Source organism: Trichosurus vulpecula, chromosome 7 (genome assembly GCF_011100635.1).
Source record: "Trichosurus vulpecula isolate mTriVul1 chromosome 7, mTriVul1.pri, whole genome shotgun sequence".
Classification (NCBI taxonomy): Eukaryota; Metazoa; Chordata; class Mammalia; order Diprotodontia; family Phalangeridae; genus Trichosurus; species Trichosurus vulpecula.
Genome location: NC_050579.1, coordinates 232,542,385 through 232,614,473, shown reverse-complemented (window position 1 = coordinate 232,614,473; position 72,089 = coordinate 232,542,385). Strand labels below are relative to the sequence as shown.

At 36.7% G+C, this 72,089-nt stretch overlaps 1 protein-coding gene across 1 annotated transcript; it reads right to left on the bottom strand.

Moving 5' to 3' along the window:
• Positions 1-13,141: 13,141 nt before the first annotated feature.
• Positions 13,142-68,022, bottom strand: LOC118857835 (serotriflin-like). The gene is made up of 7 exons (XM_036768338.1): positions 67,879-68,022; positions 41,471-41,599; positions 35,103-35,193; positions 33,072-33,217; positions 21,824-21,921; positions 13,317-13,405; positions 13,142-13,200 (listed from the first exon to the last, which is right to left on the bottom strand). Exons 1-7 carry the CDS (start codon positions 68,020-68,022, stop codon positions 13,142-13,144), a joined length of 756 nt encoding a protein of 251 aa, XP_036624233.1.
• Between the last annotated feature and the right edge of the window lie 4,067 nt (positions 68,023-72,089).

Sequence of the window (72,089 nt, the reverse complement as noted above, 5' to 3'; positions counted from 1 at the left end):
ACAGGAACTGGAATGAAATACCATAAATAACAGCTACTCTTTTTTATGTAATGCCTTTCTCCTGATGATCTCAAGTTGATTGAAGTAAGGTGGTAAGGATTGCTACTTAACTTTAGGCTATATTGGACTTGGTAAGAAGGAATGACTGATAGCATGGGTCAGGTTTCTAATGACTTCAGAAATTATATTCTATGTTTAAAATGATTAAACCTTGCTGATATTAAATGCAAAGCCTAAGAATGACAATTATATTTTCTCCCCTCACCCCCATCCTCTCTAAGAGTCCTCAGAGTTCAGAGCATGAATGGTAATTTCACAGTGGAGTTGAGACTTCTATTCTTGTCTAATTTACCAGGTATAAGACTTTAGACCAGACATAGCTTCACTAAGATTCAGCTTTCTTATCTCTAAAATGGGCATATGCTTAAATTATCTCAATGCATATTTTATTTCTAATTTTTTTTATCAAGGTAATGATTCTAATACCTTCGAAGTATAGCATAAAAATAATGTATAGTAGGAAACTGAAGCTCAAAATAATTGAGGAGACCATAAGAGAGTATCAGATCTAATAAAATCCGGTCACCTGGCAATGGGAAATACATCCCAGGTAGCTGAACACATTTTTGTATGCAATTCTTGAACTTCTTTTCTTTTAAGAAATTGGTTGTGAATAGGTCAGAAGCCATGGTCTTAAAGCCAGGTAGCTTCCCTGATATGTGGTGAAGGTGGATATTTTACACTCTAAGCAATGAGCATGACATTCATTCCTAGAAAGTGTCTAGAATATGTTAGGGAAAAGGTGATCACCTTGAGACAGCTAGGGTTCATTAAGAATGACTCAAACTAGATTGATTTCATTTCCTTTATTGACTAGGTTATAAGGCTGGTAAAGAAATCAAACTATTACTTAATAAGGCCATATCTGGAGCATAATGTCCGCTTATGGGTACTATAATTTGAAAGACATTGACAAGTAAATATGAGTTCAAGGAAAGATGACAAGAATGTTGAAGCTTGGCCCAAACACAGATCACCAACCTCAAACACGGATACTGAGGCTACTGAAGTGAAAAAAAGAGAGAGGAAAATTGTGAATAGTATGAGATGATAGCTTAGTTTGAAAGATGTTCAGATGGCATATCCAAGAAGAATACTAGCCCTACAAGTCCAGGTAAATCCTTTAAAAAATAGCTTGGCCTCAGAGATAGTAGAATTAGCTAGAAGAAATGAAACAAAAGACAATAACTGAAAAAGCTAGGGAGTAAAAAATGCAAAGAAAATTAACATTTTAGAACTGTAAATCAAGGGGATGCCTACCAATTGGGGAATTGCTGAACAAGTAATAGAATACTATTATGCTATAAGAAATGATGAGCAGGCAGACTTCAGGAAAACCTGGAAAGACTTCTGTGATGCTGTGTGAAGTGAGCAGAACCAGGAGAAAATTGTACACAGTAATAGCCACACTGAGCAAGGACTGATTTTGATACTTAGCCCTTCTCAGCAATGCAAGGACATGAAATTTTTCCGAAGATCTTATGATGGAAAGTGCCATCCACATCCAAAGTCAGAACGCAGAGTGAAGCAAACTCTTTTCTCTTTTGTTCTGTTTTCTTTCTTATAGTTTCTCCCAGTTGTTAAAACTCTTCTGTGCAACATGACTAATGTGAAAATGTGTTTAATAAGAATTTATGTGTAGAGCTGAAATATCAGATTGCATGCCATCTTGGGGATGGAGGGGGGAGGGCAGTGGGGAAAATTTAAAACTTATGGAAGTGAAAGTTGAAAACTGAAAATAAATAAATGAAATATTAAGAAAAGAATGGAAAAGAAAAAAAAACATCTCATTTCCTCTTGCAGAATGTATTTCTCCATCCTCTATAGAACAGTTCTTCAATGAGACTCCTTTTCACTACTATGTCAAGAACTCCTTTCTTTCTCGGTTTAGATTCTTCTGTATGCTATCTCACCAATTCTCCCGTAGCCTTTCTTTTTACTGATAAACATTGGAAGGTCCCTGCTTCATTTTTTTTTTTACCATTGGCACATAGTAAATCCTTAATAAATAATTTTTCACAAGTTATTTATTCATTTATCTATCTATCTATCTATCATTTAATAATATTCAGCCAATAGAAACAATTAGCTCAAAGCAAAAGTATTTACCGAGATAACATGATAAGAAAAATGGTGACCACATATTTTTCCATAAATCAGAGCACAATATCCTGCAATTATAAACTGTATAATAAAAGAGTATCTAGGCACTTAGAGTATATAGGTATAAACATTGAAAATATATGTGGCCAAGGCATACTTGTCATCTACTGATATCTCTCTCCTGACTTTACTGGATATGTTGCTTATATGAGTCCCTTGGTCCTGTAACTTTCTGAAGCACCTCATTTTCTGAGATTACTTTCTTGAAAAGCTGTTATTTACCACCGAGATTTTTCAAAAATGTAGACACTTTAATTTGTTCTTCATTGGTGTCCAATTTGCCTAAGATATTTTGATTTGAAATGGTGATGAAGATTGTATTCCTTCAGAATGGCTATGACTTCTTGGCAAAGGAGGCACAATTTTTTTTATCTCTCATGTAAATAAGCAAGTATCCAATTGTCCACTCCGGATTAAATACTCAATGTTTTTATTCAATATTCTGTTTCTATTTATCACCTATTTTAAAAAGTCTCCCCCAAAACTTTAATAGAATCAAAATATCTGCACAGCAACTGCTCACATACAAAGAAATACTGAACTGAGTGAGTGACAAGGGAGGGGAGGAAGCCCTGGCATTGTTGCCACTCATCACATAGAGGGCTTCAGCTGTGTTGGCATGTGATTTCACTCACTTTGTCCCTGTTCAGCACCACAGTGAGAAGATATTACTTTTGCTCCTCTCATACTAGACAGACTGACAATGGTTGGTTACCACGGGTTACATGACAAACAAGAGAGAGTATGCACTGGCAACCCACTCACCAAGTTACATGACAGGCACAATGGTGACTAGTGGAAGGTGGGTTAAACAGGGCATGGACAAAGCACTCATTACAGCTTTATTTTCTTTCACATCCTCTATATTTTCTTGGGCTGCCTGAAATCCTTTGGCAGGCTGTATGTTGTACAGGCCTGTTCTATTGCTACAAAAACAAATCCTCCAAAAGGTCCATTTGGTTCTGAATTTCTCAGTGGTCAGTGAAGGAAGATGTACTAGTTTAGCTTCAACTTTGTGAGAAATCTCTTACAGGTTGTAGTTCTTACACTGTCCAAATTTCATGTACACATGGCTGAGCTTTGAAGCTTTAAGGGAGAGATTTGTCATCACCTTTCAGACAAGTAGGGACTGAGGGTTTTATCTATGTTGTCCTTGTCAGAACCAAAGAGCATAATGTATAATGTAATAATTGTTGTGGACATTATCATTTGCTGTGGCCAGGAAAACATATGCTGGCTTTATCAAATTAGGCTGTGGCCCATGGCCAGTGAGTCCTCATATCCATGAGGTAGAATGGTAAAGTTGTATGATTGGATTTACGAAGGAAAGGAAAATGAACAAATATACAAACTCATCTGATCCATTACTTTGGGAATAATACATTAAAGGATCAAACACTCTACAATACTTGTCAGATATTTTGCCCCATTGTTGTAATAGTCAGTATATTGGTGGAGTTGGGACACTTTTGTCTAGCACTTGATTCAATATTCCAAAATCCACTGTTATTCTCCAGGAGATCTTTTTCCCCCTGAAGTAATACTGGGAAATTAAATGCTAATGGTAGTGGTGGTGTCAGGGTCAGAGGTGTCTACATCCCATTTTACATACATATAATTTCTCAGCTGCCTCTCGCGATGCAATATTGTTTTCAAGGAAAAATTTTATGGCGATGGAGTATAAAAATTTTACATTCAGACTTTCCCTCAATTATGAAAACACTGACCATTTCTATCATAGAGAAGATATCCATGTCTGTGACAGGAACTAAGAATAAGACACAAGGATAGTTGTGAGGGCTGCTATGGCCAACAGTAATCTTAACCAGAACAAGAACACTCATTAGTATCTTGTTTCCCTATGCTCCAGCTCATAAGTAAAAAGAATTTACACAACCCATTAAGCTCCTGAATCTTGAATTTCATGACCCCTGACCCCTTCTGGTATGTTATGCTATTCTTAAACTCAGTGTCTAACACTGCTCCTCCCCACCCCAAAAATCATTATATCCCAACAAACAGCCAACACTAAAATCCCATTATAATACAATACCTGGAAAGGGACACAAAGGACAAAACTAGTATAACTTTTCTATTATACCCCTATCCTTCTGGCACAATCTCCAATTCACCTTAGTGTTTCTCGATACCTACAACAGTTTTGGGAATGTTTGAATTGCTGTTTAATCATTTCAGTCACCCTGAACACTTTGTGACCCCATCTGGGATTTTCTTGGCAAAAATACTAGAGTGGTTTGCCATTTCCTTCTCCAGCTCATTTTACAGATGAGGAACTGAGGCAAACAGAGTTAGGTGATTTGCCTAAGGTCACATAGCTAATAAGTGTCTGAGGCCACATTTGAACTCAGGGGAATGAGTATTCCTGATTCCACTTATCCACTGTGCTACCTAGCTGCCCAAAACATTCATTAATACTTTATTATGTACAAACCACTATACTCAGCACTAGAAAATGACAGTCTCCATTCTTATGGCATTAGTCAGTTGTTTACTCAGTGGTGTCTGACTCTTTGTGACCCTATCTGGAGTTTTCTTGGCAAAGATAGTGGAGTGGTTTGCCATTTCCTTCTCCAGTTCATTTTACAGATGAGTAACTGAGGCAATCAGGGTCAAATGACTTGCCCAAGTTCAAATATTTAGTAAGTTTCTGAGGCCAGATTTGAAGATGATCCTTCCTGATTTAAGGCCAGCATTCTATCCACTGTGCCCCTAGCTGGTGTTTGAATAGTTACCTAATAAAGGGCCCATGCATCTTTCTGGGGAAATTGAAAGCAAAGGTACAGTGGAAGATGTATTCACTCTCCACCTCTGTGATCCAGCAGAGTCCCTGCCTACTCTATAAATCCAGAGAATTAGATTTAGGGTTGATGGGGCCTAGGGATTATGGGTAGAGTAACTCTTAAAGATCTTATTCTCTAGTTCTTTGAGCTTTCTTTCTCCCCACTCCCCCTCTTGTTTTACAAATGAATATTTATTGAGACGTATCAAGAAAAAGAGAAACAAATTACTGCCCCCCAACACCTCATCTGTGAATATATTGTCTCCCATATTAACTTAGTCCGTGGGGAGAGTAAGCTCAAACCTGAAGCAGTCTCTACATAGAATTACCCCCACAAAAAAATCACTTCTGGATTCAGCTTAATGGATAGATTAGTTTCAAAGGATCAATTGCTCTTTCTTTCCTCTTATATGCTTTAACTCTGTTTCAATGCTAAGTGGTAAATTAAGTGATTAAAGACTGTTTCCCACCAGTACTGGTCATCCCCAAAATTTGTCATTAACTCTGTCTGACCTTTTAAAGCTCACCAGTTCACAGCTTCACCTTATATCCTTTCATTTAAGAACAGGAAAGAACAAAAAGGCAAGAAAAGATTCCCAAACACATGCTGATGGCTTAGTAGAGGAGAGAGTAAAGTGATAGGGAGCTCCTGCCACCATTGGTATTGCATCTCTCAGCGACAGCATGGCCCTGTGCCCTTAGCTTTATTATGCCTTTGAATGAGGGAGGGACAGAAGCCCATCACCCACCAGAAGAAAGTACACAATGGCTTATTCTCCTTGCTCACCACCGAAGAAAAGAAAGGACTCTTTCATTGACATAATATAAAAGAAACTTAATGGGTTATCATGTATTTATCATTTAGGAATACCGTGATTGAATAACTATACTCAAAGGTCTCTTCCATTATAAACGTATCCTTTATGCCAGGGGTGGGATTTTTGCTTTTTTTTTCCCCTTGGAATTGGATTTTTTTCTTCTCTAATGGTCCTGAGAAGGACCATCTTGGTGACACCTACCCCAACTAACATCTCTTGTTGTATGTGAGTGAAGAAAAAGGCTTCCTCCTATTGGCTCAGATCCTGAACTTTGAGGGGTAGTAAAGCATCTTAGAGTTCTCCTTGCCACCTATAGAAAGAAAAGTGGTAAGGCGATACAAGTATAACGCACTCAAGCTGCTTCTCTTTTTTTGAGAACCACTTATTTGCCTCTTCCTTTGTTTGCCAATGGCTCTCAGGTTCTTCCACACAATCTTGTGTGGTTTTCATTAAAATATAACATAACACACACTGTCACAGTTCTCACCTTCATCATCATTGTAGCAATCATAAAGCACTTTCAAGTTTGTAAGGTGCTTTATGTGTGTTATTTGATCCTCACAACAACAGTCTATGACAAAATATTATCCAGACTTTACAGATGAGGAAATTGAGACTAACAGAAATTAAGTGACTTTCCTAGTTCGCACATATAAATATCCAAGATGGGATTTGAACTCAGTAAATCCTGATCAGGTCAAAAAACAAAAACAAAAACAAACAAACAAAAAAAAAACAGGCAGCTAGGTGGTGCAGTGGATAGAGCACCAGCCTTAGAATGAGGAGGATCTGAGTTCAAATCAAATGTGTGACACAAAAGTCCAGTACTCTGTCCACTGTGACAATTAACTCAGCTTCCACAAGACCTCAGGTTCTTCATTAGTAAAATAAAGAAATTGGACTAAATGGTGTTAAATGGCTAGCTCTAACCCTAACCCTAATATTCTGTGAACTTGGAGACTGAACTTCGAACAACAAGTCAACAAGAGTATTTGGCTTCTCTCTGTGGCCCACTTGTATAAATTGAAGGTGGCATCTTTGGCTAATACTCCCAGAGCAATTAGTTCTGTCTGGTCTAGCTTGATGATACCACTGTCCTGATGAAAGGCCCAAAGGTACCAGGCAGAAAATGACTCTGCTGCCCTCTAGTGATATCTTTTGGAAAAATCCTGTAATGCATTTTGAGTACCATACCTTGCACCCTAGGTTCAGGATCTTTCTATGCCTGATAACTCTCCTTGTGGAAATAACATGTTTAGCCTTATAGTTAGGGTAGGGTTCATCATAGTCTTTGACAACTTATATCCATGTAGCAGTTTGAGTTTCGCATCATGCTAGTAGATAGAAGTGATATGGATATGGATATAGATATATAGGTATAGATTGGCATTTCACCATCATCTATATCCTTATCATCTATATCTGTCCATCTGTCTATCTTTCTATCTATCTATCTATCTATCTAGCCATCTTCCTAGAACTCAGTAGTTCTCAAAGTGTAGTTCAGAGACTCATGGTAGTATGGTGATCCCCAAGATCCTTTTAGATTGCATGCAATGCAAAACCCATTTATTTTCACAGTGACACTAAATCATTTAAATTTATAATACAGTAACAGATATAAAACATGTAAGAAAAAGCTTTTTGAGGGATTCTCAATTTTCAAGAGTATGAGGAGGATGCTGCGATCAAAATGTTTCAGAATAACTGCTAAAAGTAATAATTAAATCCTTTGTATGTGGAATAAATAAAAATGCTGTATTTCTTATTGAAGAATAACAATCAGACAGTGTTTTGTGTGCAGCAAAGATCCAAATTTAATTCATTTATCCTACATTTATTTAACAATATACAACCAACAAGTTTTTATTAAACTTCTGTTATATACTAGAAGTTAGAAAGTTAGATAGGAAGTGGAATTAGACAAAAAAAATTAAGCAGGTTATGTCTGTAGAAAGCTTGTACTCTATCACTCCCATCGAGGAAAACAACATGAGCACATGTAAATTCTTACTGTGTGTACAGCACTGTGCCTTGTGAGGCTTTGAGAATAATTTGAGATATTGTAATGTAGAGGCAAGAATAAGCAAAAAAAAAATAAAAAGAGTCAGCAGTAGATCCATCTGTGTGTATACATTAGAGGAAGCCCATTTAAGCCAAAGGAAATATGGTTTTATTTTATTTCAGTTGTACACCTGCAACTAGCTTTACATTTTATAGCAACTAGCTTATGATTGCATTTAAGAACATGTATAGCATCTGGACAGTTAATAACAGCATCAGCGTAGGGACATGGATTGGCTGAAAGACAAACAGATTTGGATAAATAGGACATTGTGCATGAAAGGAAAAAATCCAATTCAATTAAAAAACAATTTTGACATATCTCCTGTGTTCCAGGCGTTGTGCCCAGCATTGGTAATTTCAATTAAAAATTAAATAGCCAACACACATATGTTTGTATATATAATATATACATATATACACACATATACATAAATATAGAGACTTATGTATGTACAAGGATAAGGGATATCCTGTAGAAATAAATAGAGATGAGATAGTGCAGAAACCAAATGAGATAAATTCTTAATCTACTTTTGAAAAGCATGGGATCAACGGAATGTTTGGAGAGGCTGGCCTTAATGAGGAGGGATATCATATCCCCTGAGACTGGACATAACACAGAAAGAATAACTGAAGATATATAGAAGTTTAGGGGTATGGAGAGTGAAGAAATGATCATTTGGAATAGATGGATTCTATCATTTCAGTAAAATATGTGAGAGTATCTTGTGAGAGGGAAGAATAGGTTTAGAATGCTTACCTTGAACCTAGAGTGTATGGAACATGACAGCGAGTCAATTATTGATGAATAGAATGAGTGTTACATGAGTGGGCATAGCCAACATAATAAAAATGACAATTCTACCTAATTTAATCTATTTATTCAATGCCATCCCAATTAAATTACCAAAAATTATTTTATTGAACTAGAAAAAAATAAAATTCATTTAGAAGAACAAAAGGTCAAGAATATCAAAGGAATTAAAGAAAAAAATGAAAAAGGGAAAGGGATTTAGATGTAACAGATCTTAAACTATTATAAGGCCGTAATTATCAAAACAATCTGGTACTAAGACATATAAAGGTGGATCAGTGGAACAGAACGTACATACAGTACACAGTGGTAACTGATTATAGTAGCCTTGTGTTTGACAAATGTAATGATTTAAGCTTTTGGAATAAGAATTAACTATTTGATAAAAATGGTTGAGAAAACTAGAAAGCAGGCTGGCAGAACTGGATATGAAATAATACCTTTTGCCCTTTACCAAGATAATGTAAAAATGGATGCATGACTTAGATATAAAGGGAGCTATGAGAAAATTAGAAAAAAATGGAACATATTACCTATCAGATTTATGGATAGAAAAATTTATGAATAAGCAAGAGGTAAAGAGCATTGTGGGATATAAAATGGATAATATTGATTACATTAAATTAAAAAGTTTTTGTACAAAGGAAACTAATGTAACTAATATTAGAGGGAAAACAAAACATTCAGGAAAAATCTTTATAGACAGTTTCTCAGATAGAGGTCTCATGTATCAAATATATTAAAAACTTTGTCAAATTTATGAGAATATGAGTCATGTATCAAATGATAAATTGTCCAAGATTAAAACAGGCAGTTATTTGATGAATAAATCAAAGCTATATCAAAATCATGTAAAATGCTCTAAATCATTATTAGTTAAATATAAATTATAACAATTTTAAGATATCATACCTTATCTATCAGATTGTCTAAAATGATATAGGGGAAAATTACAAATGTTGGAAGGGGTATGAGAAAATTGGGACATTAATATAGTGTTGGTGGAACTGTGAACTGATTTAATCATTTTGGAGAATAATATGGAATTATGCCCAAAGAGCTGTAAAACTATGCATGCCCTTTGACCCATTAGGTCTCTTCTCAGAGGTGATCGAGGAAAAAAGAAAATAACCTATAACTTCTAAAATATTTATGGCAGTTTTCTTTGTGGTGGCAAAGAACTGGAAATTGAGGGGATGTTAATCAATTCAAGAATGTCTAAAAAAGTTTTGTTATATAATTTTAATGGAATGCTACTGTGCTGTTAAAATTGATCAGCTGGTTAATTTTAGAAAAAACATGAAAGACTTGCATGAAATGATGAAGGGTGAAAAGAGCGTATCTAAGAAAATGTTATGTACAGTAACAACAATGGTATTCAAAGAAGAATGACTAAGTAATTTTGAGTATTATAAATACTCAAATCAACTACAAAAGACCTACGACTAATAGAAGTATGTATAATATGGTTTCACACACACACACACACGCACACACAAGCATACACAGACACGCACGTGTGTGTGTGTATGTGTGTGTATGTGTGCATGTGTGTGTGTGTGTGCGTGTGTGTGTGTGTGTGTGTATGAAACAGAGGCCTTCTCTAATGCAGGGTGGGGGATGGAGGGATGGAGAGAGTTCAAAACTTAAAATGTAATAAAATATATTAAATTAAAAAAATAATGATTGCTACACAATGATTAGGGTCCATTAAAACATCATCAGTCAAACAAAAAAGGTTTCTTAAGTGTCCCCTGTATTTTAGAAGTTGAACAAGATGGGATGCAACATATTCATTGATAAGTAAATAGAGTCATAATAAGTAAATATACACAAAATGAATGCAAAATTATTTAAAGAGTACATAAACTTTGTGGCCATCATAAAATACCACTTGAAGGAGGTGACACGTAGTCCTTTAAGCCCTTAGCTTCTTCAAGGGATTGGAAGAGGTGCTTATGAAGAAGAAGACCATTTCAAGAATGGATCAAAAGACCATAGATTTAATGCTGGAAGAAAATTAGAGGACACTGAGTCCAATCTTCTCATTTTACAGACAAGGAAAATGAGGCCCAGAAATGTTAAGTGTTTTAACAGGTGAAAAAGTTCTGATTCAGAGAGTCAAAATATTGTGCCCATTTTCACAGAGGAAGTGAATATTGGGGGTAGAATTTGAACAAAGAATTTTTTGACTGCAAACCCAATACTCTACCACACACAATGCCACATTTTAACAGATTATTATAGGGATATATTACTGAAAGGCAAGTGCCTTTGTTAAGAACACTGACCAGACAAAAATAACTTCATTTCCTTTTAGGAAAATATAACTAGACTGACAGTTTAGGACAATGCTGTACATATAGTTGATATAGATTTCAGCAAAGTATTTTTAAATCTCTCATGGTACTTAGAAACAAAATGGAGATATTTAGAACTTTTTAAAATATTAGGCTCAAGGAGTAGTCTCCAATAGGTTTAACAAATGAAATAGCTTCCCTCTATAAAACAAAGGAGGTAATTATCCCCTAATAGCAATATGGGAGAGTAGATAAAGTCCTGGACCGTAGTCATTAATACCCTATGTTTAGACGCTTCTACAGATACGCTGAGACCCTGAGCAAGTCTCAGTTTTTCTCACTCTCAGAATATATAAAATGGGAATAGTAAGAGCACCTATATCACAGAGATATCCAGATTATTAAATTAGGTCAGATACATAAAGTACTTTTCAATCACTAAAGCACTAGATAAATAATAACTATTTTTTGTTTTTGATCATGATGATTTCACTTGGACAGAAGTCTCTAGTGAAGTATTCTGATGCTTTCCATTTGGCCTTCTGCTATTAAACATGTTCATCTTTGACTTGAGGATAATGCTTATCATATTATCAGATGTTACAAAATTGGGACCCATAGCTAACATGCAGGCTGACAGAATTGGAATGGAATGATTGACCAAATATAAGATGAAATTAAATAAGGATAAATGTAAGCTTCGTTTCAAAGAATCATTTGCATAAAAATCAAACTCATCAAGGGGTAAGGGTGACAGAGTGGAGATTAACTTGTTAAAAATTTTTATTGAAAATGTATAAATGGTAATGAAGAAGGATGTGAATCAATAAGGTGATATGGAAGCCAAAAATGCATCTTGGGTTGCATTGAGAATGGACAATTTACCAAAGTAATGTGAAGGATACTATCCCTGTACAGATCAAAAGGGGTGATAAACTTATGGCCAGTTACTTCTTGAATATTTTGTTTATGGCTGCCATATTTTAAAAACGACATCATAAAGCTGAAGTGCATCCATTAGAGGGTAATCAGGATAGTTAAGGGACTGTTTAACATACTATATGACACTCATTTGAAGAACCTTGGGAACCTTTAACCAGAATTTTAGAAGTTTTAAGAAGGATATGATAACTATTCAAATGTTTTAGGTTTCTTATGTGGAAACAGAACTATACTTGTTCTCCTCAGCCTGGGAAGGACAACAAGAAGCAACTGGCAAATGTTTTAAAGAAAAAGGTTGTGTTTCTATGTAAGATGGAAAAACAAAACAAAACATAAAATATACTAACAAGTAGAATGGTCACTAAGTGGGATGGTGGTAGTGGCTTCTTAGGTTTTCAGGTTGAGCATTGATTACCTTTGTCAAGGATTTTGCCCAAGGAATTATTGATTATGTGGCATTTGGACTAGGTGATCTCTAAAATCCTTTCCAATTATGTAATTTTGTAAGATTATGTGGTCCTGAGACATCAGAGTCTGTGAAATTTCCAGTTGTTGTTTTGATTCAAGGTATTATAGTTCCAGAGAGTCAGTCCAAGCGTCCACAAGGAAGAATGGCACATTAAATCATTTCTACTCATTAAGTCTTTAGCATTGATTATTTTATCATATTAACTAGCTGAGAATTCATAAATAAGAGTCAAGTACTATGTGAGATAGATAGAAGCCAGGAAAAAAGGCTCTGATAGAAAAGTTAGAAATATGGGCTGCTACTGGGGGAATAAGAGACAAATGTCTAAGATCAGAGTACATACAATGTGCAGAAAGAGGGTGCTTGGAAGTTAGGGAATAGTGTCTGAAATGACATGAGAAGGAAATATATGAGTGGAAAAGCAGGACCAAAACCAACACGTATTTCCTTAATGATTTTGTTAGCCTTGCTCACAGGACCAAAAGTCTAACAGCAAAGTGAGACGTGGGAATCCAGTTCAATTTTCCACTTCTTTATATAATCATAAATTTAGAACGAAAAGAGGTCATGTAGTCCAACTGAATCATTTTACAAATTAAAAGAACAAGGCCCATGGAATTTAATGATTGATCAAGGGAACACAGAGAGTAGACATCAGAGGTGGATTTGATTCTAGAACTAGTGCTTTTTTTCTACCCAAGAATTGGCTTAGTCTCTTGGTAAACATGTAGGTGGGAAAGATGGTGTTAGTGCTTCCCGCAGGCAACCTGATTAAACAACCCCAAAATGTGGAAACTAGCACTGCTCAGTAGATTTCTTTTGGGATGTCATTGGCTTTGTGATCAATCACTCTCTTTAAATTTTCTTAATTTGGAAAACTTACTGCAAAGTCCATCTTCACATTGGCCAGGGCAGTCTCCACATGGGATCCCCTTCTTATAAGGTGTAGCAAGAGTTGCAACATTATTTCCTCTAGAATATAAAATAAGTAGAATGATTGAATCACAATCATTTCTAAGGGTTACACACTGTCGACAGAAAATGCCATCTATCCTTTTGAGAAAAATCTACATAATCATGTGAGCAAACTTTCACATATAATGTGGTTGCAAAAATTCAGCAAAACTTGTAGAGTGAGATTTCTCCATTTTTCACCATGATCCACAAACACTGTTATGTACCACTGATATGCCAAGCCTGTTTTTTTTGTTTATGTTTTAATTTGATCCTCAGATTTCTATGCTCTCCTTCAAAACACATTTGCAAATTATGGAATCCTAGGTACAAGATGATATTTACTGTTGATTCCACAAGAAGCCAAACAAACCCACAAAATATTATAATCTCTCCAACACTTCATTCATTCAGCTACTCACAATGGAAAGTAAGAAGACCATTTTGAAATTGGCACACTTTTGTAAGGTGATTTAGTATATGGAAGAAGATGGGTAACTCTACTTCTTCCTATAGAAAGCTTGTACTTACAAGAAGAAAAGTTGCCTCTGTGAAATGAATTAATGGACACTATACTGCTTCCCCTAAAATAGTCAACTGAAGGAGAAATTTATTTCAAATCTCACTCTCTTTTTTTTTTTGGAAGGCAACCTGGGTTAAGTGACTTGCCCAGGGTCATATATCTAATAAGTGTCAAGTGTTGGAGGCCATATTTGAACTCAGGTCCTCCTGACTCCAGAGGTGTTGCCCAATATCTGCTTTACCTAACTGCCCCTCAAATATTTCTGGGGATTTTTAATCCAAGACATAGAGATAATTAACATATATGTATACGACTAAAAACCATTCCCAAATGAATAAGTGATGAAAGGATATGAGGACTTAAATGAAGTATTGAACTACTAACTACCATAGGAAAGTTGCTTCAAATTACAAGTAATAAAAGGTCACATCAAAACAGGCATAATAGGCAAAAAGGCATATCAAAATAATCTTGAGATTTTACCTCAGACCTAGTAAATTAGTAAAGATTTTTTAAAAAAGTGGAAACATGGGCATACAAATGCATTGTTGTTAGAGCTGTGAACTTGTGCAACCATTCTAGAAAGGAATTAGGAATTATGAAAATGAAGTTATTAAAATCATCCAGGTCTGGGGAACCTGCAGCCTTGAGGCTACATGTGGCCCTCTAGGTCCTTAAGTGTAGCCCTTTTAATGAATCCAAACTTCACAGAGCAAATCCCCTAAATAAAAGGATTTTTTTGTAAAACTTGGACTCAATCAAAAGGCCACATACAAGGACCTAGAAAGTCACATGTGTCTTCCAAGGCTACAGGGTTCCCTCTCCTGGCTAGCTGAGAGATTCAGATGGCAGGCATATATTCCAAGGAAGTAATTTACAATTTGAGAAGTTCAACATATAACAAAATACATATAGCAGAACTTTTTGTGCCATCAAAGAAATGGAAACAAAGAATACACCAGTTATCAAAGAATGGTAAAACAAATTATAGTATACGAACATGACAACATATTACTTTGGTTATAAGAAACAAATGTTGGGCGGAGCCAAGATGGCGGCTAGAAAGCAGGGACCAGCCTGAGCTCCCTGCCGAGCCCCTCCAAAAACCTATAAAAAATGGCTCTGAACCAATTCTAGAACGGCAGAACCCACAGAACAGCAGAGGGAAGCAGGGCTCCAGCCCAGGACAGCCTGGATGGTCTCTGGGTGAGGTCTATCCCGCACGGAGCTGGGAGCTGGGAATGGAGCTGAGCAGAGCCCAGCCTGAGCGGCGTGGACCAACAAGACCAGCAACCGGGCAGAGCATACCCTAGCGCCCTGATTCAGTGAGCTGCGGCAGTTACGAGACTTCTCAACCCACAAACACCAAAGACTGTGGAGGAGGTTAGTGGGAAAAGCTGCGGGAGTGGAAGGAGTTCACGGTTCGGCTTCCAGCCCTGGGGGCAGCGGAGGTGGGGCAGCTACGGCTGCTGCTGCTTCGGGCTCCAGGCCCACCTGGTGGGAGGAATTAAGTGGCAGATCAGAGCAGGGGTGCACAGCCTGCTGAAGATCTGAGCCCAGTTCGGGTTGGGGGTCCTTGGGGAAGGAGCAGTGCTGGTGCGGCAGAGCTGGCACCTCCCCCCCAAACGTGGAACATAGAACTCTGTAGTCTACAAGCAGTCATACCCCACTGAAAAACTCAAAGGTCAAGTTAGTTGGCTGGGATCATGGCCAGGCAGCGAAAACGCACCGAGATTCAGTCTCAGACTCTGCATTCTTTCTTTGCTGACAAAGAAGACCAAAACATACAGACAGAAGAAATTAATAAAGTCAAAGAGCCTACAACAGGAACCTCCAAGAAAAACATGAACTGGTCCCAGGCCATGGAAGAGCTCAAAAAGGATTTGGAAAAGCAAGTTAGAGAAGTAGAGGAAAAATTGGGAAGAGAAATGAGAAGGATGCGAGAAAACCATGAAAAACAAGTCAATGATTTGCTAAAGGAGACCCAAAAAAATACTGAAAAATACACTGAAGAAAACAACACCTTAAAAAATAGATTAACTCAAATGTCAAAAGAGCTCCAAAAAGCCAATGAGGAGAAGAATGCCTTGAAAGGCAGAATTAGCCAAATGGAAAAGGAGGTCCAAAAGACCACTGAAGAAAATACTACTTTAAAAATTAGATTGGAGCAAGTGGAAGCTAGTGACTTTATGAGAAATCAGGATATTATAAAACAGAACCAAAGGAATGAAAAAATGGAAGACAATGTGAAATATCTCCTTGGAAAAACCACTGACCTGGAAAATAGATCCAGGAGAGATAATTTAAAAATAATTGGACTACCTGAAAGCCATGATCAAAAAAAGAGCCTAGATATCATCTTTCAAGAAATTATGAAAGAGAACTGCCCTGATATCCTAGAGCCACGGGGCAAAATAGAAATTGAAAGAATCCATCGATCGCCTCCTCAAATAGATCCAAAAAAGAAATCTCCTAGGAATATTGTCGCCAAATTCCAGAGCTCCCAGATCAAGGAGAAAATACTGCAAGCAGCCAGAAAGAAACAATTTGAGTATTGTGGAAACCCAATCAGAATAACCCAGGATCTGGCAGCTTCTACATTAAGAGATCGAAGGGCTTGGAATGCGATATTCCGGAGGTCAATAGAGCTAGGATTAAAACCTAGAATCACCTACCCAGCAAAACTGAGTATCATGCTCCAAGGCAAAATATGGATTTTCAATAAAATAGAGGACTTTCAAGCTTTCTCAGTGAAAAGACCAGAACTGAATAGAAAATTTGACTTTCAAACATAAGAATCAAGAGAAGCATGAAAAGGTAATCAAGAAACAGAAATTGCAAGGGACTTACTAAAGTTGAACTGTTTTGTTTACATTCCTACATGGAAAGATGATGAGTATGATTCATGAGACCTCAGTATTAGGGTAGCTGAAGGGAATATGCATATATATATATATATGTTTATGTATATATATAAGTGAATGTGTATGTATGTATATATCTATGTGTATATATATGTGTGCCACAGCGTGAGTTGAAGATGAAGGGAAGATATCTAAAAGAAATAAAATGAAATTAAGGGATGAGAGAGCATCATACTGAGAGAGGGAGATAGGGAGAGATAGAATGGGGTGGATCATCTCACATAAAGGTGGCAAGAGGAAGCAGTTCTGTGGGAGGAGGGGAGAGGGCAGGCGAGGGAGGAATGAGTGAACCTTGTGCTCATCAGATTTGGCCTGAGGAGAGAATACCATACATTCTCAGTTGTGTATCTTACCCCACAGGAAAGAAGAGGGAGGAAGATAAAAAAAAATAAAAGGAGGGGGATGATGGAGGGGAGGGCAGATGGGGGTGGAGGTAATCAAAAACAAACACTTTGGAAAGGGGACAGGGTCAAGGGAGAAAATTCAATAAAGCGGGATGGGTTGGGAAGGAGCAAAATGTAGTTAGTCTTTCACAACATGAGTATTGTGGAAGGGTTATACATAATGATACACATGTGGCCTAGGTTGAATTGCTCGACTTCTTAGGGAGGGTGGGTGGGAAGGGAAGAGGGGAGAGAATTTGGAACTCAAAGGTTTAAAATCAGATGTTCAAAAACAAAAAAAAAAGTTTTTGCATGCAATTAAAAATAAGATACACAGGCAATGGGGCGTAGAAATTTATCTTGCCCTACAAGAAAGGAAGGGAAAAGGGGATGAGAGGGGAGGGGGGTGATAGAGGGGAGAGCTGACTGGGGAACAGCGCAACCAGAATATATGCCATCTTGGAGTGGGGGGGAGGGTAGAAATGGGGAGAAAATTTGTAATTCAAAGTATTGTGAAAATCAATGCTGAAAACTAAATATGTCAAATAAATTTAAATTAATAAAAAAAATTAACTTTGAAAAAAAAAAAAACAAATGTTAATACAGAAAATCATAGAAAGATTTACAAGGACAGATATAAAGTGAAGTAAGGTGAACCAAGAAAACAACATATCCACTGAATATAATAATGTAAATAGTAAAAACAAACAAAAAACAACCCCCACAAAACAACACAAATGGAATGTTGTAAAAGTATAAAAAATAATCCTAGGAAATATGAAAAAAATCATTCTCTGCAGTTCAGAGATGTGTAGTACTGTATATAATATCTGAATTTTTATATGTGTTGATAGTTTTTTGGTGAGTTTCTCCCTTTTCTTCCTCTTTCCCCTCCCCCACCCCTTAGAAATTTGCTTTGTGGGATGGTGCTGTGGGAGGGAGAGAAAGAAACAAGGAGACAGTAGAATCAAACTCAAATAGAAACAGAACCCTGTTGGCTTCATATTGACTAGGAAAAGCACAAATTTACATCAATAAGTTATTATATTTTTTATTTTTAAAGCATTTCCCAATTACATTTTAATCTGACAGTGGCAAGGGGCTGTGAGTTTGACATCTCTGATTTCAAGGTAATGTAAAAACAAAAGATAGCAATAAAAATATTATTTTTCAAAAGAAAAAATACTTCTGACTAATGCCCTTTCTAGGAGTCTAAGTCTTGTCTTACTCTTTTGATGTAAACTTTGAAGCCCCTGTTAAAATGGAAATATGGCAATTTGTTATCTGTAAAGCTACTGGGAGCCCCAATACTTAAAATAATGGTCCTCATACTATGCTTAGTTTCAACATGGAGTGAAGAAAACATTTTGTGTTTAGTTCCAATCCAATGCAAAACCTATGTACAAACCAGACAAATTACTTCCTACCTAATCAAATAAGAAAGCATTTGATAGAACTTTACTCACAAAAACACATGAATATGAAAATACATGAAGACTTTCCCCTTTTGTCATGATTAGGGAAGTCCTGGCATGAGTGCTTTCTCTACCACGAAAGTTCATAAAACTATGTGAATTAATAGATAAGTCTCAGGGACTCACCTTAGGCCCATAGAATTTAGGTAACTTGTCCAGTTACCTAATAAAAGTCAGTAGTAATAGGATGTGAACCTGATTCTTCCTAGTTCCAAGTTCGGCATCCCCATTCACTAGCCTTTACTGCTTTAACAATTTATTGTGTTAATAAACAGAAAACTATGCAATGCAATGATAACCATCTGCATAAGCCAATGGAAAACAATTCTTTCCAACAGACTCTTGATCCAATGGCAAAAAAGGTAATATATCCATAGGGTATACAGGTAGGTAAGAAAAATTTTCCTCAGAAATGAGGAGAAAAAGCAAAGACAATTCAGAGACACTTGCTCAGTTCTCTGAAGAGGTAGTATTCTTGCCTTTCTCTTATCTGGGTTTAGGGCATATTTCTATTAAATTTTTCTGGTTTCGGAGTAACAATCAATCAATCGATTAAGGCCAACTATATGCCAGATTTAGTGAATTGGATTTTAGTGAGGGAGGATGGTGCAAAGTCACCAGCCTCATGTTTTACCTCCAGAACCATCAATCAGGACAACTGGAGATGTCCCAGGATGTAGTGGGGAACCGTGGACTTTTCAAGCTAAGGTCCACTCAGTGGAGCTTACTTGCAGGTGCTCTGCCCAAACGTAATGTAAATTTTGTTTCTGAAACTTTTTTTTTTCCTTTTCTTTTAAAGACCAGACTTAACCCCAAATCATTCTGGCTCTCCAAATCACTCTGCCTCTCATTGATTGGTCAACACGAGGTCCCAGCCCAAGCCCCACTTAGTGGTCATCATTTGAGCCCTGATGACTCAGAGAGACTGTAAATAGCAATTGTTTCTTGTTTTGGCCAGAAATCCTTCCACTCCCAGATCTATTTTTTAAGAGGCCATTCTTTGCATTCTTATTAAGCCCTGATCACTGAATGAGCTTTGCCTCCATCAAACTGAGCTAAAGATTTTTGCTTGAAAAAGCCAAGGTTCCCCCCGCCCCTGCATCCTGGACCATCTTCAGTTGTTCTGATCTATATCTGGCCCCTGGACCCAGATGTCTATGGAGGAAAAAATGAGGCTGGTGACTTTGCACAGTCCTCCCTCATGTAAATCGAATTCACTAGCATATCATGGCACCACCTCTCTGTTGATATGGTTCTCTTAGAGAAGGAAGGACAAACAACAACCTCTAAAGGGAGAGACAACATACATACAAAGCAAGTCATATAAAGGATAAATAGGAAATAATTTACAGAGGGAAGGCACTGCAATTAAGAGGTTAGGGAATTGCAGAAGGTGATATTTTAATTGTGATGTAAAGGAATACAGGGAGGTCTAAAGTCAGAGAAGAGAAGGGAGATCATTCTAGGCATGAGGGAAAGTCAGAGACAATTCCTGTAGCCAAGTATAGAAGGTCTTGTTCACAGGATAGCCAGGAGGCCAGTGTCACTGGATCAGAAGTTTGTATCAGGGAAAAAGGGAGTCCAGAAGACTGGACAGGTAGGAGAAGTCTAGGTTATGAAGGGCTCTGAATGCCAAATAGAACATTTTGCATATGCTCCTGGAATTAATGGGAAGCCACTGAAGTTTATTGAGTAGGAAAGAATGGATCAGAGTTTTTGTTTTGTTTTTCTGAGCTTTGAGCTAAGCACCAATATTTCTCTTCTTCATTCTTTTAACACCTATGAATCCCAGTCATGCAAAATGATATAGAAGCTTGGAAAGCATTAATTGCATCAACACCCTTGTGGCAAAAAGAACAATAACAGTGGATTCTCTTCTGGCATTTTCTCCATGGCAGAAGACAACATGTTCATTTTTCCCCATCCCACCCCTACCACTCCCACACCTTAGGAAAACCACAACAACAATAACAAAAACAAAAACTAATGGTTTAACCAGCACAAAGCATTGATTATGAGAGAATGAAATGTAACGAAAATTAGATAAGTTGTGAGGGGGGTGAGAATGGTTTATATAATGAAATCCATATGTCCTTTGAATTGGTAGGACAACATGATGACCTAGAAGCACTCTTCCCACCCAATCCACCCAATGGTGGACAAATGGTGAGTGTGGCAGTGGTACAACATATGGAAGGATACAGAAAACCAATCTTGCTCATTTCATAACTTTTCACTCTAGGCTCAATTTGCCCCAGGGCAAATGGAGAGAGTTGAAATTACCCTTAGGTTGACCACATGTGGCCTCCAGGCTCAGGTTCCCCACCCCTGTCACAGACTATTTAGACAATGCAGCTGGTGCCTTATTTGTTTGGCCTGGGAAACACATCACTAGATAGAATAAAATATAGTGGGCTTTCAGAGGTCTATTATAGAAAATCTCTTGGTCAGGATTTTTATATGTGTCTGGCTGAGTTTCTTTAGGACAGAAGATACTTTCAGGGAGTAGTGTGGGTATTCTGAGGTACAAGGGGTAAGTGAAGAAAGGAGAGAATACTTGTTTCTCTAGACCATAAACATACCTATTCTTTATTACTAGACTAAATAACATACATATCTAGATGTCTTGATATAGCTCCCCTTTGTCTTTCTATACTACAAAACCTAAAAGAAAAACAATAGTGACGATGTTATTAATGTTTTATTAGTAATATTAATAACTTCTGGGAATTGGTGTTCTCTGTATTTAGAACTTGAGGACCTGAGTTCAAATCCAAGCTTTGACACTTACTATTTGTGAGATCTTGGGGAAGTCACTAACCTCTGTGTTTCTTCGTTTCATTGGCAGGAAAATGATTAAATGTGAAAAGATAATCCCTAAAGTCCAAACCATCCCTAGCAATATGAACCTATTTAAAGGTAAATTTGATAGCCAAGAAGTGGAAGAATCATGATTATGCATCCTAGGAAGTCTATTTATTAGCTATTGAATCATCAATGTATGCTTTATAAAAATAACCCCTAAAGGAAATGTTGGTTTGAATTTCACTTTTGCAACAATTAAAAGGGTAAATTATGATGCTTTAAGTAGATATATTTTTAAGAACATCTAAGTACAGATTTATACATACCCATGGCAATAGTGACATGTATAGAAATATTTAAATGTCTCCTGATTGGGGCAATGAGTGACACCACAGCCAATCATATAAGAAGTGGCCCAAACAGTCTGAAAGGACAAAAAAACAATGTGGTTATCAAATTTAAGTTATCTTTTTAAACACATTTTTAAAAGCATGAATCCTTATATGCCAATGTTTTACAAAAAATATTTTGAGTCTTCAGATGCTTTAAAAAAAAGCCTATATGAGGAAGTCATAAAAATTCGTCTTTGCTCACATTCTTAGGCCTTACAATCCATCTAGCTTGAACCAAAGGAAATCAAGGAGAAAAAAAGAAAATAACCTGGAAGCCAACAAAGAATCTGATGATTCATCTTTTCAAAATTTTCTTTTGTATTTTTATGGGAATTTTATGGACCTCTATTTCAAAGTTTTGAGAAGATGGTGCCTGATTTTCTTCCTGGACAATCATTAGAAAATCAAGCGAGCCATATATGTTAAAGCTTGGGCACTCAAAACTCCAACCCCTTTTTGTTAACGGACAAGATGACAGTTCTTCGGGTAATTATCAATGAATAAGCACACATTTCACTCAACAGAAAAGCATATTTAATGACAATTATCCAACATGTGGGCTATGAGGGATATTTCTGTCTCAATGATGAATTCACTAACTTAATATGATTTCTGTAACTCAAGAGTCTAATCTTTAACGATAGCACCCAAGTATTCCTGAAAAGACAATGGAAAGAAATCATCAATTGATACTTATCCTGGACCCAGCAGACCTACCCTATAGTGGTCAGACAAGAACAAAGGGAGGTGATATTCAGCTGAGAAGTAGAAAATAGGAGATACTAGCCACTTACTTCTCTTCCTATGCCCAATAGGAAATATTAAAGGAATCCAAATTGGTTTCCACAGAAAATTACCTCTTCCATTCAGCCATATAACTTGTGTTGGGGCCCAATTTTCCAAGGAAATATTTTGCATTTTCTTCTGTTTTTTTATTCTTTTGGTTTTGTTTGATTGATTCTTAAAGCCCTGTGGAGTCATCAGCTTCCACTTGTCCAGCCGTAATTTTTTAGGAGCAATTTTCTTTGGTTAGCTTCTTTGCCTCATTTCCATTTGGTCAATTCTACTTTTTAAGGAATTGTTTTCTTCAGCAAATTTTTCTACATCTTTTTCCATTTTTTGGTGTTTTCTTTATCAAGCTGTTGACTTGAACTATTGTCTCTTTTTTCATGATTTTCTTTCATCATTCACATTTCTTCTCCCAATTTTTCTTCTACTTTATTTGATGTTTAAAGTTCTTTCTGAGCTCTTCCAGGAGTTCTTTTTGGGACTGAGACTGATGAGGGCACAGTCTCTGGGAACCCCTAGAACCCTTGAACTCTCCTTGAATCTTCCCACTTGATCTGGCCTTGGCCTGAGGCTATAACCATTAGGCCCAAATGCTTACCACGCCCAGCCCTCTATTGTCCAGCTGTTTCCCACCCTTAATCCTGTTTCCCATCCTTAATCCTGATCAAAATATCTATACCCTAGCTCTGTTACCCTAGCCCTTTATTGTCCGTCATTTCCATGTAGCCTTCAGCTATTTCCCACCCTGGAGTCTGACCTCATCCCAGTCCCTTCAAGCTCCTCCTTAGACTCCTCAAGTCCCTCCCTAGACCCCTCCTCTGGTCACCCCAGACCACCCCTCAATCCCTCCCACAATCTTTGTGCATATAATCTCCATCTTGCTTCCATGAACGTGCTCAGATCCAATCTAGCTCAGATTGATCTGGCCTGCTTTCCTTACAGGCGTCACAAGGGGTGGGATCTCTTGGGGCAGGCCTATTGGGGCAGGCCTATTTGGCTAACTCTTAATAAACTTTGTCTTTTCCCTTGGCTGAGAAAGCTTGAGTCAAATTCTTTCGGCAGGACCCGGTGTGTCAGTACTTTGGGGTGTCGAGCACCCCTTACCTCAAACCCTCTTCAAGACCAGTTCTCATTTTTCTTTGAGGCTTTGAATAAAAGAGTTTTCACACTGTCGCCCTTTTCTGAACTTGTGTTTTGATCATCTGTCACCATAATAACCTTCTATGGGTAGGTTCTTTTCTTGTTTCTTTTTTTTTGCTCATTTTCCCCCAGCCTATTTCATTACTTTTGAAATTTAGCTCTGCTCCTGGGTAGAAGGGGCACTGTCTCAACCTTCTTGTGCTGGGGGCTTCAGGCCCTGGCTGATAGTCTGGTGTTTCATTGGTGCCTCAGGGGACATGGACACTCACTCGGTGCTGTGCTAGGGGAGGGGAAGGTCTGGAAATGCAGAGGACCTTTCCTAGTTCCCCTAATTGCTAGTGCTTTTTTCTCTCTGATTACCTTCAGTTTACTTTGAATAAATGTTTTACATATTTCTAGATGTTCAAAATGCTTTCCCCATTAAAATGCAGTATCCTTGATGGCAGTGTTAAAGTTCACTTTTTCTTTGTGCTTAGCACATAGTAAATGTCTGTTAATTGCATATATAGTCTCTCAAATTGTTATCACTGTTCATCTTTTGCTCTTGAAAAGGACCAAATGATATCCCAAATGTGATGTCTTGACTTTTGAGTGAATTTGATTTGAGTGAGGCTGAGCTGTGCAAAATTGTCAGCCTCATTCTCTCCAGGGTCATTGGAGTCCAGGGGCAAGACAAAGGTTAAGATGATTGGCAATGGCCCAGGATGCAGTGGGTGACCTCGCCCTTTCTAAATTCTTTCCTATGTCACAGTTTGTATGGGGCTACAACCATTTAATGATTAAGAGTCAGATAAGAATTGAAACAAAAATGGCCTAATTTACTATCCCAAAGTGTTCAGTCTTTGAGAGGAAATTTCTGGCCAGAACAGAAAACAAGTGCTATTTACATTCATCCTAAGACATCAAAATCTAAACAAAGAGACACAAAGGCTTGGACTGGGCTTGTTATTAGCCATTCAATGAAACTCTGAATGATTTGGATTTAAAAGCTTAGTCAAGTACCACCATTTAAAACACAATGACTTGTTTTAAAAGCCTGCTTTTCAGAGCTATGTTTAAAAAAATAAAGACTGAAAACTGTTCCAGCTTTCTGAAGAAGGAGGAGGAGGAAGAGGAGGAGGAGAAAAGAGGAAGGAAGGAAGGAGGGAAGGAAAAAAGGGAGGGAGGGAGGAAGTAAGGAATAATAGCTGCATTTCCAACTTTTGTTTGAATTGGCAGATTGAGTACCCAGAGGGCAGCTACTAATACTCTCAGACAACATGGTAAAGACTGTTAATACAGAGCCTTCTATTAAGAAACTGGTTTATCCCTTCCCACAAATACACACAGAAACCATGGGAAGAGTAGGCTTAAACATGACCATAAGACTAGTAGGGCACACATATAAGAAATATGTGTGACAGAGTTTAACTCCCATCATGTCCTCTGGATGTCTTTCTTTCTGTGTAGAGACCTCATGCAGAATGCTTGTTCGTGTTATTGTTCATCCTCTGTCTCAAAGAGGACCAATGACATCACAAGCATTCTGTCTTGACTTTCGACTGAATTGGATCCGAGTGAGGTAGAGCTGTGCAACTGATGAGGGCACAGTCTCTGGGAACCCCTTGAACCCTTGAACTCTCCTTGAATCTTGCCACTCGACCTGGCCTTGGCCTGAGGCTATAACCATTAAGCCCAAATGCCTACCTTGCCCAGTCCTCTATTGTCCAGCTGTTTCCCACCCTTAATCCTGTTTCCCATCCTTAATCCTGATCAAAATATCTATACCCTAGCTCTGTTACCCTAGCCCTTTATTGTCTGTCATTTCCATATAGCCTTCAGCTATTTCCCCCACCCTGGAGTCTGACCTCATCCTTAAGTCCCTCCCTAGACCCCTCTTCTGGTCACCCCAGACCACCCCTCAATCCCTCCCACAACCTTTGTGTATATAATCTCCATCTTGCCTCCATGAAGGAGCTCAGATGGGTCTGGCCCTCTTTCCTTACAGGCGTCGCAAGGGGTGAGATCTCTCAGGGCAGGCTTATTTGGCTAACTCTTAATAAACTTTATCTTTTCCCTTGGCTGAGAAAGCTTGAGTCGAATTCTTTCGGCAGGACCCGGCATGTCGGTACTTTGGGGTGTCGAGCATCTCTCACCCCAAGCCCTCATCATTTATGGTTCCCTGAACCGGGAAGCACTGCTAATCTCAAGTTCTTCTCCAGCCAAGACTGAAGGTATGTGAGCCTCCCCCTCTCCCAATCCCCCTCCTCACTCTCCAAACATTTTGGATGTGCTTCTCGGGCCTGACCTCAGCAGGTCCCAGTGGGTTAGACAGCTTGGTCCAGTGGTCTCAGTGAGTCAGACAGTCACGCTGTCCTGGTCAACCTGACGCTATCAGGTGGTTCTCGGTGGGTTGGACAGCTTGGTCCAGTGGTCTCAGTGAGTCGGACAGTCACGCTGTCCTGGTCAACCTGACGCTATCAGGTGGTTCTTGGTCCAGTCGGACAGCTCAGTCCAGTGTTCTCAGTGGGTTGGACAGCCACGCTGTCCTGGTCAACTCAACCTGATGCTATCAGGTGGTTCTCGGTCCAGTGGTCATGTCAAAGGACATGGACGGATGCCCCATCCGGAAGCATGTGCCAGATCCTTTCAATTGTTTCGGCGCTGGGAATTTGGGAAAGTTTCAGGTACCTTCTGTATATTTTGTTTTCTTGTTTTATTTTGTTTGTCTCCCGACAATTATTCCTAACTTCTCCTTTACTAAGGAGGAAGGAATTTCCAGCCAAAAGGACCCCATGCCCTGCCTCTACTGCAGGCCCTGCAACATCTATCACCATGGGCCCTACCCCCAAGGCAATCCCTACTCAGGTTCCAGCCTCGGGCCCTGCCCCCAAGGCAATATCTCCTCCCCTAGCCCCTCTCTCTGAGGTGGCTCCCACTCAGGTCTCCCTCTCTGACCCCTACCCCTCCTCAGGCACTAGCTGATCTTCTCCCTTGCTAGCCAGATGCCCTGGCCTTGCAGTCTAATCTACCTCAGTCGGCAGCTCCCAGCCCCTCCCTTACCAGAAGGGAGACTTCCACAGCGCCTTCAAGGCTTTTTCCTCTAAGGGAAATGCCTGCCTCACCTGCTGGGACAAGGAGAGTGCATGTTCCATTCTCCATTTCAGATCTCCTTCAAATTAAAGAAAAACTGGGGAGATACTCAGAAGATCCCACTAAGTTTACTGAGCCTCACACTCTCTCCTCTGGAATCATCCAAGTTCAGCAGCAAGACTAGTCTCTCTGTTTTGAGAATTTAGATAACATTCTCTCAGATAAATGTTCTGAGATTACCAGCTTGAAAGCAGAGCAATGATTGATGGATTTAGGACATTGCGGTCCATCAAATTATTTGCACATGATTGCTCCAAAGCCTTAAAAATTATAAATATCAAAATTAGAAATCACAGTATTGGGGACTATGAGGAGGTTACAACTACTGAGTTCATATGTAAGAAAAATATGAATTTTTTGAGTTTTTAACTCGTAAAGTATTGATGAATCAATTATCAATAGGAAACTATGATTTGAGTTATTGGAAGAGATAAGAAACCTTTGAAAAGGAGCTTTAGGAAAAGATAGAAGGAAACTAGCAGGAAGAATAAACTGAGAGCAGGAAGATTTATAAGAAGCAGCAAAGAGAAGACTTAAAAGACTTCCAGGTGAGACATCTGACTCTTTAGCTGCTTTGCTGGGAATTTGCTGATTGGAAAAGGGGCCTGGATTTGCCAGGTATTTGCTAACTGGAAGAGAATCATCGTGTTGTGGATTATCTGGAGAAAGTCTGAAGCAGCTCTTGGAAGTCCATTGGAAAAGTATTGATTTCCCTTGCTATATGAAGAGCTATAAAAGTTTATTACTTTTAAATAATATATGTGTATATATATATATATATATAGCCTGAGGGAGGCAAAACTTCTCAGAGGTGCCTATGATGCCTCCTACTGTCCACACCACTTTGGGAGGGAAAAGTAGAGTAGAAAAAGTCAGGCACTATACCTACAATTTGCTGTGAAAAGCAACTTATAGATAAATAGGGAAAAAATAAAGCAGAATCCTCTGTTGCTTCCAGATCTAAGTAAATTAAAAGTTCTCTGACTAAAGGAACTGTTTATCATTGAAAATGAGTAACTTTTTTTTTTCTCTCTCAGCATCTTACCAGAGGCAGTTGCAAGTGACAAAATAATATTATTACTTTATCAATTTGTAAGAATAAGAGTGGTCTTCTCTACCCACAGAGAAATTAAGACTACTAAGGGAAGCCCCTAGCAAAGAAGCTTTGTTTCATGCAGATTGTTCTTGAAGGGCCAAGGGCATTGAAACCTAGATTCAGGAGTTATGAGTTTTCCTAGGCACAGCGGTTTCCCTACTTATTTAAATTCCTGTTAGGTTTCTGTAAATTTATGTGAACTTTCCCATGGATAATCTGTGCATTAGAGGGAGAATATGATCCAGGTATATTGCTGGATTGTTAGTTTATGATTATTATTATTTTCGGTTTTATTGAATAAATTTTATGGTTACCATTTGTTTTATCATGTTGCTTAGTGAATATTTTAAGATGAATCAAAGATGACATGGTGACAGATTTTGTGTGAATAGGAAGCACAAAAGGGAAGGCTGAGGAGATGTAACAACAATGCTGCTTGCAGCTACTATGGCTGTGTAAGATCAACAGCACCAGCACACAGGAGGGCTGCTAGCAGAGGTTCTTTGATTTACTTTTCTAAGAAAAGCAACTTTAGGAGGTTAACTATTTTATTTCAACTAAACTACACATATCATTCACTTAGTTCAGGGGAAAAAGGCAGCACCCTGAACTTCAGAGAGAATACAAACAGAAATTACAAGAATACATTATATAAACAAATATAAGCAAATGAACATGAATCCGTAGATAGGCTTCTAGCCTTCTAACTATAGCAATGAATACAGTTACCAGAGAGAGAAACACCAACACCTGGGTTTTCAAAGTTGGGGAGTTCCAACATCGGCTACCCAGAGTCTTGTCTTCCTATGAGTAAGCCCCCAAAATAAAATGCCTACCTTAGATCATATATACTTCTCAAGGGCCTGGGGCCTGGGGTTTTTTGGTTTCTTAAGCAGGTCATGAAGACTCTTGATTCAAAGACTCCACATTGAAACAAAGGCAAGACTCATCAAAGGCATGTGATTACCTCAGTGCTGAGAAGCATTCCAGAACAAAAGAAAACAAAAAGTATCACTTTGTTTGCCCTTACATTTGAAAGGCAAGACTCATCAAAGGTACTTGACTGCCTGAGTGCTGAGAAGCACTCCTAAAGAAAAAAAAAACAAGGGCAAAAAGTCCTACCCTGCTTGCCATCACAGGAGATACAGTGGAGAATAGTAGGAGTATATTTCTCCTGCAGCAGAGTCACCCCTCAAATTGCAGAAGTGTAGAATTGACGGTATTACCTGTGTGTTGGGGTCCTGTGGTCATCCTCTCTATTCCATGGCATATGATGGAGAGACTCAGAGCTGCTTATATAACGGCCAGTTGTGGTTAGAGAGAGAGAAAGAATATGTGGCTTCCATTGCCCACATGGGCAGGTCTAAAGCTATGCCCATGTTACATAATTTTGAAAAAAAGAAAATGTGATTTCTGTCTTGATAAAAGAAAATCATAATGGAGGAGGCATTTGAACCGGGTCATAAAGAATGGATGTAAACAGACATAGGTAAGAAGACACGCTACACATAAGACATTAATGTGAGCAAAACCATAGAGGTGAGAAAATATGGAAAATATCCAGACATAGTGAGTAATATAATAACTCTCCAAAGTTACCAGTGATCTCATAGTTGCCATATCTAATGGCCTTTTCTCAATCCTCTTTTTCCTCAATCTCTCTGGAGCATTTGACACTGTTAATCACATATCCTCCTTGATATTCCACTCTCTCTGGATTTTCAGGATGCTGCTCTTTGCTGTTTCTGCTCTTGCCTATATTACTGCTCCTTGTCAGTCTCCTTTCCTGGATCCTCATCCACATCATTCCTTCTAACTGTGTACATATCCCTCAGGGTTCTGTCCTGGATTCTCTTCTCTTCTTCTCCTGTACTACTTAACTTGGCAATCCCATCAGTTCCCATAGGTTTAAATACTATGATGATGATTCCCAAATCTACTATCCTGCTCCAATCTCTCTTCTGATCTCCAAAATCTCATCTCCAATTGCCTTTCAGACATCTCAAAAGGTATGTACAATAGACATCTTTAGCTAGACATGTCTAGAACAGAGCTCATTATCATGATCTTTCTCCATAAACCTTACACATTCCTATTGCTATGGAGCTGAACACCGTCCTTTTAGGCCCTTAGGCTCACAACCTAGGGGTCATCCTGGATTCCTCATTATCTCTCACCCTCCATATCTAAGCCATTGTGAATGCCTGTTAATTTAAACTCTGCTGCATCTGCTGAACACACCCCCTTCTCTCTTCTGACACTGCCACCACTCTGGTGCAGTCTCTCATGGATTATTTCAATATCCAGCTGGTGGGTCTGCCTGCCTCAAGTCTTTCTCCACTCCAATCTATCTTTCATTCAGCCACCAAAGTGATTTTCTTAATGTTCAGTTTCAACCATATCACTCCTCTATTCAAGTTCCAGTAGCTCCCCATCTCCTCCAGGATTAAATACAAAATGGAATGTTTGGCATTCAAAACCCTTAACAACCACCCCCTCCTACCTTTCCAATCTTTTTATATCTTATTCCTTGCCACATGCTGTTCCATCCAATGACACTGACCTGCTATATGTTTCACAACAAGACATTCCATATCTCAGCTCCAGACATTTTCTCTGGTTGTCCCTTGCTTGCAATGCTCTCCCTCCATAACTCTGCCTACTGGCTTCCTTAAAATCTCACATAAAATCATATCTTTTACTAGAAGCTTTTCCCAACCCTTCTCAATTCTGATGTCATCCTTCTGTTAATTTAAACTTTGCTACATCTGTTCAATACACCCCTTTCTGTCTTTTGACACTGCCACCACCCTGGTGCCGTCCTTCATGGATTACTGCAATATCCTGCTGGTGGGTCTGCCTGCCTCAAATCCTTATTTCCTATTAATCCTATAGATAGCTTGCTTTGTCTATATTTGTTTGCATGTTGATTGTAAACTACAAGAGAAGAGAATATCTCTTGCCTTTTTTTTGGTACCTTCAGGTTTAAAGCAGAGTTTGGAACATTATAGGTGCTTTAATGAATATTTATCAATTGATTAATTAGTTGCATTTGTTATATAAGTAGATGAAAAGTGCATTTTGTCCAGACTATTTTATGTAGGCTGACTGCTTAGACAGACAATAATCTGTTCCCAGGATGAAGTAAAAAAAAATATTACTTTATATCTCATTTGGGAAAGTGTCTAAGACTTTAAAAAATTCCAATCTCATTGATGCAGATTACTATTTCTTTAAAACCAATATTCTTCTGATGATACCATATGGGGGAGAAGCACAGAACACCACAATTTCTGAACTAAAATTAGGAATAATTGAAGGGTAAAGGAAAGACCTATAGTGACTATAAGTGGGCTACAGGATGTGTGTTGCCAAGAATGATCTGTACATTAAAAGTGTCCTAAAACATTTTATCAAGGACATTGTATTGGCAACCAAAAATGGGCTCCTTAGCACCTAGTCAACAAGTGCCCTTGACTAGTTTGGCTTTTTCCCCTGAACTGAATGCTGTTTATATGTTGGACTGGAGTAAGCTTGTCGGCCCCTTCACCTTGCTTCCCTTGCTTAAGCTGATGGAAAGAACCTGTGCTTTCCCGGTCAACCCCTTCACCTTGCTTAAGCAGATTGAAAGAACCTGTGCTTTCCCCGGCATACCTTACACCCCCGCAGAAGCCAGATGGTTAAAAGCAGCTCCCGTTGGAGCCAGAGGCTGCTATAGCCACAGCCACAGCCACAGCCACAGCCACAGCCACAGCCGAAGCAGGAGCTGCCAGTAGCAGAGCTGACCTACGGGAGGAAGCTGAACAAGGACTTCAGGCCAGTGGGTAATCTTTTTACCATAGAGGGGGAAGCATGATTTTGCTTTACACAGTCATGCTTCTCTGTAGCCTCCTGGTTACTCTTTCAAGGCGTACTTATTGGGCCTGGAAGCTTTTGATCAATATATCAAAATGGGGTTGCTGGTTCATGGGTTGGTTACTGTGGAGCCTAAATATATGTTTTGATTCTTCTACCTTCTACTTTGAGAGTTTCTTATATCTGGCGGTTCCGAACCTTTCAGACATGTTTATGATCCTCTTTGAGATTATAAACTCTGCCCTCCTAATACAGACATATATAACAAGGAAAGGAGGCAGGCCATTCTCAGTGAGAATAGGAAACAACAGCCCATGCTAGAAATTCTCTCCAGTGTACAAGAGGGGACCTTTCTACAATTATGGGAAAATCATCTACAAAATATTTATGTGTGTATGTGTGAAAACATTGATGAGAACAGAATCACGAAGAAGGTTCAATTTTCATCTGATGAGGGATTGCCATCACTAATGGAATCACAGAAGTGCCATTGTATTAATTGTCAAAACTTATGGCAAACAAGTATGTACTTCTTGAGTTAGATGGGAACATATGTATAAACTAAGCACAATGTAAAAGTAGGAATCTGAAAGTAGAAATACAAAATTCCATAGCAGCCATTGGTTTTCTCTCTCAGTTATCCCAGGATTATGTTGAACAAAAAGCAGAAAGCCAAAAAACTAGCAAAAATGTTGAGGGGGCATCTCTGAATGTTACAGGGCTACCTAATTCACTTTCCTGCAGTAAATCGCATAGGTATTACTTTGCAATTGTTCTCTGAGTGTTTCATTGTACCATCTTATCAGTTCAAAGATAAACTTCTTTGGGGGGGGTCGTGTATGTGTCATATTTCTCTTGTATTATACATAATACATAGTTGCATAGCACTGGGCTCGCCCCAGTATAGACATTAATATACAGAAAATATTTTAAGAATGATCAGGTTGAGAAACTGATTGGTCATTCATTCTTGAAGAAGACCAAAATGACATCATTCTGTAGTGTCACATAGCTATTAAGTGTCTGAGGCTATATTTGAACTCGGGAAGATGAGTCTTCCTGGCCTGGTACCTTATCTGCTATACCACCTAACTTTCCCTTATTTACTCTTATCCTTATATAATTAAAGATGCATTGCTACTCTGTATGAAATATCAATGCACATCTTACCTGAGTATAGTGGCCAACAACTGATTCTGGTTTTGTTGGTCCAGATCCATATGTGAAGTTTTTTGACTCATCATACCACATCTGGATTACATCAGACCATGAAAGGGGATGGGAGGCAAACAACAAATTTTCTCCACATAAACTGTCTGGAGGCATAGAAATCTTAGGGTCATTCATTATACAGTTTGAAATAGAATGTAATCTATTTGGGAGCAAGGCTGTTATTTAATTTTGTCTAATCCCATGACTTGCATATATTAGGTCCTTAATAAATCCTTTTGCTGTGGGATTTAAAGCAAATCAGCCATATTTTTTCTTTCTTATTTTAAAAATACTCTATCTTACTGATATTATTGAAAAAGTGACATATGATATGACCAAATTAGTCACATCACTGATTATTGGTTCAGTTTTCTGTTTTTAGTGGCTAATCTCCATGTGCTCCCATGGACTGACCATGTAATACTGCAGTTTTGTAGTTGATAGGCCAGAGGACACAACTCACCATGCAAATATAATTGTGTGTGTGTATTTGTGTGTATACACACATACATATATACATTTAGATATGTATGTATGAAATCTAGAAACATAAATATACAATAGAGAATATGACATATTATGGATGATATATATCATATAAAAATATTACATATATGGAAAATATAAGTAAGTTATATAAAATATTTATTATCTATATATTAGTTAAATTTTATAACATATTATTATATTCTATCACGTTAGATACTTAGAAATTGGAATTAGAGAAAGTTGATCTCCGTAGCACAATAAAACTGTTAGAGACAACTAAGGTGTCCAATCATAACAACTAAGATCTAAATCTGGAAAGGATTTTAGATATCACCTAGGTCAACCCATTCGTTTTTATAGATAATGAAATTGAAGACTAGAGAAATGAAGTAGTTTGCCTGAAGTCACTCAGGTGTTATGAGACAAAGTGCAGATTGAAATTCAGATTCTGTCACTCCAGGTTCAACACACTTTCCTCAGTACCACACTGCTGCTTTTGAATTGCTAGACCTGGGACTTGGTGAGTCTATATCTATCTCTCTCTAGCTCTATCTGTTCTCTCTCTTTGTTTATCTAGCCTCTGAGTACCTATATGCCTTATCTTAAGTTGAACTCAAGTCTTTTTATTTCAGTATGGTTTTAAGAGAAAGCGTCATTTACTGTATTAAAACTTTCCATGTTATGTGAGTAAACCCAATCCCAGCATATGTCGACCAAACCTGCATATCAAACTTTCTCTAAAAATATTTTTCAGCTTCGTTTACCATTATTATTATGATAATTATTCTACTGTTGTTCTTTTGGACTATAGTGAAGAGGCAGTATACTTTTATACTACTTACTACTTAAGCATAAATCATCTTACTTAGTTTTATCTGTGTATGAGTTCTTTGAAAGAAGGAACTACTTAAGTTTTGCCAATTATAGTCTTGGTACCCAACAGAATATCTGATATCTAGTAGAGTATATCTGATATATAGTAGAGATTTATTAAATGTATATTGAATTTCATTTACTTTCAGAGAGAAAGTTGAAGAAAACTAGCTGTGGTTGCTGAGAGAGAGCATGTGCTTCTGGTATATTTCTACTGTATGGCTTTCTGGAAAAAGCCAAAGAATGACAGGTATAACTTGCCAACTCAACTTCTATGTAGTCATAGAAGAACAGTAATTATCTCTTGCTGGCATGTAAGTGCCAGGAGGATAATTTGTGCATTTATAAAAGGTGGCATCTGCCAAATTCCTCTTGGGGCATAATCCTTTTATAAAATAGATCCATTTCAACTTGCTCAGCCAACATTAACATAGAATATTCTAAGACTGTCAATTGCATATGTAATATTTCATGTAAGTAATATTTATTTACTGGTGACAAAAAGGAAATAACTCTGAAGAATATCCTTAGGGTCTAACTGCATGTGTAGTATGAAAAGTACTGCCGAATTGCTAAACTTTGGAGTAGCTGAGAATCCCTTTAGGAAAGCCATAACAATATACCTACCTGTAATCACCCTCTTAAATTGGGGACTATGTTCCTGCTTACACTCCTTTGACCAATTTCTGGCATTTTGTGCAGCATTTTCATTCCATTCCTAAGTCAAAGATTAAGAATCTGTCACATAATGTTGTAACTAGCTTATAACACATTTTCTTGATAATTAAAGTCAACTTAGCATATTCATTAATTCTAATCCATGAAATATTCTCATAGTTTTGGAATAGCTAAAAAAATAATGGTTGGTGTTAAATCTTTCCAAGGTAATACTTGGAGCAACATTTGGGGAACTGAGAAATAATTTTAACATGCTCAAATTACCCCCCTATGCAAAAACCCATCCTATTTTTAAACACAGATTTTCTCCATGTAATACTATGCATTCTTGCAATTACACAATCTCCATGGAATTAAAGTTGTAGGTAAACTGAGATCAAGTAGGAAGATACATGGTGAAATAAGCCTCATCAGTGATAAACTATGTGCAAGAAGTAGCTAAGGATATAGAAATGTATGATTAGAAAAAAAGGTGGACCAGTCATATGCTGAGACAGAACATGACATATAAAAAGACTTATATGAAGGTCTCTTCTGTAGGGAGATATACAGAAGAATTTGGAGAAGCATTACAAAGGTATATTATAGGTCTAAATACAATATTCTATGATTATGAACATGGGTTTAAATTTTTACTCTGCTATTGACTAACTGCAAGCAGTCACTTCTGTAGATCTGTTTTGTTTTTTTACTGGACCTGTTATTTCACTGAGGTATGGACTTCGGGATGAGAAAACTCCTTCTACCAATGCAAAATGGTACCTATTCTTCAATTTATAGTCTGAGAAAGTTGCCTCAGACATTGAGAAGCTTAGTAACTTAACACAGGGCCTCATCTCAGAGTCTGTATAGCAGAGGCAGGTTTGAAATCATCATTTTCTTGACTCCAAAGCCAGTTCTCTATTCACTGAAACATGTTGTGTCTCTGTTTATATTTCCATCAAGTTAGAAATCTTTATCGTACCTTCCAGATGAAATCTTTATAATTCTAATGACTCCCAAGGATTAAGTTTCATAATTTGATAAGTTAATGTCTCTGTAATTTCAGTGATGCAAGGATTCTGAAAATCATCCATGCCTACTTAACTTATGAGATTCTTGTCCAAGAACCTCCAGAGGAGAGCCACATAATTTATATCTTCCTAAAATAATGTAATATCAATGCAACATATTCCCAAAAGGGTTTTGGGGATTCCCTTTGGCAGGTGACTGAAAGACCTATCAAAATGTATTTTAGAGCAAAGAACAGACATCCTTAAACTAAAATTATGGGCATATACTCCCATCTTGTGGTAATTTGGGTGAATTACTTTTAAGTACCCATCTGATTTTATATTTAATACTATTTGGTGTCTTTTTTTAAACTGGTTAGTGCAGCACAATATGGTCCAGGTAATATGGTTCCTTAGGACACAATGATAAGAAAAGAAAGATGAAAGAATCCATTCCTACTTAAGCCATTCAATTTCATATGGATTAAAATTACATCCCATGGCCATTTAAAATTTACAAATAGATGCAGTTATAGAGAATACATACTTAAAAATGAAATATGTCCCCATTATTGCAGAAGCAACTCAAAATATTAGAGGAACTAATACCGATTTATTATTTTTATGTTGTCCTAATTGCTCTGGGTCAAGAGCAAAGGGGCCTTAGTTCTTGTCCCTGTACAGTCACTAATGAGGCACATGACCTATAAAGAGTTATTTTTTCAGTATCTATGACTTCAGTATCCTCACCTATGAAATGAGAGTACTCAAATACAGCATCCAAAATTGTCCTTCCAACTCTAAAATTTTTATGAAGCCATTCATACTATCTTATCTCATGTACCATGTGCCTAACTGCATCACTTGTAAAATGATTTTATAATTGCAGTAAATTCAGAAAACCCTCAAGCTTTCCTAGAATATATCTTAGACCAAAACCAGCTCTCAATCTGGAGTTCTTTTTGGGTTTAGAGATGATTCATCCTGAATTTGACCACCATGTCAATCTTCCTAAAATGTTTTTTTTTCTCATATTACTTTCATGTTCAAAAATTTACTATTTTTCATTGGATCAAATCCAATTTTCTTATCTTGTCATTCAAGGGTCTTTATAATCTAGAACCATCCTAATTCTGTAATTTTGTTCTTCAATATGAACCATCCATTCTAGGCTGGCTATTTTCCCTTCTGTCCTCTATATACACTTTTATTTTTGTTATCTTCTAATGTGAAAAATCCTATTTTCTTTGTCTATACTTATTTAAATGTTTATTTTTTCATGCTTATCCTGTGTTCTGACTCTTCTGTGAACTTTCTGGACAACTATGCATATATATGCATAGGCTATTTTTATAATATATACCTATGATTTTATGTATGTGAATTATGTATGTCAGAAGGCAGTTAGGTGGCTCAGTGTAGTTTGGGGCCTGGAGTCAGGAAAACCTGAGTTCAAATATGGTTTTATTCACTTACTGTGTGACCCTTGGTAAGTCATTTAACCTCTGTTTGCCTTAGTCTTTCATTAGAAAAGGAAATGGCGAACCACTCCAGTAACTTTACCAAAAAAAGTCCATGGTCAGCATAGTCCATGGGGACTTGAAGATTCAGACATGAATGAATGACTGAACAATTAAGTATGTATACACATATAGACACACATGCATAATTTTCATATATGTGTATGTAAACAGTGAATGGAGGCACAGAGGCTATCAGGTCAGGCAGCTGAAGAAGTGAAAAATAGCAGAAGTAGTTAATGGTTCCACTCTGATGCCCACTGAAGACAAGGAATACCAGAGAAAAATTAATTTGGACTAATTGTTTCACATGCATTGGTCTCATCTCTTCTGAAATACGCTAACTAACTAAGAATAGGACATGGGTTTTTATATTTTTTTTTGTAAATCAAATGACGAACACTTAATCACATCATATTTACAAGAAACAGTACTAATTACCAAGGAAACAATTCAAAAATGGAATGCTATTGGGTGTGGGGCAGGAGATATATGCACAGCTATAAATCAATAGAAAATATATGCATGGCCAATTTGGGAGGGGAAAGAATTAGTACATGAGGTGATAAGGAATGTTTCCCATATACAAGGGCATTTATGCAGAATTCTGAAAGAAACTTATCATTTCAAGAGGCAGAAGTGATGAGAAAGTGCATTTCAGTAATGAGAGGTAGTGAATACACAGGTGTGGAATTTGAGATGGAGTCACATGTGCAACATACAAGAAAGCAAGTTTGATTCTACTGGACCCTCACTGCAGCAAAGCAATCCTTTTACTTCTCCCAAATCAGATCTCTTGCTCACTTACCACATTGATATTCCAAAATGTTTTCTCTCTCTCCAAGTTTCCATGGCAACTCTCCCCCCAATCACAACCCCTACACAGCTGAGGACCTCACCTCATATTTCATTTTTTAAAAATGAGGCCATTTGCTAAACACTCTTTTGCCCTCCTCTTTACCTTATCACTCAGAGATTGTCTTCCACCATTTGCTTCCTTAGGGTTGTCTCAGGTGAAGATTTGGTGAAGCAATTCCTCTGTTACAAACACCCTTAATCCCATTTCATCATCTTCTCTTTCATAGTGCTTCCTCTATTATCTTCTGTGTCTAATTTTCAGCCTCTACCTATCACCTACTTCCTTGCTGTCTACAAACATGCCTGTTTCCCCTGTCCTTATAACAAATCCTCACTTTAGCCATCTCTGCTAGCTGTTTCCTAGCTCTTTCCTCTTCTCAATTAAACTCCTTTAGAAAGCCATCTATACTTACTGCCTCCAATTCCTTTCCTCTCATTTGATTAAAACCTTAAATCTCACTTTCACCCTCATCTATTAACTGAAACTTCTATCTCCAAAGTTATCAGTGATCTATTAATTGACCACTCTAATGACTTTTTCTTCTTTCTGAACCATTCGCAACTTTTGATTATCACCTTCCCCTCCTAAATACTCTTTCCTCTTGGTTTTCATGATGAATCTCTCTCTTTCTTTTCCTCCTGTCTATTTGGCCTCTTATTCTTAGACTTTTTTATCTAAATCTTCATCTAGGTCAGACCAACTCATTCTGTTTTTCACTCAATTCACTCAACTCTTCATTTCTCTTCTTTTCTCTCTCTGGACTATCTCTCTTAGTGATTTCATTATCTCTCATGAATTAAATTATTATCTCTAGGCAATGATTCTCAGACTTTTATGTCTAGCCCTAACTTCTAGTTTGCATCACCAACTGCCTTTTACACATCTCCATTTGGATGCCCCATATGTATAACTCAACATGTCTAAGATGTAAGTTATTATTTTCCCACCAAACCTCTCTTCTTCCAAATTTGCCTAACATTTTTGATGTGACCATAGTCCCAATAACCTTAATTTTCAACTTTAGTGTTGTCTTCAATGATTCTCTTTTACTCATCCCAGATAAACAATCTGTTGCCAAGTATTGTCATTTTTACTTTCACATTTTCTCTCAGATTTCTCCTTTCCACTCAATCAACCACAAACATGGTGCAATTTCATATCATCTCATGCTCGTACTATTGCAATATCTTTCTGGTTGTTCTCATCTATCTTCCTATTTTAATCTATTATTCACTGAGCCATGGGAATGATTTTCTTAATTTGAAAGTCTGTGTCACACTCCCCTCCCCCTCCCACCTCAATAAACTCTAGTATCTCCTGCTTACCTCCAAGATTAAATATGAAATCTCCTTGGCAGTTAAAATCATTCACAAACTAACACTTTCCCACTTTTAGAATCTTCTTAAACTCTACACCTCTCCATGTACCCTGTGATTCAGAAATTTTGATCTTGTTTCTTACATGAGACATCTCATCACCTGACACCTTTGTCCTTGCTAGAATGTCCCCCCTCTTTAATTTTTCTTGCTGCTTTAGTTCCTTTAAGACTCAATTAAAATGACAACTTTTTTCAGGATTGCCTATATCCCTAGCACCCTGAAAATGACTTCCCTCTGACATTTCACTGTATGTACTTAATTGTTCATATCCTGTCTTTCTCATTAGAATGTGAGCCCCTGGAGAGCAGAGCCTAGGTTTTGGTCTTTCTTTTTGTCCCTAGAAATTAGTAGAGAAATTTGCCCATAGTAAACAGTTAATAAATGCTTGTGAAGAGTAATGTATAATAAGGGGAGAAATGTATAATAACCCTGGACAGATACAGTAAAGACAGGTTATAAAGACCTTTAAATGACAGAGTGGATTTATTTGTACCCTAGACATGATAGGAAACCTCCTTCAAATTTTAGCTCAAATGTTATCTTAAACATGAAATCTTTCCAGTTTGTTTAGCTCCTAATGGTTCCTATTCTTCCCCATTATCTTTTTTTTTGAGGAATTTGAAGTTAAACGACTTACCCAGGGTCACACAACTAGTAAGTGTCTGCAGTCAAATTTGAACTCAGGTCCTCCTGAGTTCAGGGCCAGTGCTGTATCCACTGCACCACCTGGCTGCCCCCCTCCTTCATTATTTTAAATTTTACAAGCATATTTTGCATTTTATTTGTTTCACAATTGGAATTTTCACCAGTAGAATATAAACTCCCTCAAGATAAAAACTATTTTAATTCGTCTTTGAATCTTTAGCATGTAGCACATTGGCTGATGAACAGAAGACATTTATTAATGATGTATTGATTTATCAATTGTTGAGCAAAGAAGTAACATAATCAAAATGTGCTTTAGGGGAAAAAAACTATGTTGAAAAGTTCTCTGTCTGTGACAGCCCCCCACGTGGCTGGGAGAATAATTAGTAATTGTTTAGTTATTTCCTATTGATTGGAGTGAATTTGGTTTTGTATTGCTTTTAGTGAAACAAAATTCTTAACATCTCTGGGCATGTGGGTTTTAGACCAAAGCTTTACCATACTCTAGCATGGCCTCCCACACCCAATTCTCCTCTCTATTATGAAGGGAAAGAGGCTTCTAGATCTTCCTCAATTCCATTTTTCTTTCTTAGGGTAATTAGCCAGAATTTCAAGGCAATTCCTATGCCCAATGCACCCTAATTCCTGTTTCTGCAAGAGAAGAATCTGTGGTTAATCAACTTGCAACACCTCCCAAAGTGTTTTCTTTTCTTTTTTATTTCTTTGGAATTTTCTTTACTCAGAAACAGTTGGGGTAGGACATGTCTTTCCATTTTTGTTTAAGAATTCTGAAAGATACATGCTTTTTCTGCTGTATGGTCACACAATCAGTATGTCTCATGTGCCTGGGGCCAGGAACCTTAGCAGATTCCTATTGATGGAGAAGGGTTACATTTCACTCACTTTGTAGTTCATATCTTACCATTTTCAGCATGTTTCTGGCTTTGGGAATTACTCCCCTCCTGAGAGCATTGTGTTTGCCAACAATTTCTTCCTGGACATTCACTTCTTTAGTAGAAACTGTTTCATATGGAACCATCACTGGTTCAACCTGTTCCAAGAAAGATATTTAAGCTTTAGGTTTCTTTTGATTGTTATGTTTCAATAAGATAATGTTGAAAGAAATTACTAAGAAGCTGTGTAAGGGTTCGTATCTGAAAGGAAATGTTCTTCCAAGAGATACAGTATCATTGAATGCCTTATTTCTTTCTTTCTCTGTTTGTGTATACATGTGTGTGTGTAACTATATACCTACACACATCTAGACACACATATTGTGCTCATTGATGGTTGATGACTTATGGAGTAGGAAAGTGACATAATCAGACTGGCCTGATTATGATATTAATATGTATACATGCATATATATGTCACAAGTATGTATTATGGTAGATAAAAAGCAGGGAGCAAACAGTATCGCATGAATAGGACAGCAAAGATATTTTAATTAATAATGCTTTATGGCAGCAGTTATAGAAAGTAGATGCTCATCTCTGTCAGAGATTCCTAACATCGTGGATTTAGAGCTGGAAAGTACTTTAAAGGTCATTTAATCTAATCTGCCTCCTACTACTCATCAAACTTAGCGCTAGAATGGGGCTGTGACTTGCCTAAGATCACACAAATAAAGTGTGACAGAACTTAGATTTGAATCCAAGTCCTTTGACGCCAAATTCGTCACTCTTTCTCTTGGACCATAGTCCAGAGGTGAGGCACCTGGGGCCTCAAAGCCACATGTGACCCTCTAGGTCCTCAAGTGCAGCCGTTTGACTGAATCCAAACTTTACAGAACAAATCCTTAATGGGATAGGGCCACATGTGGCCGTGAGGCCATAGGTTTTGCACCCCTGGACCAGCAGAACGCTAAATGGCACTGATGACTGAGATGAATGGGTAACTTTAAAGTTTTACTAATAACTTTGAAATGATTTAGATATATTGGTGAACTAACCCCAAGGTGTCACAGATAAGAGTTAGTCTAGTCCTTCCAAAAAACCTATAAAATGAGACCTCAGACTCCTGCACCTTGAATACTCTTCCATCTGCATTAAGTTTAGGATGCCTAGTGCTCCCAACTCTAATCTATAGTTGCATGAGTGATTCTTTATGCTTCTCCCCCTCCTCGTCTATTTTCCCATGCTACCTGCCTCCCTTCAGCACTCCATCCCTTCCCATGTTATTTGCCTCCATATCCATTTCTATATCTGTCTGAATATTGTTTGTAATTGTTTGCTCTTATGCTCCCTGTGTCTTAATATGGTGTTTTCAGCCTCATTCCTCACTACTACCGTAGTATTTCCTGACAGGTACAGAAAGAACTGGGTAGGCCTGCCCCATTTACAATTTCATAAATTAATTGGCAATTCAGGATTTCTATAACAAAGAGAGAATTTATATAGGATTCATGAACTCAAAAGGCTCATCTATTTGATCCAAGCAAGGAAATTCTATCTTTCTTATATTTTCTTTTAAGAAAATTTACAATAAGAAAAGATCCATGAATGTGATTAGCACTCAAACATATAAGAAGAGAACTAATAAAACAAGCTTATTGGGACAAAATCAACTCTCACTCTCTATGACAATCTTATTTTTCCTAAGGATCTAAAAGTACAAAAGCTCTCAGATACCATCTAGTCCAACCCTCCCTCCTTTTTAAAAAATGAGATTTAGGATTAAAGAAGTTAAGAGAATTGTCTTAGGTCACTGAAGTTGTAAAGATTAGCCTTGAAATTTGAATTCAAGTCTTCTGACTCCAAAGCCAACACTTTCTCCCCATACTATGCTAAGCCATAACACTCATGTATATCTTTTGCTATGTATTGTTTCATAAAAAGTTAGATTTAGAAGGGCACTTAACAAACACAATGATATATTTGCTGAGTACTAGGGGCATAGGGGCAGCTAGGTGGCATAGTGGATAGAACCCTAGTCCTGGAGTCAAGAAGACCTGAATTCAAATCTGGCCTCAGACACTTACTAGCTTGGTGACCCTAGGCAAGTCACTTAACCATGTTTGCCTTATTTTTCTCATGTCTAGTATCTTTGTCAACCACACACACACACACACACACGTACACACGTACACACACACACACACACGTACACACGTACACACACATACACAAATGGCTTCCCAAAGAATTGGACATGACTGAAATGAATGAAGAACTGAAATGGGCATAGATAGGTTTGTATAGCTATTGCTGTGTACCACATGTTTATGTTCTCAGAATTCATCATGTGGGGCAGATGATTGATAAGTAGAGCAGAGAGAAAGAAAAAAATCAAAGGCCAAAGAACAACAATGTGTTGTCATTATTAAGAGTTCTTGTAATGACACAGACAGGTAGTATGGTATAGTGGATAGCTTACTGGGTGTGGAGTCAGGAAGACCTAATTTTGAATCCCACCTCTAGATGAGTCCCTCAACCTCTCTTAGACTCCATTCTTTAGCTGCTATAAAGAGGCAATTGGAGTAAATGACTTTTGATGTCTGTTTCAACTCTTGGTCTAAAATGTACGAGCCTATAACTCTTCCTCAGTCTCGTCTTATGTTCTGCCTGTTAGTAGACACCACGAATTCATGAAGTAGTGTACAAAAGCCTCGAACTCTGAGTCAGAGGACCATAGTTACTTTATAGACCCACATATGGGCTACCTATGTGACCTTTAGCAGTTTATTATATCTCTTGTTGCCTCAGTTTCTTCACCTGCAAAATGATGGGAGATGGGACTAGATGACCTTGAACGTCTCTTCTCTTTCTGAAGTAAGTCTATAATAAGTCTCTGACAGAGGTGAGTCTACTGTCCATGCTCATGGACAGTAACTGACATATACACATGTACACACATACATATACACACATATATATATATAGTACCTGATAGAGCTTATATGTAATATATAAATTATATTTTATAGCTAACCATAACATTGGCTTTTGCTAGAATTCTTAAATATTCATTTTTTACATTTTAAAAAAATTTCTTCTAGTGAAATAGGTCTTCTGCGATACTCAATATCTAGAGAAGATTTAAATGTGTACCCTCTTAGGTACATTGGTTCACTGATGGTTATTTAGGAATTCAACAAAAGTTGTGGGAAGGAGATCCTAGGTAGATAGTTGAATGAAAAACTATAAGAATTCTGACATAGTAGAAACTTTATTGTTCAGATGTAGTGGCCTTTGGCAAGAGGGTGGTCTTTTCTCAAAATCTCCAAAGCACAGTCAATGCCCTTAACCTCCAATACACTTTTGGAGAGGTAGGAGGTCTCGCAGAAAGATGGCACTACATAGAGATCTTGGAGGACAGTCAGTTTCATAGTGTTGTGGAATTAGCAGAAATGGTCAGCTACAGAAAGGACCCATGCAGAAGTGAGGCACGGCAGTAGTGAGTCAAGGATCATCCTGAAGAACTTAAAACCATAGGGATAGGAGAGGGGAGAAGCCAATTGTCTTCTTTGGTTAGGCTTTTTGATTGAATGTCAATTTGTCATAATTGTCAGCCTACTTTGTGTAATATGAAAGCCAATCTGGTAAAATAAAGTCGAACTCATACCTTTATAATTGAGATAGCCCAGAATGCTGTAGCAACCAAACAGAAGAAGAGGTTTTTCAGGGCCATATCTGAAAAATAAATGAGTTTCTTTTTCATTGGGTCTTAAGACTTAGAGTTAGAAGCACCGTTAGAGTTTAGAGGTAAAATACAGACTGTAGGGAGTAGAATCAGGATTTGATCCTAAGTTCCCTCATTCCAAATCCAATGTATCCAAGGTCATTGTTTCATTTTTTCCATCTTACAACACTTCCAAGAAAACATTAAAATTTTCATTTCCTTTTCAGTGAAGACAGGTGTAGAGACTTTTTAGGAGATCTCATAACAGGGTCTTAATCAATTTTCAAAATTATTTTCAACCTTTTGGGCACATAGTTCATTAAGAGATCTGGGGCATAATCAAAGAACAACCAAAGGATAGAGGCCTCAGGTTATTAAAAATATCTTTCCTTCTCCAGACGACTAATTAAAGTCAACTCCCCAATTCTAAACTATAGAGGAAGGAACTATCATGTGTGATTTGTGCACCCAAGATTATCTACTTAAAGGCCAGGTGTGGTCACCTTAAAATGGAACTGAGATATTCTCTAGCTATAAACTATGTTTATCTATTTGAAGTGGCCTATATAAACTTTTAATGGGAACAATAGGACTAAATGAAATCTGAAAAAAATAGGGCAGATAAAACTCATGAATAACAAAGCCAGGTCACGTGATTCTTAAAAAATTTAACTGTTCCTAGAATCTTAAAATTTATATTTTTAAAGGTGTACCTGCTCATGATATTGAACTAGGGCAATAACGTGTCTTGCATTTTATACACCTTGTTCTTGTGGTACGATTTAAACTCAGGTCTTACGTATCTTAGCATTTCTAGCTGCTTATGATATTCAACTGCCATGAATGAGTGAATTAATTAATTGATGAACATAATTTTATTAAGTTATTACTGTGTATCTAGTTCTGTGAGAAGTACTGCTATACAGGAAAAAAAAGCTAAGCAGTACTTACATTTTTTTTTAATACAGATGGAGACAAGTATGTGTAGTGACCATGGAAGATACACATTGGTGGAGGGGCAGGGGAAAGCAAGCAGCTGAAAACCTCTCACATGTTTCAGGTTGCAACATTCTCAGGTTCTTTCAGGGTCTGAGGGTCCCCAGACAATTCTTTAGTATGAGTCATGGTAAATATTTCCTCAGATAAATGGTTACTCTGTTCTTCTGCTGCATTTTCTTCACTAGATCTGCTTCAGAACAAATGATCAGCTTAAGGGACAAGTCTTCCACTTTAGTCCTCTTCATCAGACTTTTGACTTAAATGACGAGATCCTGCTTTGTATTTGTTCACCAGCACCAGCAAATTCAGTGTCAAGACTTCTGGTCAAAAAGATGTCAGGAGTTTCAGAAGCAGATTTTACTTTACAGAACTTTCATTTTAATTTTTGTTGCTATTTTTGGTACATATCATGGACCCCTTGACAGTCTGGTGAAGCCTATTAACTTCTTTTCAGGATGTTTTTAAATGTATAAAATAAAATATATAAGACTATAAAGGAAAAAACAGTTGAAATAGTTTTCAAAATATGTATTTTAAAAAGTTTCTGGATCCCATTTATCTAAAACATGTTAACTATGCAACTGAGATTTGCTTATATCTTTCTTCTTCCATATCCACAATTACTTTTACATATATTCTTTCTGCTGTACTTTTTTGGTACTACATGGAAATTCAGATGATTTATGTGAGTTTATTTTATATCCTGCAACTTTGCTAAAGTTGTTAATTATTTCAACTAAATTTTAGTTGATTCTCTAGGATTTTCTAATCCGAATGATACCCCATCATATCATCTGTAAAAAGTGATAGTTTTATTTGCTTGCCTATTCTAATTCCTTCAATTTCTTTTTTTTCTTTTATTGCTATGCCTAACATTTCTAGTGCAATACTGAACAATAGCTGTGATTACAGCCATCTTTGTTCCACCTCTGATCTTAATGGGAAAGCTTCTGGCTTGTTCCATGTTACAGATAATGCTTGCTCATGGTTTTAGATAGATACTATCTAGCATTTTAAGGAAAATTCCATTTATTCCTATGCTTTCTGGGGTTGTTGTTGTTGTTGTTTAATTAGGAATGAGTGTTGTATTTTGTCAAAAGCTTTTTATGCCTCTGTTGAGATAATCATATGGTTTTTTTTTGGCTTTTATTGTTGATATGGTAGATTATGCTGATAGGTTTCTGAATATTGAACCAGCCCTTCATTCCTGACCTAAATTCTAACTAGTCTTAGTGCATGATCTTTGTGATATATTGATATAAACTCCTTGATCATATTTTATTTAAAATTTTTGCATCAATATTCATTAGGGAAATTGATTTATAGGGTTTTCCCCTCTCTTTTTGCTCTTCCTGGTTTATTTATCAGTATTATATATACATATGTAAATATACATACATGTGAAATTTGGCAAGACTCTTTCTTTGCCTATTTTCCTACATGAATTCATCAGGTCCTGGTGATTTTTTCTGAGGGAGCTCATTGATGGCTTGTTCAATTTTTTTTTTCTCAGATAGGGTTATTTAAGTATTCTATCTTTTCTGTTAACCTGAGTATTTTATATTTTTGTATTCATCCATTTCATTTAGATTGTTAGATTTATTGGTATGTAGTTGGGCAAAATAGCTCTCAGTAGTGGCTTTAATTTTATCCTTGTTGGTGGTAAATTCACCCTTTTTATTATACAAGTAATTTGGTTTTCTTCTTTTCTTTTTTAAAAAATCTATTTAACCAATGATTTAACTATTTTTTCCCATAAAACTAGCATCTAATTTTATTTATTAGTTCAATGATTTTTTTATTTTCAATTTTTTAAATCACTCTCAATTTTCAAGATTTCTAATTCACCTATTATTTAAAGTTTTACTCATAAATTTCCTTCTTTGTCTGGGAGATGTCCTAGTTTAAACTGCTGCACATCAGAGTTTCAAAGCACTGTCAGCAAGGTTGGTTAAGGTCTTATAACAGGTCAAATAGGAAGTCCAAAGGAACTTCACAAAGACCTCTTAAAGAATTTTTCTGTGCCTTTCTCCCAACAGTAAGTCATTTAGCATTATTATTATTTCCTTAATTTAAAACAAAATATGCTTCATTAAATATTTCACGTTCTATAACAGATACATTTCTGATCAAGTCAGATCAAAAGGGGAAGTAAGTTGTCTTAACAGCTTCTTTAAAAATATTTAAGATGCAAGAGAAACTCCTTATTCATCAGATGAAAGTAATTCTATGAGATGCATTTTAAAATTATGTTACAGGTGAAATTGTCTGTCATGTCTCCTTTGGCATTTTTTTAAAATCACATCCAGTGACATTTGAAACCTAGTACAATGTTATCCACTATAGAGTAATTATAGTCAATTAAAAGTTCATATATCAAATGATAATAGTTTTACATGTATGTGTTTGTGAGTGTACGTGTATACACATATGTATATATCTATATGTACACACATATGTGTGTGTATTTACCACATGCCAAGATTTTTTATTTTAGTTTTTAAAGATTACTTCAAACAATTTCAGAGCCCTACTTTCTGTAATACCTTAGAATGTTTTGTGTTGTATTTCTCACTTATTACTTGAACCACTTGCTAACTAATGTTATATGGTAGTTATGAATAGTAAGACTCAAGTCTTTCCCTTTAGGAGACTAGTTTAGAGGAAAATATAATACTGAATATTTATTGGGCTTTTTTTTTAATAATCTTGCTATCTTTTGGCAGTCTGATTCATGAAATACTAAACTTACTTTGTCCAAATGATGTCAAGTTAGTCCATGTCAAAGTAACTTTACTCAAGCACAGTCACAAATTTAGATCACAATTCTTGTTGGGGGGAGAGGTGTCCCCAAACCTCTTGTTAAATCATAAGAATTTAGGGCACATCATTATTACACTGTTTTTCAAAGACCATTATCACATTCATTTTAATAACTCAATAGGGATGTGGCCTCTCTAACAGAATTTTGTGATATTTTAGAAGAATTTCATGTAATAGTATGTTTTTAAAATCATATTTTTTAATTAAAAAGAATTCCCATTTCTAGTCTTATGTTTCATATTCTTCCAAATTCCACAATATGGGAAAACTAGAAGTCTAAAGGAATATATATTCAGTTGGATAAAATCTCAACTTATTCTTCTTAGAAAATCATTCATATTATTGTCTTTGTTATGTTATTTAATCCCAAACTCCCAAGCAATAGTCAACATTTATACATTGTTCATTATGCTATACATTTTAGAAACATTTAATTACTCCAACCACCCTGGGAGGTAGGTATGGTTATTGTTATTATCCCTTGGTACATACAAAGACTGATCGAATTTTCTAATATATAATAACAATGGAGCTTCAAAACAAAATATTCAACCCAATCAATTTTTTAAAATACTAGTGGCAATAACTAACCTTCATTTTTCACAAGGGTCCATTAATTTTAGTTGGCTCACATTCAGCATTTTAAAAGACTTTGTACTAAATTACAGAAAGAGAGTTTAAAGAGAAGTACCTATTCCATTTAAAAAAAAACTTTTTTAAAATGCCTTTTCTTCCCCACTAATGGGGAAGAAAATAATTTTTTTTTTCTGAAAAACTTTTTTCTTCTGCACTAGTATGGGGGGAAGGGGATTTCCTCTAATTAAAAAAAAAAAACTTTCAAAAGCTCTTTTTTCCCCACTGTGTTAGGGAAAAACTTCCTCTAATAAAAAACATTTTCTTCTCTGAAGTGGAGGCTTAACTTTAAATTTGAAAGAGTAACAATCCCTGAAGAGTAATAAATTTTTTTGGTGGTTTCCTAATCAAAGTAGGTGCTTACCTTAGCTCAGAAAAGACGATTCAGGACAGGCCTCTAAGGCTGTCTATCTCAAGGAATTCCCTGGGTGTGAAAGCTCTCAGGGAAACTCCTCAAAGAGGGACTCTTATGGAAGCCTCGAGTCAATCTCTCAGGTCTCATCTGGGTGTCGTGTTAAAATTATCTAAAAATAGAAAAGAATTCTGAGGTACAAAGTTTCTGAGTAAATAATGCTTTAATAGTAATGATCATAAGGTTACCATTAAGTCAGGCCAACTAATCACTCAGTAATTAATGACAAAAGGAATGACTTACAGAGCTTATTTTTGTAACAGAAAAGAGGCACAACACTTAGGGGAATAGTGAAATATAAGAACAGGGAAGTAGTCTGATTTACAATATTTGGCTGCTGGGATTGTTGGGGACTTATCAGATTGTTTCTAGGGTGGGACAACTACTAAATCTGATATTCTGTTGGGTTAGGGCTTGTATCTTTCAACTGTCTTCAATGCTGTGTAAATGGGTCCCCATTTTCCACAGAATGAAGGATAAGTTTGCAAGTCTAGCCATAAATTAACCAAGCCTTCTTTTTCACCCCAACCAGCAAAAATGACGCAAGATTTGGTAGCTTGGATCTTAAAACAGGGTGATGAAATAATGCTTCAAATGCTGAATTGCCATAACTGATTTTGATATTCAAAAGCTATGAGATATGAATCTTGATGTAAGGGAAAAAATATAATCCCCCCCACCGAATTGGAGACTCTAAAATAGTAGGGCCCATAGATGCAGACGATTTGCATCGATATAAAGATCTAGTGGCCCAGACCAAAAATATATATGCCTTTAGGAGACTCAATAAAGCACTATTAAATGATGATGATAATGATGATGATGGTGATGATGAAGAAGAAGAAGATGATGATGATGGCAATGATAGTATTTATGCAGCACTTGAAGATTTGTAATGTGTTTTACATATCATAATTCATTTAAAAAGCAGCCAAAGACAATAATATCTTGTGCTAATAAGGGCTTAAGGGGGCCAGAGACCCTCCATTCAAATCCTGTCCACCAGAGTAGAGCATGTCTCTCATTGTCATGGGTGCACTCCAGCATAGAAGTTCAGGGGTTCCCTTGATCACTCTTGCAACAAATTAAAATGTTACCTTGCCACAGTTTTTAGCTATGCCTTCTTTGAAGTTCAGGGGTTCCCTTGATCACTCTTGCAACAAATTAAAATGTTACCTTGCCACAGTTTTTAGCTATGCCTTCTTTGAAGGGGCAGGGGGGCTGGAAGTCTGGGTTTTAACTTCAGGTTCTGTCATATACTTTGTGAGTGAGGGTAGGTCATTTAATTACTCTATGGGCAGTATCCTTGAGAGTAAAAATGAACAAACAAAAACAGGGACAGGAAGAGTGGTGGGAGGTTAAGTCATGTTCTTTCTATCCATCACTAGCATTCTACGATTTTAAGTCAATTATCATTATAAAAAATGTTGTGTCATAAAATCACTCAGTAATCAGTCTGAAAAAAACCTGATAATTTGTATCTCAATAAATAAAATGCTGATCACCTCTAGAGTTATTTGCTGAAATTGCTCAGTCTTAGTGTACTTCACAACACGCAACCTCATTAAATAGCTTATAAAGTATTATGCAATATTTTATTATCTCAGGATGCCATCTAGTGACCAGAATAAAATTTACAATGGAAGAAATTTTGAATTAAATTCATAGTGTGAACATAACTGTGGAACTATAGAAGAGAATTATATGCATCTATTTTATTGCTGTATTTATATACATGTATGTATATACATACATAATATGTGTGTAAGGACTCATATAAAAGGGCATGTAACCTATATGTATTATATTTGAATATATGTCCATACACATATGTATATTTTTATGTTGTGCATAGGGAATGGTGAGTGGGATAGACCTGTGGTTTCATTGCTCGAGGGAGCTTCCTGTGAGTAATTCCTTATGCTAGTGCAGATCAGCACCTTCTCTGAAATTTATAGTCTGAGAGGCACCCACTACAAATGGAAAGAATGAGAAGCTTGCCCAGATTCTCATAGTCAGTATGTATCAGATGTGGAAATGGAGACCTAGATCTTCCTGACTCCAGACCTAGGTCTGTCTATCAGACATGTCATGGTGCCATAGAAATTAGATACAGACAAATATAGTTGTAGATGTAGGCATAGGTGTAGGTATAGATGTGGATGCAGATGCAGGAGTAGCTGTAGATACATACGCATATGTAGATACAAATGCAATCATATGTGGAAGTATAGCTGTAAGTGTAGGCGTAGGTATCAATGTAGATGCATTGTGTAGGCATAAATGTAGGTGTAGATGCAGATGTAGAAGGAGATGTGGGTACAGATATAAATGCAGCTGCAGATGAATATGTAGATGCAGATTAAGTAGAGATATAGATATAGGTAAAGATGTAGATATATGATAAAAATATAGATGTAAATATAGGTATATAGAAATTTGCATACATATGTGATTATACATTGTGTGTACATATATATATACACACACATGTACACACATATGTGCATTAGGGAACATGGCTTTATTTTGACTCTTGCTTCAAGGTTAGAATCAGTTAATTGATCAATAAACACTTATTAAGCACCTCCTATATGCCAGGCACTGGGGATACAAAAAGAGGCAAAAACCATCCCTGCCCTAAAGTAGCTTACAGTCTAATGGAGGAAAGAACATGAAAACAAATATATACAAAGCAAGCTATATTTAGGATAAGTGGAGGGCAGGGCAACAGAGGGAAGACACTAGAATTAAGAGGAGTTGGGGAAGTCTTCTTGTAGAAGGTGGGATTTTGGTTGCATATACTTACATATATATGGAGCACTCCTGTCCCGTACTAGCTGCAAGAAGATGGGTTAGGCCCTCCACCTCTCAGAGTATCAAATAATATACCAAGACAATAAACTGTAGACCAGTTATTTTCTATAACAGTGGGAAGAATCTCTGCACTTTGGAAATTCACAAATCAATTGATACAACATTCTGAGACACCATGGTAAGAATCATATGAAGGAAAAAATACATTAATATCCGGGGGTGGGGAAAGAATGTGTGTGCACATATGGGCTTTGTACATCAGTTAATTTGAAATTTATTGTCTATTTAAAATAAGAGTCAAGTCACAAGTAGCAACAGTTTTTTTTCTAAAAATTGTATGCAAAGAATTTCAAGAATTAACAATGACAAGGGAATGGCACTCAGTTGTACTGTTCATTGACATGTTGCTTAGAGGAATTGAAAGAGTTAACTGAAGTTGAATGAAGCATGGAAAATTGTTCTATCTACTTTTGTGAACCCCTGTATAAGGAAGTTATGATAGGACATAGAGGCTGCATGGTACGGTGGAAACCACTCTTGATCTGGAGTTTAAGATCCTGACTTCAAATCCTAGCTCAGCCAGTTACTCCTTGTACAACCTTAGGACAGTCTGAGTCCCAGTTACTTCACGTATGAATTATTCATATGCTTTTGGTTCTATTGCCATAGTGCAAGTGAGAGACCAAGAAGGTCTGAATTAGCATGGTTGCTGTGTAAGTAGACAGAAGAAAAGATAGATTAGAGATGGGAAAGTTGAAACAAGGTTTGGCAGTACATTTGTAATGTGGGGTGACTGAAAGTGAGGAGGTGAGAATGATATCAATTTTGTAGGCCTGAGTGACTGGGAGAATGGCTATCAATAGTAATAGAGAAGTTTATTTTTTCCCTTGATTATTAAATTATTGTAGGGGAAGGTACACTGATTATAACTGACTAGAGGATAGCTCCTGTGCAGAACTGTGGGATGGTCAAAATGTATCTTTTAACTTCTGTTTCCCTTTCTATCATTTTAATTCCTATCTAACAATTGTTCCGTTCAGTCTGTGTGAAGTCTTTTCAGGGGAAAAAAGTTTAATGTATTCATTCAACCATTGGAAATAATGCAGCTACTGTGTCTTTGGACTTCTGTTTGTGATCATAATCAACCGAATCATACAACAACTGACTCTCCTCTCTACTTAGCTCCTAAAATGATTTTCCTAAAGCATAGGTCCAACCATGTCACTCCACCCTCACTTACTTAACTCTAATGGCCCTGTATGATCTTCAGGATCAAATATAAACTCCGCAATTTGATTTTCAAAGTCCTTCGTAGCCCTACCACATACATTTCCAGTTAACTTACATGTCACCCACCCTCATCTCTCTATTACATGCTCTTCAATTCAGTGGCCCTGGCATCCTTGCTATTTTCCCAGAAAAGATGCTCCACCTCCTGATTCCGGACAGTATCAGTGGCTGGCTGTTTCTCATGCATGGAATGTTCTCCCTCTTGATATTCATTACCTGGTTTCTCTGGCTGCCTTCAAGAGCCGGCTACAACCCCACATTTTACAGGAAACCATTCCCAATCCCTTTTAATTCTAGTACCTTCCCTCTGTAGATTTCTTATTTATCCTGTATATTGCTGGTTTGCATATAGTTATTTTTGTGTTGTCTCCCCCTAAAAAACCATTAGATTATAATCTCCTCTAGGACAAGGATTGTCTTTTGCCTTCTTTATATCCTAAGTTCTTAGTATCATGGCTATCACATAGTAAGTTCTTTATAAATGTTTGTTTAGTGATTGAATGTCCCATAGAATCTCATATAATACCTAATCTTTCATGAGTAATTGTTTGGATGGATGAATTTATGGGATGACATGGACAAGAGTCATGCTGGATGGGCAGGTGTAGATTAGGTTGCAATCTTTATTGCTGGAGAGAATACTCACAAAAAGATCGTAGAACCAACTGAATATTTGGAGTACCAGAAAAACCAGAAGTCTTGATAAGCCACTGATTTCTACAGGAAATTCAAAGTGTGGGGTGGTGGAAAAAGTTCTGGAAATGTGGATCTAATATTAGCTCTGAGTTTACCTTGCTTTGTGATGTTCAGCAAGATATTTAATCCGCTGTGGGACTCAGATTCCTCTTTGTTAAAATGAAGGAGGATGGCCTAGATGATTTTCAATGTCTCTTCCATTTTTATTGTTCTATGATTCTCTAAAGAACATGAAGCCAAAAAGCCTTGATCTCTGTTAAGGGACTAGCGATCTCAATCAATCAACAACAAATGTTTATTAAGCTATTCTATGTAGCAGACATTGTGTTAAATACCGAAGATTCAAATGTAAAAAGAGAACTACCTTTGCTCCCATGGAGCCTCCAGTGTATTGGAGATGAGAAGTAAACATAAGTAAATTTTTAAACTACACAAAATAAATGCAAGACAATTTTGCGGAAACAGTATTAGAAGTTAGGAGGATCAGAAAAAAAATTTCATATAGAACCTAGTCTTTGAGTAGAGTTTTTAAGAAAACAAGAGACTCTAAATATTAGATGTGAAGCGTTATTTTTTTCTAGGAAAGGGGGAAAGACAGTTGAAAAGGACTGAGATTGAATATTGTATGAAGATAGGTTTATTGGCTGAGGTCTTAGACTATAGAAGGGTGCTCTGCATATTTAGGCTGGAAAGATAGGTTGAAGTCAGACCCTGAAGGACTTTAGCAGCCAAACAAAGGCAATAGGGAACTAACAAGAGTATTCCAGAAAACAGTGCTCTCTCAAAGAGACAATCTAAATATTTTGATTTCCTCTCCTACCAAAAATAATCCTACGTGAAAAATGGACTTTTAAAACAGCATGGATGATTACCAAGCATTCTTAGAGAGAAAACCAAACTGATATAATCTTTGAAATTCAAAGAAAGCAGAAAAAAGAAACAACAAAGATAAATATTTAAATAACTCAAAAGGACTGCCTGGCAAACTTTGATTACATGTTGAAAGTAGGAAACAAGTCCCTAGGGAGTGCCACTTAGTCTAAGGGTTATTGAAATGAAAAGAATGATAAACTCTGCCTTTGAGTGTCCCAAATAGATACCCCAGAAAGGGAGAAAGAAACAGTATTTATGATACATGTCAAAAACAATATACCACAAAGAGATCAAGGAGAAAGGAAAAGGAAACTTATGTACAAAATTTTTGTATAGAAACTCTTTTCTTAGTAGTCAAAACTGGTAGCTAGCAGCAGCTATGTCTGAATCAATGAGAATAATGAATTCCTTAAAGGGATTACATATTGTCAAATTTGCACTATTCCAAGTAAAAAAAAATGCATGAAATACCATGATTGGTTTAAGCTCAATGGAACCATGCAGCTCAGATTCAGACAGTTCAACCACTTCAGGGAACTCACTATTGTCACTAATTAGGACATTGCTGAATATAGATAGAATGGAATCTTATTGTTTATTAACAAATAATGAAGTGACATTTCAGAGGTACTGAGAGACTTCTGTGATCTGTTGTTGAATGAAGAGAATAGAACTAGAACAATTTACACAGAAACAACTGTATAGAGAACAAAAACTTTGAAAGACTTTAATACTCTGATTAGTCAATAAAGCAATAGTCAAAAGGACTGAAGATACCACCCACTTCTTGCCAGAGAAATGATAAATTTTATATATCAGAAAGATATATAGAAATTTAGACATGATCAATATGAGAAATTATTTTGATGAACTAAATTGTTTTGATATAATGAATGTATTTATTTTTAGTTTTCTACATTCACCTCCATAAGATTTTGAGTTTTAAATTTTCTCCCTCTTCCTCTCCTCCCCCCTCCACAAGACATCTGCAATCTGATATAGGCTATACTTACACATTCATGTTAAACATATTTTCTAAATTTTAAAACTTCTAAATTTTGAAACTAAACATTTTCGTCCTGATATAAAGAAGATTTAGAACTAATGGGAGGAACCACAAGAAAGAAGAAACAAAACAAAACAACAAAATTAAAAAGGAGAGCAAATAGTGTACTTTCATTGCATTCAGACTCCAAAGTTCTTTCTCCAGATGTGGTTAGCATTTTCCATCATGAATCTTTTGCAGTTGTCTTAGATCCTTATTGCTGAGAAGAGCAAAGTCTATCAAAGTCAGTCATCATACAATGTGGCTGTTACTGTGTACAATGGTTCTGCTCATTTCAGTCAGCATCAGCTCATATAAGTCTTTCCAGATTTTTCTGAAGTCTGCCTGCTCATCATTTCTTTTAGCACAATAGTATCCCATTAAATTCATATACCACAACTTGTTCAGCCATTCCCTAAATGATGGATGTTCCCTCATTTTCCAATTCTTTGAAACCACAAAAAGAGCTGCTATAAATATTTTTGTACATGTGAATCTTTTTCCCATTTTTATGATTTCTTTGGGATACACACCTATAAGTGGCATTGCTGGGTCAAAGGGTATGCACAATTTTATAGCCCTTTGGCCATAATTCAATATTGCTGTACAGAATAGTTGGATCAGTTCACAACTCCACCAACAATACATTAGTGTTCCAATTTCCCCACATCTTCTCCAACATTTATCATCTGTTTTGTCATGTTAGCCAATCTGATAGGTGTAATGTCATACCTCAGAATCATTTTGATTTGCATTTCCCTAATCAATAGTGATTTAGAACATTTTTTTTATAACCATAGATAGCCTTAACTTCTTCCTCTGAAAACTGGTTGTTCAAATCTTTTGACCATTTATAAATTTTGGAATGACTTGTATTCTTATAAATTTGACACAGTTCTCTCTCTATTTTAGAAATGAGCTCTTTATCAGAGACGCTGGCTGTAAAAAAAAGTTTAACATCTTTCTGCTTCCCTTCTAATCTTGGTTGCTTTGGCTCTGTTTGTGCAAAAAGTTTTCAATTTAATGTAATCAAAATAATCCATTTTGCATTTCATTATGTTCTCTTATCTATTGTTTGGTGGGACAATAGAGAGGATGAATGAAAATGACCTCAAACAAACAGTATTAAGGTTAGAAACAGCCCAAAGAAGGAAGAAGGGAAGTTTATTAGGTGTAAAGACACACAGATTGAGTGGTAATACTAGTATTAAATATGTACGTACCAAATGACAAAGCATCTTAAGACTACAGGGGGAAAAGCTAACTTAATTATAAAATTAGAAAAATAAGAAAGATAATAATCACAAATTACTTTATTATTCTTCTTTTAGAGTTAGTCAAAAAGAAAGACAAATAAGAAAGAATTTGAGGAGCTGAAAACAATTATCAAAAAAAGATATAATAGATCTTTAGTAATTACTGAATAAGAACCTAAAGAAGTATAACTCTTGCTATTGTTGTTGAACATTAAGGCATCTTTATGAAAATTCATCATGTGATAGTGTGAAAAAGAACTCATAAATAAATGCCCAAAAGCAGAAATGTTAACCACATGCTATACAGATTTTGACAAAAAATAGCTAGTAAGTGAAGTATGAACAACAAGAACTACATGAAGCATAATTGCAAATAAATGAATGAGTTAAAAATGAATCATGTAAACAACAGAAAATGACTTTTTAAAATGATCACTGACTTGGAGCAAAGATAGCAGAGTACAGGCCAGGAGCCAGCTTCACTCTGGCAATATTCCTCTCCAAACAACTTTAAAATAGTGCCTTGAATGAAATTTTGGAGAAGAGCCAAGAGAAGGTTAAAGGGAGATATTTATCCAGGATAAGACAAAATAGGAAGTCCTTAGGAGAAGTTACATAACACAGAAGTAGGTTCAGGTTTAGAGCACAGCAGGAGTACCAGCCATGGGCCTTGGAGACAGTCAGAACAATGGCAGTAGCTTTGGAAACTCTCAGCCTTTATACAGTAGTGGTGTTGAAAAAGATTGCAGGGAACTGTTCAGAAAGAGATTAAAGGGGACCTGGCACTGACTGGCAACTGTATAGTTTACATGTAGTTCTAGATCACAGTTCCAGGGTGGAGGGGAGAGTTTGTGAACTAACGCAAGGGAGCAGTAGCCCAGATCACAGTTTCAGGGATAAGAGAAGTGCTAGTACTTCTTGCTTCAGAAGAGCAAAGCCCCTTCCTGGTTAGAAAATAGAGCATGGAGAAGGAGAGCATTTATCACACCTTTCTCTGGATAATGTCACTAGGAAGCACTGATAACATGCAGACCTCCAGAGTTAGCTCTGAAATTAACAGTGTAAAAAAACCTGAATTTCAGTACAGTGGCTCCCAACTTGAACAGTATAGCAGAAGATAGTTTCAGCATAAGGTTCAAAATGTAGAAATAGTCTGAAAGAATGAACAAACAATAACAACAACAACAAACAAAACTTGAATATATAAAAGCTACTATGTTGGCAGGGAAGACCTAGATATCAACTTAGAAGGAGACAGTTACGGGCAAAATCTCAAAGGAAAATATTAACTAGGCCCAAGGCAAGCAAGAATTCCCACAGGAGTTAAAGATAAGAGTGGTAGATGAAATTTTGGAAAAGAAATGGGAGTAATGAAGTAAAATGATGAAAATGGAATTAACAGATTGGTTAAAAGAGGCACAAAGAAAATAACACCTTAAAAAACAGAAATAAAGGCACAAAAATTCACTGAATAGAATTCCTTAAAAAGCACAATTGGCCAAATGGAAAAAGAAGTACAAAAGCTCGCTGAAGAAAATAATTCCTTAAAAATTAGAATTGGGCAAGTGGACACTAACAACTTCATGAGACATAGAGAAACAATAAAACAGAATCAAAACAATGGAAAAATAGAAGAAAATATGAGATATTTCATTTAAAAACTTACCTGAAAAATTTATCACAAAGAGATAATTTAAGAATAATTACACTACTTGCAAACCATGATAAAAAGATCCTAAACATCATATTTCAAGAAATTACAAAAGAAATCAGCCCCATATCTTCAATCTAGATGGTAAAATAGAAATTTTAAAAATCCACTGAGAGATATCTCAAAATGAAAACTCCCAGGATTGTTATAGCTGGAGTCCAGAGTTCCCAGGTCAAGGAGATAATATTACAAGTAGTCATAAAGAAACAATTAAAATATAATGAAGCCACAGACAGGACCACAAAAGATTTATCAGTTCTTACATTAAAGAAGCAGAGGGCTTGCAATATGACATTCTGGAGCACAAAGGGGCCAGAACTGCAACCAAGAATCACCTACCAAGCAAAACTGAGTATAATCCTTCAGGGAAACAATGGATATTTAATGAAATAGAGGATTTTCAAGCATTCCTGATGAAAAGACCAGAGATGAATAGAAAACTTTCCAAATAATATCAGAAGTGAAGCAAGAATGCCAATTGTATCTTTTTATTTATTTTATTTCTTTTTTATATTTAAGATTTTTTATTTTTAGTTTACAACACTCAGTTCCACATAATTGTGCATTGCTGATTTTCTTACCCCCCACCCCCGAAGATAACATGGAATCAGATATATCTTCTACATATAACTTCCCATTGAACTTATTTACACTGTAGTCAAGTTGTAAAGAAGAATTATGACCAATGGAATGAATCAAGAGAAAGAAGAAACAAAACCAAAAAAAAAAAACCCAAAAACAAACAAAAGAGAAAAGAGAACAAAGGGAGGAAAAAAAAGGAGAGCATACAGTGTGCCTCAATCTGCATTCAGACTCCATAGCTCTTTCTCTGGATGTAGATAGCTCTCTCCATCATGAGTCCTTTGGAATTGTCTTTGCACCTCCTATTGCTGAGAAGAGCGAAGTCTGTCAGGGTTAGTCATCACAGAATCCATAAATCTGTTGTTGTGTATAATGTTCTCCTGGTTCTGCTCCACTTGCTCAGCATTATATCATGTAGATTTTTCCAGGTAATTATGAAGTCTGTATCATCCCCATTTCTTATCGCACAATAGTATTCCATTGCCTTCATATACCACAGCTTGTTCAGCCATTCCCCAATTGATGGGCATCCCCTTGATTTCCAATTCTTTGCTACTACAAAAAGATCTGCTATAAATATTTTTGTACATATGGGTCCTTTTCCCACTTGTGTGATCTCTTTGGGATACAACCCTAGAAGTGGTATTGCTGGGTCAAAGGGTATGAACATTTTTATAGCCCTTTGGGCATAGTTCCAAATTGCTCTCCAGAATGGCTGAGTCAGTTCACCACTCCACCAGCAATGCAACAGTGTTCCAATTTTTCCACATCCTCTCCAGCATTTATCATTTTCCTGTTTTGTCATTTTAGCTAATCTAACAGGAGAGATGTGGTACCTAAGAGCTATTTTGATTTGCATTTCTCTAAGCAGTAGTGGTTTCAAGCATCTTTTCATATGCCTATAGACATCTTTAATTTCTTCCTCTGAAAACTGCCTGTTCATATCCTTTGACCATTTCTCAATTGGGGAATGACTTGTATTCCTATAAATTGGACTCAGTTCCCTGTATATTTTAGATGTGAGGCCTTTATCAGAGACACTAGTTGGAAAGATTTTCTCCAAATTTTCTGCTTCACTCCTAATCTTGGTTGCATTGGTTTGTTTATACCAAAACTTTTCAATTTAACATAATAAAAGTTATCCATTTTGCATTTTGTAATGCTCTCTATCTCTTCTTGTGTCATGAATTCTTTTCTTTTCCATAAATCTGATAGGTAAACTATTCCTTGCTTTCCCAAATTGCTTATAGTATCAGCCTTTATTCCTAAATCATGAACCTATTTTGACTTTATTTTGGTATATGGGCTAAGATATTGGTCTATGCCCAGTCTCTGCCCTACCATTTTCCAATTTTCACACCAGTTTTTGTGAAATAGTGAATTCGTAGCCCAGAAGCTAAATTCTTTGGGTTTATCAAAGAGTAAATTGCTATAGTCGTTGACTACTGTGTCTTGTGTTCCACTGATCCAAAACTGTTTCTTAGCCAGTACCAAGTAGTTTTGATGACTGCTGCTTTATAGTACAGTTTAGTATCTTGTATGGCTAGGCCACCTTTCCTAGAATTTCTTTTCATTAATTCCCTAGATATTCTAGACCTCTTGCTCTTCCAGATGAATTTTGTTATTATTTCATCCAGCTCTGTAAAATAACTTTTTGGTAGTTCAATTGGTATGACACTGAATAGATAGATTAATTTAGGTAAAATTGTCATTTGTATTATATTAGCTCAGCCTAACCATGAGCAATTGATATTTTTCCATTTGTTTAGATCTGACTTTATTCACATGAAAAGTGTTTCATAATTATGTTCATATAGGCCCTAGTTTGTCTTGGCAGATAGACTCCCAAGTATTTTATAGTGTCTACAGTAACTTTAAATGGAATTTCTCTTTCTATCTCTTGCTGTTGGGCTTTGGTAGTAATGTATAGGAATGCCAAGGATTTATGTGGATTTATTTTATATCCTGCAACTTTCCTAAAGTTGTTTATCATTTCAAGTAGTTTTTTACTTGATTCTCTAGGATTCTCTAAGTAAAAATTGTCTCAATTATTATTTGACATAGTGTTATCTTCCAATAGTATGTTTTTTAAAGCTAGATAAATACACAAGAAATATAGAACACATAAGCAAGTTCATAATTAAGAAACAAATACACCCAATAGTCTAGTGTTGAATTAACCTCAGAACAGAAATTAATAGTTAAGTGACTTCATATTTAGTAAGATCTTTTTGGAAGATTGGAAAGTAGACTGATGGGAAGTACTTTAATTCTACATGTTATATCTTATACAATAATAATACCAAATATATAAATTATATAAATATAAAAACATTAAAATTAGTATCAAATAACAGGCTTTAACATTTTAATACCATGGCAGGGAAAACATTTACATCAGTAATAATGTAAAAGAACTTATAAACACAAAATCAATTACCTTAATTATATAAAGTTTACAGGTTTTACATAAAAAATCAACAAAATTAAAATTTTTAAAAAGGAGATAAAAGCTTTATATGAAAGGTCTTTGTCTGTCTTACACAATATATAAGATATTGATATCAATTTAAAAAAAATTGCAGCTCTGCTCCAGTAAAGAGGTGGTCAAAAAATATGAGTAATTAAAAAAAATACTATAAAAGTTTTTCAATAGCCTCTCCGAAGGAGGACCCTTCCAAATTACTAAGAATTAGTGATGTGCAAAGTAAACGAACCATGAAGTTGAGCTTTAGTTAATAGCTTTAGAAACATCCCATAAGCAGGGTTATGGTTACCCCCTAAATTTGAACAATAAGAGATAGAAAAGAGATTACCTCTCTTGGAAATCAATCTCTTACTACAATATGGGTTTGGGGAATGTCTAGAGATAAGATACACAGACATACACACCACACACAAACACACACACACGTAAAATTTTTCTACTTATGCCCTCTATTTTCTGGCAAAACTGATTTATGTGATACTCTGCATATATGGCCATTTATCCTCTGCCTCACACCCCTCCCCCCCCCACATGCCTCGACTATTTTTCCTCCACACGTAGAGTTCTTGGAACCTCTAGCTGTCTTCAGTGTTAAGTTCTTGACACCTAAGGTTAAGTTCCAACTCCTGCACAGTCTTTCCTCACTGTTCTATATGCTCCCTACTCCATATAATTTTTTATGTTCTTGTATTTATCTTTCAGTGTGAATATTGTTCCCCCTACTATAATGTAGGCTTATTATTTGAACAAATTGCTTCATTTTTGACTTTGTATCCCCAGCACATAGAGAAGTGCCTTGTATGTAGTAGGCACTTCATAAACACCTTTTGGATTAAATTGAATCAAATAAGAGTAAATATCCCAAAATATAGAGTATTAGAAAATACTGCAAACACATTTCCCCTTCATACTTCTCATCTCCCATAACATAAATTATTTCTGGATGTCTTCTTTTGGAATTTCCTTCAGACTTAGAGTATGAGGCATGAAGGAAATCTATCTTATTATTTTACAATAACAGAAAAGTCATTAATCAGCTTGATTGTCCAACTACTTTATTTGCTACGATAAGTTCCTAAGAAATTTTATTTGTTTCCACTACTTATGTTAACTCTCAAAGGAAGAAAATTTGCTTATTTTAAGGGCAGTTAACATATATGCATGCATACATATATACATCCACGTATTATATAAATTAATAGTATAGCTTTAAAAAACCATGCAATTTAAAACCAATGAAAATGGGAATGATTCTTTTTTTTCTTTTTTTTGCAATTTAATTCAAATTTTACTGCTTAGCTTTCATTCAGTTATCATCAGTTCTTTCAAATGGGAAAGCCAAACCAAAATACCTTATTGGAAACAATTTCAACATAATATCAAGTTTCCAAAAATCCTCAAGGAAAAGTGAATAGCACATTCTGTGGATAGTATTCATTATTAACTTTTGGGTGTAGAAAGAAATAATTATTTCCTCACTTCAAATATTCTTTCATTATTATCTCACATATATAAAATCCTACTGATTTACTCATGAGAGTTGTAGCAACCTCAGAAACTAACCAGGATAAGTAAAGAAAGTAAAGATGCCAAATATAAAGCAAGAAACACACTAGAAGAAGGCTAATTCATAGTTTCAGAGGGATTTAGACTTTGTACCTGAAAGAACAGAAATAAAAGAATAAAGACAGCAGAGGGTCCCTACTGTTCTGCTTTTCTGTTCTCGTTGACATAATCTCCAATCTTTGGGCATTAACTGCATGTATGTATGTATATATGTGTGTATATGTACAAATGTATGTGTATATTTATATGTATGTATACAGATACAGATAAGTTCTTGATTCTTTCAAATGCTGAGTCTGGTTTTGTACCATTCTCTTATTTCCACCTTCTCACATTGAATTTTATGATGACAAGTTACAGCTGGATGATATGATACATGAAGATACATATGCATTCTAGTATGAGATAGCTCTACGAATTAAAAAAAAAGAATGCAATCCCCTGACCTCATTATATGTCAGTTCTCAGGTAAAGAAGGTTTAATGTCATTAAAGAGATCCAGAGTGCTTGAAGAGTATCTCTGTGCCACAACCCTATAAAAAAAGAGATCACATTTCTGGGTTTGTCACTTTGCAGTTATGCAAGGTGCTATTTGATCTCAGCAAAGATCTACTTAACAGTGTCAACAATAACAGCAAGAAAGATTAGGTGATGTGGGGTGTTGGTTATTTGGATCTTCAGATCCAAGTCAGGAATATCACCCTATACTTACTTGGGAAATTGGAACATTTCCTACCATCATTATTCCTCTGGAAGTCATATGTTACAAGCAGGAAAAATAATGGATTCAATTTGACGAAAGTTTTTTTTTTAAGTCTTCCTAATGCTTCGTTCATTGTTCTTTTTAGAAAAGTCTAAATTGATCTTTTCTCTAAATGTAATTTTTAATTTCTTCTTCTCAAGCTTGAGAGATACATCCATATTATGACATTTTGAAAAAAATTCTGGTAAAGAAGACAGAATGAAATAAAATCGTCTAGCCTATCTCTGTAGTACAACTATTCCAGTGAAGATTGAGGAAGAGCATCAGACTGGGAAGTTGTAAGAAAATCCAAAGGCCTTTTCTTCCCATATTGGCACTGTGAGATAGGTAGAAGCCTGCAGAAACTGGGAACGGGGGTCCATCCAAGAAGGATCATGCTGAACAAAATCTTTTAGCTAATGGACCAAGACAGTGAACTGAACCCATGTAACTGCATCAGGGAAAATAGACCACAGGACATCATGAATCTTTTTGCTCTGACTACAGACCACAGTCAAAGGGCCTTCTCATAGACAAGGGCTAGATAGAGATCAAAACTGTATTGGAACTGAAGTGGGTCACTGATCCTTCCAACACAGAGACAAGAGCTGGGAACTGAAACTGGGTACTTGGACAAAGAACTCAGACAAAGGGTGATCCTGTAGTATTGTGGGACTAATTCAGCAGCTGGGTTGGAAAATGTTCCAATTCCTGAGCTGGGAGTGAAGTCTATAGCAGTTCAAATAAAGGAAAGAGCATGGGCCAGAGAGAATGAGACTAAAAGTCAGTTGCTTTGAATTAACAGGGACTTCTTTCACCCTGTGTGGAACTAGGGATACTGGTGCTCTAACCAGAGGAAAATCTGCAGCTGTATCACATATATCCCAAATGAGGATTAGGAGTTAACAAAGCTCAGAACAGAAAGGGAGAAAACAGACTAAGAGGTCAGAGAGTTTAAGGGAATAAAAAGTCCTAGGTCATTATCTGAGATGTACTGGAGATACTTGAAGAAGACAACTCTAAATGAAAAGACCTTAAATAATATAGAGGAGATCCAAAGGCAGACTCAATATTATCTATAGAAGTTGATAATTATCCCAATTATGGGACTCAGTCACAATACAAAGTCTCAATTGAGGACTGGAAAAATGATTCAATATAATAAGGTACAAATGATAAAGAAAAATTATGGATCAGGGAGAGTCAAGACACAAATTTAGAAGAGACTAACTCTGAAAAACAGAACATGAAACAAAACATAGCTTAGTTATGAAGTCCATTAGAATTCTGGGAATCAATGAAGCACATCTTTCAAAACTATATTAGAAGTGAAATCTCTAGAGGAAAGATAAGTGAAAGAAATGAAATCTCTAATGAAGAAACAAGGAAATAAAATAAATCATTTGGTACAGAATGTGAAAAACCCTATGTAGATATGTAACAACAACATTGCTAGCAGCTACTGTGGCTGTGTAAGACCGATAATAGCAGCACACAGAACGTCTGTGATCTGCTTTTCTAAGGAAAGCAACTTTAAGGGGTTAACAATCTCAGTTTAATTAAACATACATATATCATTCACTTAGTTCAGGGGGAAAAAATCAGCCCCCTGAACTTCAGGGCAAATGCAAACAGAAATTACAAGCATACATTATACACAGAGCAAATAACACAAACCAGTCTATCCATAGCAACACATAGTTACCAGAGAAGCACCAACATCTGGATTATCAAAGCTGGAGGGGGAGACTGTTTCAATGGCTTTCCTGGAGTCTCATCATTCTTTCAATGAGTGTACCCCAAAAAGTCAACTGTTAACCTTCCAGGATATACACCCCATTCAGGACCTTGAGGGATGGAGCCAAGTTAACATTTAGGGTGTGGGAAAGTTCCTCAACCACCAGAACCACATAATATAGAAATCAATGACTTCCAGTTATTTTAGTGCTGAGAAACACTCCAAGACAAAAAAGATCCCACTTTACCTTCCCCATTTAAACAAAGGCCAGACTCATTAAAGGCACTTGATAGCATTAGCATCCCAAAAGAGGAGAACCACAAAAAATCCTTCCCTGATTACCATTACATAATCCACCTTCCAGGATCCTTGGCCTTAGAAAATCTAAATGACCATGGATCCTGGAACAAATAGAAGCACTATACATTGCAATCACATTCAGGGAAGTAAAGTATAACAAAGCATATCATTCAGTATCATACCCCAAAATACTTGTCCACAATACAGATACCAGCCACCCCTAGGTCACAGCACATCACAGTTTCCTCCATCAACATAGAGTGTAGAAGTAAAGTCTTTCTTGAGGGTGTGTCCTTCTCCCCACACTGCCCTTACAGTCTTCCTTCTGGCACCCTCAGGTATTAGCAAAGTCCCAACACCAACAAAAAGTCCAATAATGTTCTCTTGGGGATGTATCCTTTGCCCCACACTGTTCCACCACCCTGCTTCCAAGTTCTGAGGGGCAGCTGAGCAACAAAGCCAACAGAGTAGGGTCCTGGGGGTCTATGGCACTTACTCCCACCCAACATAGTCAACTCCACCCACCCACCAGAGAAGGAGGCAAAAAAGCCCATTCAGCACCTTGCTGCAAAGTTTCCATATTACCCCAGGGCTGAACTCCAAGCTCCTGGATTCCTGGTCATCCAGCTCCTGTTGGGCACTCCTGGCTTCTGCCAGAATCCCCGTGTAGGTGGTTCTCCACCTTTGCTCTCAACTCAACAAAGTTGTCTTGAAGGCACCTCACCACTTTCCATCTCACCTTTCCAAAGTTCTCATGCAGGCTGTCCTCTGCTGTGGCTGGGTCAGTATGTTGGCCACTGTCCACTTGTTCTCTCACCTCACCAATGGCTTCTGTCAAGTCTGTATGCAGGCTATTCTCTGCTCCTGTTTCAAAGCTCCACATATTTACAATCTCAGGAAATTCACCCTTCCAGCACAGTCCAGAGCCAGGCTAATCCACTCAAACCCTGGCTCTGGCCATCCCCAACTCCCACAAGCCTCTTTTTTCCCCACAGACTCTACTCTGGCTTGTCTCCTCTGGAGTGCTAGAGGGGTAGGGATGGGGAAGAAGAGGTTATCTCCCAGGGCCCCTGCTCTGAGCTCCCAGAATACCACTCCCATCACTGCCACTTGCCTGCTTTCTTTCAGGCCTCTGCTGCTCCTGGGGCTCCACAGAACCACAGCCACCACAAGTGTAGAGAGCAACCCAGTAACTGGGACACATCCAACCACAAACTCAGTAACCCAAATCTCCATACTTTCCTTTTAATCTGCAGATCCTGCCGACTGTGCCATTCAAACAAAGGCCAGACTCATTAAAGGCATTTGATAACCTTAGCATCCAAAAAGAGAAGAACAGCAAAAAATCCTGCCCTGATTACCATTACAAGGCAATATGCCTTGAAAACTAGAATGAGCTAAGCAGAAGTTAATTTTTATGAAACAATAAGAAATATTGGAATAAAATCGAAATACTGAAAAAAAGTATGGTAGCCCACATCAAAAACAATTAATCTAGAAAAGAGGTCAAAGTCAGAAAATCTAAGAATAATTGGACTACTTGGAAGTCACAACAACAAAATTTAGATACAACATTCTAAGAAATCTTGAATAAAAATCACCCAGATCTATTAGAATTAAAGATCAAAATGAGAGTAGGAGGAAGAGAATAGTGATAATGTTGAGAATAGGATAATGTTACCAACATGAAGAAAAATATGAAAAGATGGTCACTGAAGCATGAATGAATACACAGAAGAGAAGAGAATGCAGTCTGTCCACAGAACAGAAAAGCAGCACACTTTGAAAATTACATGTTTAAATTTTATAGACTTAAAAAGAAAAGTAACTTGTATATGACTCAGATTGACAGCCTGTTGAATGCTCTTACTTCATGTCCTAGATCAGATATGAAAATTATCTTTTTTTTGATTAATAAGTTGATTTAAATAAAAGTTACAAAAGATTTTTGTTTCTGTTAGGTTTGTGGGCAATTAGGGTATATTCAAATTATAATTAGTTTAAACTGTTTAAAGTAAGGAAATTTTCTACTTTATTTTTCATAAACTGGAATCATGTTTTTCACTTTGGTTTGAGCCTGAGTCAGGTTTCTTATAAGGAAATAAATTATATGTGTCTACACTGGTCACTCTTCCTTTTGAGTAACTCCTAGAATCATGTTTATGGTCAGAGGAAAAACTATAGTGCCCTGGTCTGAAAGAAAGAACCCTGAAAGGACCATAAGAAGTGTATTTTATTTCTACCACAACTTCTTGTATGATCTCAGGTCACTGACTCCCTTTCATCTGCAAAAATAATTACTGACCTTTTCTTTGAAGCTGTGTTAGGTAACAATCTTAATCCTCTTAGTGAAGATAAGGTAAATTAACTGCTCTTTGGCTACATCCATTCATTATTTAGAAAATAGACCATTTCTTAAATTTACATAAGTGCCTTTGTTAGATTTCTTATTTCATAATATTGTGCTTTATTTGATTTGAAAGATAAAAGGGGACCACCAAAATAAACCATTTACTCTTTTCCTGTGAATAGAATCAGTGTTTACTAGAGATTCCTGAACAATTTAGATGAAGGGGCACTATAAATATGAAAAACAGTATTAAATATCCCTTGGCTCATTAATTTTTTAAAAGAAAATAATCTAGGAGTTCTTCAAAAGCATGTAAAATGAGACTGCCAGCATTCATCTCTAATGTTAATTTGTTTTTTGTTTTGTTTTTTTTTTAATGCATTTCATTGGAATCCTTTTTTCTATATCACCAGAATTTTTCCCATTATTTTCCCTTTCCCAACACCAGAGAGCTATCCAACATGACAAAAGATATTTTAAGGAAAAAGAAAATGAAGAAGAGAAAAATCTATCAATACATTCAAAAAGTCTGAACATATATGCCATGTACCATACCTGTGAACTAAGAGTATGGTGGGGATGTCTTTCATAACTTTCCTTTGGGGTCATGCTTTTTTTTAAATTTTGCAACATTTATTTTTGATTTATTTGTGATTATTCTTCCCATTTACATTAGTATAATCCATTTTATCTTGTTTTCTTGGTTCTGCTTACTTCAGTCTGTATCACATCATGTGAATCTTTACATATTTCTGTTTTCATCATATTAATTGTTTATTCTAACAGTAATATTCCATTACAGTCATACACTATAATTTATCCACTTCCCAATTAATAGATATCTATTCTGTTTTGAATATCTTGCTGCCACAAAAATTACTATTCAAATATTTTGGTGTATTTAAAGACTTTGTTCTTATCAATGACATTTCCTTTTGGGGTTGTTGTTTTTGTTGTTCAGTCATTTCAGTTATGCCTGACTCTTCATGAACTTTTTTGGGGTTTTCTCTGCCAAGATAATGGAGTGGTTTCCTTCTTCACCTCATTTTGCAGATGAAAAAAAATACTGATCCAAATAGGGTTAAGTGACACAGTTAGTAAGTATTTTGAGCACACATTTGAACTCAGGTCCTCTTGGCTTCAGCCTGGTGCTTTATCCACTGTGCCATCTTGCTACCTCCAACCAGATAACGGGTGCCTAAAGTTACAATCTGACAGATTCACTCCTTTGCCTTCAGTTAAAATGAAAATACTCATGTGAAAGAGAAGAGAGCAAGTTTTCTGAGTTAGGGAGAGGATTCTGGGAAGATGGCAGAGTAGGTCAGAAAATTCCAAGCTCTCCAGATTTTTCTCACAAAGAAGACAAAAAAGCATCTCAGGGAAAACATAGAGTTGGTAAAAATAAACAAGCATTGGGGCAAAACAGTGGTCCTCCTAAGAAAACCAGAAAAGATCCCAAGAAAAATCCAAGGACCTGAGATTTGGCCCCTGTGAAGTGTAACGATCTTGAGGTTAGTTCCATTGAAAAAGCAAGCAGAAAGCCCTGGGGATAGTTGTATTGGGGGGTAGTCTCAGCCTCAGACTTAGGAATTTTCACCTACCAGACAGTGTGGGGAGTTGGAAGTCTGAGTGGAAGAAGACTGAGGGAACCTCTGCTGATAAAGGAAGCCAGACCAAGAGCTGTGCTGTTAAGACATGGCCCTGGGTGAGAAGAAATCAGCACATGCCCCATGGATGCAGCAGCAGTGGGGCAGGGACAACACTGGCTGTGGTCAATTACAGGAGGGCAGATTTCTTGGTTTTCATTCAATGCCAGAGGGGAGAACTGAAGAAGGAACTGAGGCTGGAGGTACCATACTCCCATACCCCATGCAATCAAGTAAGCTGCTACCAAAAATAAAATGAGCAGGGAAAGGAGAAAGAACCCAACTATAGAAAGTTACTATGGGAATAGAGTAGACCAGGGTTATCTTCAGAGGAGAACACTGAAATAAAAAGCCTCACCTGCCCAAAAAGAATTCACAGAAGAACTTTAAAAACTTTAAAAATCCAAATCCAATGAAAGAGATTGAGGAATTTTTTTTTTAAATAAGAACAATCCAAGAAAAAACAAGAAGATGATGAAAAGAAAGTAAGCCAACTGAAAAAGGAAACCAATTTTCTTAAGGAAGAAAATGAATCCTTGAAAATTAGAATTGGGCAAGGTGAAGCCAGTGAACTTATTTTTCCCCTTAGGTTATACATTTGAGGTCATGAAAACTTTACCATAATAGTTTTGTTGTGAAAGAAAACATAGGCACATCCGAACCAAAAATTAAAAAAAAAACACTTTTAGAAAAATAAAAAAGTATGTTTGCCAATTTGTATTCAGACACCATAAGTTCTTTCTCTGGAGCTGGAGAGCATTTTTCATTGTCAGTAGCTCGGAGTGGTCTTGGATCATTGTATTGCTCAGAATAGCTAAGTTATTCACAGCTGATTATCACAAAATATTGTTGTTTACTTTGTACACAGTACATTTCAATTTGCATCAGCTAATGTAAGTCCTTCCAGGTTTTTTCTGAGAGCATCCTTCTCATCATCTTTCATATAGGACAGAA

What these genes read in the sequence shown, in the direction of transcription:
- LOC118857835 (XM_036768338.1), bottom strand. Translation starts at nt 68,022, where the DNA reads ATGTGGAGCTTTGAAACAGGAGCAGAGAATAGCCTGCATACAGACTTG. An exon ending in CCAGAAACATGCTGAAAATG is followed by an intron (nt 35,194 to 41,470) that starts GTAAGATATGAA and finishes TCTTTGACTTAG; the next exon opens with GAATGGAATGAAAATGCTGC. An exon ending in TTGTTGGCCACTATACTCAG is followed by an intron (nt 21,922 to 33,071) that starts GTAAGATGTGCA and finishes TTGTCCTTTCAG; the next exon opens with ACTGTTTGGGCCACTTCTTA.